This window comes from Lactuca virosa, chromosome 2, assembly GCF_052849685.1.
Source record: "Lactuca virosa cultivar CGN04683 chromosome 2, Lactuca_virosa_CGN04683_v6, whole genome shotgun sequence".
NCBI lineage: Eukaryota > Viridiplantae > Streptophyta > Magnoliopsida > Asterales > Asteraceae > Lactuca > Lactuca virosa.
Genome location: NC_136427.1, coordinates 260138124 through 260210212, shown reverse-complemented (window position 1 = coordinate 260210212; position 72089 = coordinate 260138124). Strand labels below are relative to the sequence as shown.

General features: G+C 39.4%; 1 long non-coding RNA gene and 1 pseudogene across 3 annotated transcripts; one reads left to right on the top strand and one right to left on the bottom strand.

Moving 5' to 3' along the window:
* Window positions 1-21427: 21427 nt before the first annotated feature.
* On the bottom strand, window positions 21428-22719 carry LOC145160902 (uncharacterized). Of its 2 annotated transcripts, none has more exons than XR_013738266.1 (2): window positions 22210-22719; window positions 21428-22064 (listed from the first exon to the last, which is right to left on the bottom strand). It is a non-coding gene; the product is annotated as an uncharacterized LOC145160902 (long non-coding RNA). The 2 variants fall into 2 exon arrangements; XR_013738267.1 differs by having other exon boundaries at window positions 21428-21897.
* Window positions 22720-23044: 325 nt separating this feature from the next.
* LOC145160901 (pleiotropic drug resistance protein 2-like) lies at window positions 23045-38751 on the top strand (annotated as a pseudogene). The gene is made up of 19 exons (XR_013738265.1): window positions 23045-23415; window positions 23509-23718; window positions 23798-24176; window positions 24261-24351; window positions 24436-25335; window positions 25411-25571; window positions 25646-25749; window positions 25828-25993; window positions 26090-26262; window positions 26352-26666; window positions 26872-27162; window positions 27250-27333; window positions 27408-27541; window positions 27614-27735; window positions 32712-32817; window positions 32897-33068; window positions 33153-33407; window positions 33495-33551; window positions 38515-38751. The product of XR_013738265.1 is annotated as a pleiotropic drug resistance protein 2-like (transcript).
* Window positions 38752-72089: the final 33338 nt, after the last annotated feature.

The following is a 72089-nucleotide window of genomic DNA, read 5'->3' as shown; positions in this document are numbered from 1 at the left end:
TCTACTTGTTTTTCCATGTATGTATTTAAATTTAGTAGAAAATTTGTTTATAGTTTTTATGCAATCTATGGATATTTTTATGTTTTGTAAAATCTTTAAACTTACATTGGTAAACTGAGATTTAAATTTTTTCTTTACGTAAAATGTAACACCCCGTTTATTTATTTAATAAATAAACAAATTAATCGATGAATGAATCGTAGCCCAGAAATCAGTAATTATATGGCAGAGTGTTGGTCTCGAGGGGTTAATTGTCAGTTTTAGAAGTTTGGGGTTAAAAGTGTAAGTTCTAGGATTTATTTTGTAAAGATTTTTAGAAGACAAGGGGTATTTGGTAAATTCTGGGCCAAATATGAAAAGGATTGGTGGGGGGAGGGGCTGTATTGTAAATCTCAGACCTAATTTGTAATGTATTTAGATGGCATGGGTTAAAAAGGTAATTATCGGATTTAAATTGAAGAAGATTTCCAAATCCAGGGTAAAAAGGGTAAATATTGGATTAAATGTGAAGAAATCTTATGGGGAGGGACCAATTCTGCCATTATGGCAACTTGGTTATGGAGTCGGGTATATAAGTGTAAGGAACCCTAACCCTAAAGGAAGGAATCAGTCGTCACCCTCCTTATGCCTCCCTCGCCGGCCGCCACTCCCGTTTCTTCACCTCCGGTCGCCGCCACCTCCCATTCCTATCCTCCCTCCGCCACAGCAACCTAATCGTCGCTAGGTGCCGCCACATCGCTGTTGCTGGAAGCGAATGAGAAGCCGGAAAGCTGCTGAGAGAGGCCGAGATCGTCGCAGCCGCCGCCCCCGGCCGTCAGATCCTGCTGTCGCTACTCCTTCGTCACCGAGGAACCACGACGTCGCTGCTGTTGGGTTCTAGTCGGAGGCTAGGCGCTTTTCGCTATCGTCGTTTGCTGATGCCGTTCGAAAATCGCTAGATCCCGCCGACGCCTCCATAAGCCACCTGCCACCGTGAAATGGTGGCTAGGTTGGTGGTCTCGTGAAGCTGGGTTCGTATTAGAGTGTTGGAGGCGTGTGTTTCGATGGTCAGGACTGCAAGAGGGTCCTTTGGCTGGAGTTATAAAGAAAACCCCACTGCCACCACCGTGAGGTGGTGGCTGTTGTCCTTAACCGCCGGCCGCCGCCGGCCACCGCTAGGTCATTGCTTATGTGTGTTTGTATTGGTGTGTGTGTGTTTGATTATTGCAGTTAGCATTGTAAAATGTATCTAGAAAGAAGGATAATGAAATGAAATTGAAAACCACCACCTTAGGGTGGTGGCCGCCGCCGTGAGCCGCCATTGACCACCACTACCCGATGTGGTAGTGGATGGTGCCCCGCTAGCAAACCCTAATTGCCCTAGCAAAACCCTAATGGGCTTAAAGATTTATTTTGGGCCTGTTGGGCCATGTTTGGGTGAAAACCCTAATTAGGGTTTAGAAAACCCTAATCTTGAGTAATTGGGCCTTGGACTTATTTGGGCCCACATTTGGGCCATTGGAAGTGGATTTATGTATGAAGCCTAAATCACTCCATATCACTTATCTAGTAGAGTAAAGGACTTAATGGATTAAGTCCTTAATGGGTTAAGTAAGAAACACTTAACCCTAATTATCATTTTATGTGAAACCCTAATTTCACTTGGGCTTTGTGTTGGGCCATCCAAGAATAATCAAATGGACTAGAGTAATTAGTTGGGCTTTAGGGTAAGGCCCATATGAAGGATTGGGCCCAATTTGGAAAATTGGGCCATTGATCGGTCATAGTTTGGGCCTAGATGGTTGTATGATATTGGGCCCTTAAATGAGACATGTTGGACTGGACTGAACAATTGGGCCTTAAGGGAAGTCCATGTAGAGGTTTGGGCCTAATTTGGAAAGTTGGGCCATATGTTGGGCTTTGATCCCTAGTTGACTTTGGGCCTATGGATTGGGCCTTGGGCTTGGGTAAGCCAAGCTAGGGGTAATGTAGTAATTATCCAAAGTATGCATTTATAGTTATGTGTTAGAACCCAATTATTAATTGGGTGTTATTTTGGTGGTGACAGTTCGGGAATCTGTCATCCAGCAGCTGGGGTTGAGTCTGCGGGACTTCAGCAGTATGGGATTGTGTCTACGGGACTTCAACAGTGTCAGGTGAGTTTCCTTCCAGTAGGAACGGGTCTACGGCCACAATGCCAGCCCGTTTAGTTAGCAGTAGTTCCAGACTTCGGTCCGATGCAGTAGTTCAGTGTGCTTGATGTCTTTGTGATTCAAGCATGTCCTTGTGTTATGTGTTCTGGACTTCGGTCTGATGTAGTATGCAGTATATGTGTTTATGCTAGTAGTTATGATTATGCTATGCTATGTTCAGTCAGTTCCGGACTTCGGTCCGATGCAGAGGGCAAGGCCCTGGTTAGTTCCGGACTTCGGTCCGATGCAGTTTTCGGACCTCGGTCCGATGCAGAGGGCAAGGCTCTGGTTAGTTCCGGACTTCGGTCCGATGCAGTGGGCGAGGCCCTAGTTAGTTCCGGACTTCGGTCTGATGCAGTGGGCGAGGCCCTAGTTAGTTCCGGATTTCGGTCCGATGCAGTGGGCAAGGCCCTAGTCAGTTCCGGACTTCGGTCCGATGCAGTGGGCAAGGCCCAGTATGTGCTTTATATGTTATTGTATGGTATGTGGTAGTTTGGGGAGACTCACTAAGCTTCGTGCTTACAGTTTTCAGTTTTGGTTTCAGGTACTCAGTTTTCAAAAGAGGAGCTCGGGACGATTGTAGTGCACACACCATTTGTTCAGCCTGGGATGTTTATACTCTGATATACATGACAGTTGTTATATTATTCTGAGATACATTGTTGTGATTTTTCTATGACGTATGATGACTATGGTTTATTACTGATTTAAAACGAAATTTTCAGATTGTATTTTTGGGATGTTACAAGTTGGTATCAGAGCCTTGGTTTGAGGGATTCGGGCACACTCTCGGGTGTGTCTGGACTCAAACTGAGGAATTGGTATGGAAATTTTTAAAAGGAAAATCATTTTTAGAAAGAGAGCTATGAGAAAAGAAAAGAATTTCTAGAAAAAGAAAAGAGTTTTGAAAAAGAGAAATTTTTTTTGCAAAAAAAGAGAAAAGGGTGTGGTGCATGCAATCAGCTGAGCTCAAGTAAGTATTCCCAAATTACCCATACAAGTTTATGTTATGATATTAGTATCAACTTTATGAGAATTGCATGCTAGATTAGGACTAAGGATCTAGGAAGGATGCCTTATGTGCCTATTGTATGAGTATCAGCTTTATGAGAATTGCATGCTAGACTAGGACTAAGGATCTAGGAAGGATGCCTTATGTGCCTATTATATGCGTATCAGCTTTATGAGAACTGCATGCTAGTTTAGGGCTAAGGATCTAGGGAGGATGCCTTATGTGCCTATTATATGTGTACCAGCTTATTGAGAACTGCATGCTAGTACAGATTAGTCAGTATGATAGCCAGAGTAGTATATGCTTGATTATGTGTACTCAACGCCCGAATGCTGCTTGCTTTGTGCTTTTAGGAGTTCTAGTTGTCTTTCACTAACTAGTAAATGAATATATTAAGTTACATATTGCAAGGACTAAATAATTTCAGAAGGTTAGGTCTAGCTCTATTTCACAGCTCTTGTTTGAGTCCAACCGTTGTAGGGTAGGATCTCTCATTCGAAGAATTATCTAGTCTGAGTAATATGTAATAGTATTCGCGAGCTAGTTAGGGGAATAAAGCAGGGACTTCTATGCAGCTGATGGCGGAGAGTGGGTTGGTGATTACCCTAGGACAAGCCTATGATGAGATTAGCATGAGATCAGCAGTAGTAGTAGAAGGGACTTGGTGGAGTCGAGGCAGTACTTGAGGAAAGTACGGATAGATGTGGAAGGTAGTATGGGCCCGTACTACTGAAAGCAGAGGATCCGTACTCGAATCAAGGAAGGCTGAGATGAACCCAGGGAACTTGTAGTGTGTGAGATCCCTCGAGTTTTGATGAGCATTGTGATGTTAGTGATGGTATATTACCGAGTATAGTGACGCTACGTGGTAGACCAGATGGTAGTTCTGGCGTCGACGAGGGATCAGGCTCGGACTCTGCAGCCGGGCAGCTTGATGGTCAGATGAGGGAGTCCATTCCATCTGTGAGTACGCACAGTATCATTGATCAGACTGCTTTGATCTTCATTGTGATCAAGGAGAGCATTTTAGAGATTTGTGATGTGAGGCAGAGTGCATTCCGCACTGAGATGGCAGTCATGATAGAGACTCGTACGTTAATGTTTCGGGAATTCAGAGTTTGTGAGGCTTCAGATTGTCATGGGGGTTAGGGACCCCATTGTTAGCAGCAGATGGTTGGCAGATGTCACCAACACTTTTCGTACCAGACGTTGTCTCGAAAGGAGACAAGATCTGACTTACTTCCTGCCCCCTGAGGGATAGAGCACGAGATTGATAGGAAGAAGTTGGTAGTGAGTTGAGTGATGATGCGGTTAATGCTATGTCATGGGATGACTTTTAGACCAGATTCTGGGCAGAGTGTGCCCAGGCGATTGAGGCGCAACAGTTGGCGCAAGAGTTGTTAGATCTCCACCAGAAGACTGAGACTGTGGCAGAGATCACTGCCAAGTCTCGAGAAAGAGCTTATATGGTACCGCAGTATGCAGCAGATGAGGAAATGAAGAAGGTAAGTTATCAGAACATACTGTAGAATGATAGCAGGGAGATCATGAGTATATCGGGGTGCAAGACCCTGAATGATATGACTTCTTGAGCTTGAGAACGAGATATAGACTTGGAGCACATTGGTAAGAGGGAATTAGATTAGTTGCTTATATTGAGGTGTCTCGGGAGAAGACCCTAGATTTTGGATTAGCTTTTGAGAGACCAACAGGGTTAGATTCAGTACAGCTCATGCGGGAAACTGCACGATAGAGTCTTTCATTCCAGGGGTTTGAGTAAGTGTGACTCTGGGTTATCCTCCGTTTGTGTTTGAATTATACTTCCAAGAAATGGCATATGCCAATTGCATATCGAGGATTATTAGCGGATAGCGAAAGATTGTATCCCAAATCGCGGGATTGGGAGAGTACAACGTCATCTTGGTTTATTCCAAGACTGAGGAGCAGCACGAGAAGCACCTGAGGGAGGTGCTAGAGACTTTGATGAGGGAGAGATTTTTTTTGTAGGGTACTCCAAATGTGAGTTCTGGTTGCGCGAGGTGCAACTTCTTGGGCACCTTGTCAATCAGAAGGGTATTCTAGTCGTACCGGCCAAGATAGAGGCCGTGATGCAGTGGGAGATTCCGAGGTCTCCAATTGAGATTCGGAACTTCCTGGGTCTAGCGGGTTATTACCGGAGATTTATTCGGATTTTTAGAAGTTGTGTGATCTTTTGGATTAGCTGGTGTTGAAAACGCTAGCAATGGTAAGCGTGGTTTCTAGCAGATTGGTGATGGGTGGTGAGAAGGATTGGGAATTCTTCCAGTTTTGTGTGCTGTAAGGCATTAGCTGAATCAAAGTGGGGGATAATCATCCAAGGATTCAGATGTAGGAGCAGTTTTGAAACTGGGATAAGTTTTGTATCCTTGTCAGGAAGGAAGGTAGCCCAAGCGGCTGTATGGTTTGAGGATAGTGTGAGATGGAAGTTCGGAAAAACTTGCCAATAAGGAGATCGCGTTCTCGTAATGTTGCCAACAAGCCTTAGGGAATCAGGTTGGGGATTCCAGTCAGGACATGAGTTCAGCTGAGTGTAGGTCAAGCGCGTGTTCGATCCATATAGTGTTAGAGTGTTGTAAGTCTGCGGGTGTAGCTGTAACATTCACTAGCAGCCAGACAGTGTTAGAGTGTTGTAAGTCTGCGGGTGTAGCCGTAGCATTCACTATCAGCCAGACATTGTTAGAGTGTTGTAAGTCTGCGGGTGTAGCCGTAGCACTCACTAGCAGTCAGATAGTGTTATAGTGTTGTAAGTCTACGGGTGTAGTCGTAGCATCCACTAGGAGTCAGGTAGTGCTAGAGTGTTGTGAGATTGCGGGCGTAGCCGTAGAATACACTTGGCTAGTAGACATCATGCGCGAGTTGTTAGGACGCGGAAGAAACAATAGTACCCACCAGTTCGGGTGTAGCAGTAAGGATATGGAAATCCACGGATTGGATTTTTGGGATTATCTGGATGGATTAGATCTAGTTGAGCCAATGATAGGACTGTAGGGACGCCACTGTAGTTTCGAGACCGAGGAAGCAATGAATTGCTAAAGGTTGCTTGTAATACAAGGCTACAATTGGTCATGTAGCAATCGCGTTTAGCTGTGGGTTGGTAACCTCAGGATTCGACGTGTGGAATCGATCAGTTAGATCAGAAGGCCGCTAGGGCCATAGTGACAAGATAACTAGTAGTTGTTAGTTTCAGAGAAGGATTTCGTTCAGAAGTTGTGTAAGGCGACTAAGTAGGGAGTCCTTGGGGCTCCGCAGTCGGGCGGGAACCCGATATTTCAGATGACTGACGAATGAATTGAGACCAGGAAGGTCTCGATAGATGTTGGAAAACAGCCATGTAGCAGCATGCTGTTTCAGGAAGTTCAGTGTTTCGGGCAGTTCAGTGTTTTAGGCAGTTCAGTGTTCAGGTAGTTCAGTGGTTTCAGGCAGATAAGTGTTTCAGACAGTTTTTGGTCTCCAACGGTAATGGTAACTGAGGATCTCATGTATGGTAAGTGTAATAGATTGCTGAGTAATGCTAAGTTACCCACCGGGGGGTTCATCTATAATGATTCAGTATGAGTGGTCTGTTAGGGATTCAGATCATCTAGAGACAGCAAATTTCAGACAGAGTACATGTAATCTTGTTGCGAGGTATTCGTTCACCTGAGGATTTTAGGGCTTTACGAAGATTGGTCACGGCTACCCTGGGAAGCCTAGGGTGTGCTCAGGATGGTGACCATGTTACTAGAGTGGCTGGGCGTGTAAGGAATGATTTCGAGGACGAAATCTAATTTAAGTGGAGGAGAGTTGTAACACCCCGTTTATTTATTTAATAAATAAATAAATTAATCGATGAATGAATCGTAGCCCAGAAATCAGTAATTATATGGCAGAGTGTTGGTCTCGAGGGGTTAATTGTCAGTTTTAGAAGTTTGGGGTTAAAAGTGTAAGTTCTAGGATTTATTTTGTAAAGATTTTTAGAAGACAAGGGGTATTTGGTAAATTCTGGGCTAAATATGAAAAGGATTGGTGGGGGAGGGGCTGTATTGTAAATCTCGGACCTAATTTGTAATGTATTTAGATAACATGGGTTAAAAAGGTAATTATCGGATTTAAATTGAAGAAGATTTCCAAATCCAGGGTAAAAAGGGTAAATATTGGATTAAATGTGAAGAAATCTTATGGGGAGGGACCAATTCTGCCATTATGGCAACTTGGTTATGGAGTCGGGTATATAAGTGTAAGGAACCCTAACCCTAAAGGAAGGAATCAGTCGTCACCCTCCTTATGCCTCCCTCGCCGGCCGCCCCTCCCGTTTCTTCACCTCCGGTCGCCGCCACCTCCCATTCCCATCCTCCCTCCGCCACAGCAACCCAATCGTCGCTAGGTGCCGCCACATCGATGTTGCTGGAAGCAAATGAGAAGCCGGAAAGCTGCTGAGAGAGGCCGAGATCGTCGCAGCCGCCGCCCCCGGCCGTCAGATCCTGCTGTCGCTACTCCTTCGTCACCGAGGAACCACGGCGTCGCTGCTGTTGGGTTCTAGTCGGAGGCTAGGCGCTTTTCGCTGTCGTCGTTTGCTGCTGCCGTTCGGAAATCGCTACATCCCGCCGACGCCTCCATAAGCCACCTGCCACCGTGAAATGGTGGCTGGGTTGGTGGTCTCGTGAAGCTGGGTTCGTATTAGAGTGTTGGAGGCGTGTGTTTCGATGGTCAGGACTGCAAGAGGGTCCTTTGGCCGGAGTTATAAAGAAAACCCCACTGCCACCACCTTGAGGTGGTGGCTGTTGTCCTTAACCGCCGGCCGCCGCCGGCCACCGCTAGGTCATTGCTTATGTGTGTTTGTATTGGTGTGTGTGTTTGATTATTGCAGTTAGCATTGTAAAATGTATCTAGAAAGAAGGATAATGAAATGAAATTGAAAACCACCACCTTAGGGTGGTGGCCGCCGCCGTGAGCCGCCATTGACCACCACTACCCGAGGTGGTAGTGGATGGTGCCCCGCTAGCAAACCCTAATTGCCCTAGCAAAACCCTAATGGGCTTAAAGATTTATTTTGGGCCTGTTGGGCCATGTTTGGGTGAAAACCCTAATTAGGGTTTAGAAAACCCTAATCTTGAGTAATTGGGCCTTGGACTTATTTGGGCCCACATTTGGGCCATTGGAAATGGATTTATGTATGAAGCCCAAATCACTCCATATCACTTATCTAGTAGAGTAAAGGACTTAATGGATTAAGTCCTTAATGGGTTAAGTAAGAAACACTTAACCCTAATTATCATTTTATGTGAAACCCTAATTTCACTTGGGCTTTGTGTTGGGCCATCCAAGAATAATCAAATGGACTAGAGTAATTAGTTGGGCTTTAGGGTAAGGCCCATATGAAGGATTGGGCCCAATTTGGAAAATTGGGCCATTGATGGGCCATAGTTTGGGCCTAGATGGTTATTTGATATTGGGCCCTTAGAATGAGACATGTTGGACTGGACTGAACAATTGGGCCTTAAGGGAAGTCCATGTAGAGGTTTGGGCCCAATTTGGAAAGTTGGGCCATATGTTGAGCTTTGATCCCTAGTTGACTTTGGGCCTATGGATTGGGCCTTGGGCTTGGGTAAGCCAAGCTAGGGGTAATGTATTAATTATCCAAAGTATGCATTTATAGTTATGTGTTAGAACCCAATTATTAATTGGGTGTTATTTTGGTGTTGACAGTTCGGGAATCTGTCATCCAGCAGCTGGGGTTGAGTCTGCGGGACTTCAGCAGTATGGGATTGTGTCTACGGGACTTCAGCAGTGTCAGGTGAGTTTCCTTCCAGTAGGAACGGGTCTACGTCCACAATGCCGGCACGTTTAGTTAGCAGTAGTTCCGGACTTCGGTCCGATGCAGTAGTTCAGTGTACTTGATGTCTTTGTGATTCAAGCATGTCCTTGTGTTATGTGTTTTGGACTTCGGTCTGATGTAGTATGCAGTATATGTGTTTATGCTAGTAGTTATGATTATGCTATGCTATGTTCAGTTAGTTCCGGACTTCGGTCCGATGCAGAGGGCAAGGCCCTGGTTAGTTCCGGACTTCGGTCCGATGCAGTTTTCGGACCTCGGTCTGATGCAGAGGACAAGGCTCTGGTTAGTTCCGGACTTCGGTTCGATGCAGTGGGCGAGGCCCTAGTTAGTTGCGGACTTCGGTCCGATGCAGTGGGCGAGGCCCTAGTTAGTTCCGGATTTCGGTCCGATGCAGTGGGCAAGGCCCTAGTCAGTTCCGGACTTCGGTCCGATGCAGTGGGCAAGGCCCAGTATGTGCTTTATATGTTATTGTATGGTATGTGGTAGTTTGGGGAGACTCACTAAGCTTCGTGCTTACAGTTTTCAGTTTTGGTTTGAGGTACTCAGTTTTCAAAAGAGGAGCTCGGGACGATTGTAGTGCACACACCATTTGTTCAGCCTGGGATGTTTATACTCTGATATACATGACAGTTGTTATATTATTCTGAGATACATTGTTGTGATTTTTCTATGACGTATGATGACTATGGTTTATTACTGATTGATAACGAAATTTTCAGACTGTATTTTTGGGATGTTACATAAAAGTTTTCATATTAAAACAGAAAAAGAAATCCCCGATTCTCTGTTGGAGATCCCCGGTCCCCGTTGGGGGTGGGGGCAAGGATTCATTTTTATTCCCCGATGGGGATGAGGGTGGGTATGAGGATTGAAATGAGGATTCGAGGATGGGGATTGAGGTCTCCGGTATTCCCCGACCCCGTTGCCTTCCCTAGCCCCTGGCTGTGGTTACGAAATCCTATATGAGATATGGATCAGTTATATGTTTTCTTGCCAAAACAGTTAGTTATGTTATGATGATGTAGAAGTGGTTACTCTCCTGGTTACTACTGTTAACTGCCATTTTTTTTTCCTAATAACTACCTCTAGAAATTGCCAACTTCCAAGTATATAATGGATGATGGTGATTACATACAAATGTCAACCAAGTTATAATCAAAATTCGTATTCTTCTCTCGGCATACGGAGTGTCTCTCTGAAAACACAAAATAACATGTATATTCTGTGTTTCTTATTTGGAAGAAGCTTGAGTTCAAATCGATTATTCTTGATTTTATGACGATGTATTGGATTACAGTTTTATAAATTTAAAAACGAAAATTTTTGGTCTTAATTTTTAGGACATTACAAGCAGTCCGAGCATTTATCATGATTTTCAGCAGTTTGAGGTGAGTCTCCTCACTGTCCTTGGCGGGTCGAAGGCACCAATGCTGGCCCATGATTATTATTATTATTAGGATGCTACTTGTCTGTGTGACTCTTGCATGTGTAGTATGTGATATGTATACCGGGCGGGGTCCGATGCCAGACGAGGCCTGATGGGTGTATTGTATGCTATTTATCTTAGTGATTCTTGCATGTGTTTATGTGTCTGTATGAATGTCGGGCGGGGCCAGATGCCAGACGGGGCCTAATGAATGTGATGGGTCGGGGCCCATCTCATGTTATGACAGATCTGTTTCGAGCAGGGTTCGATGTCGGGCGGGGCCAGATGGTCGTCGGGCAGAGCCCATCGTATGTTGATATGAATGGTATAGGGTGTTTTGGGAAACTTACTAAGCTTCGTGCTTACGGTTTTCAGTTTATGTTTCAGGTACTTCCGGATCGAAGGGGAAGAGCTCGGGATGATCACATTGCACACACCACGACTTCCATTTATTTGACTCTGATGTATTTAGAAGAATGATTGATATACTCTGATTTTCTTTTATGGTTTTATGAACACGTTTTGGATGATGGTTTTATTATTATTAAAATGAAATTTTTGGTCTTAAATTTTGGGACGTTACAGGTCAGTTGTTCCATTTATGTTGGTTTACATTTGTTGCTCAATCCAATGCAATTGGATGCAAACCAATAACATCGGACTGAGGGAACTTGAGGGTATTGGGTTCATTTGATGACCCAATAGCTTGACGACATGGCTTCCTAGAAGTAGTGCTTGCCAACCCTGCCTAGCCATAACATTGCCTGCCTGACACCACTACACGACTGCCCGACTGGCTGGCGTTGCCGCAAGCCAGTTGACTAATTCCATTTGACCTACTTGTCCCCTATAAATAGAATGCTTCCTCCTCCATGAGGAAGCAACTTATGATCAACTTCTAATGAGCTTCCTCATGCTCTTCACCCTCAGAATTCTCCCATTTTGGGAGATCAACCTCCATGCCCATACACATTCCCATCACACCTTGATGGCTCTCTCCGGCCAGGAGAGACCATCTTCTCACTCATACCAATCTAACTTGATCGTCAGATTCTGCTTCCGGGGAAAGGTCCCTGGGGAAGCTCTAACGATCTTGTTACCTGTTGTAGGTAGGAATCCCTTCGGGAACCAGCTAACGACGCTCATCTCCAATCCACGATCCAAACCCAACACTCAATACCCGATGCCAGGATTCTGATGGCGGTGGACACTTGAGGGCACTTTTCTTAAGCTGGTAGAGAAGGTGGGTCTCCCACCTCATCTTCGTTATTTGATTTCTTGCGCTGAAACCTCAAAATTCATCTTCAAACTTTAGCAATTAGTTTGGGTGAGATGAAAATTGACTTCATCGCCTTTTTCCATGTTAAAACCTCATTTCTTGGCTCTATCTTCAACCTTCCGTTTTGGGATGAAAACCTCAAAATTGATTTCATCTCCTTCTTTATTGGGTTCAAGAATATGTTGGATTAGTGTCTAAGTCCATAACTATTTTGGTATGTATTTGACCCGATTATGAGCATGGTCCTTTTGGGTTGCCTTCACCATAGCAATATGTAGGATAAATTAAGGAGAGAAATGTTTAATTATGATTTATTAATATATTATAAGAATAATATATTAAAGGAGAAATCATAATGTTTAATTGATATTAGTCAATAATTAATTGAAAATTAATTTTGTGGCTAAAAGAGATTAATTAAACTTAAGGGATTGGATTTGTAATTATAAGATAATTACAATTGGGCTATGGATCACCTAATAATATATAGGTTGGACGAATTCTATGGGAAGCCCATTAGAAATCGTCCAAGGGATATGTTAAAGGAGTCCATGGGCTGCTTAGGGACTAAGCAGCCAGATTAGGGTTTCCTAGTTGTAAACCCTAATAGCCTACATGTATATAAAGGACCCTTAAGCCCCAAAAACGTGGTGAACACTTCCTTTAGGGTTTCCAGCCGTTTTTTGGTGCCTCCTCTCTCCTCCCTCTTCATCCAAGTTGCTTAGTGGTGTTTGTGACTCCATTAGAGGTGCAACACTTGAGGCACTAAGCTTTCTGAAGCCAATCAAAGCAAGGAATTGATTGTTATTGCTATATAACAATCAAAGGTAATTACTAAACCCTTATTTCAGTTCTTATTTGATAGATCTAGGGTTTATAGCTTTGGATATTCAATTGCATGTTCATTAGACAAACTAGATCCAAAAGCTATTAGGGTTTGCATGTACACCATAGGAATAATCTATTGCTCGAAACCCATCAGAATATTCATTTTTTGTTGGATGAACAATCAATCAAGAACACATGATTTGTCATTGGCAATCACCCGTTCTAGTACAGCCTATCGTCAAGCTCTTGACTACAAGAGGTAGCAGAAAGACGATAAGAGGGAGAAGACATGATTAAGTTTATGTTGTGTTATGGGAGAGAGAAATGAGATCGATGATGGAGGAGGTGACCATAGTTGTAGCGAAGAGAAAGAGAGAGAGGAGAACGATAATGTGAAAGTTAACATGCATTGCGTTGACAGTGATAAGGATGGAGGAGAAACATCAGTGATGTGAATGGATGGGATCATTGGTGTAAGAGGTGGCTATCGGTAGAGAGGTATTCTTCTTTAGCGTTACCGATTGTGGCCAAAAAATTGGGATTGGCCGGTTGATTCAATTGTGGAGCTTCTATTTTAAGATGAGTTTAAGCTAATTTACAAACATGGTTCATTCATTTAATAAAATGACAAATAATAGAAGTAGAATGGTCATTTTACATGCATTTAATAGAGGGCTTAATGGTAACTTCCTAAGGGAGAAATTTAGGTTGTTTTGGGGGAGAGAGAAGAAGATCGATGATGGAGGAGATGATTGGAGTTGTAGCGGAGTAACAGGGGATGGCGAACCAATGGTGGAAAATGTAGCAAACATTGCGTCAATAGTGATAGGGACGAAGGAGAAACATCGGTGATGAGAATGGATGGGATCGATGGTGTAAGAGGTGGGCGACGATGGCGAGGTGGTCTTCTTTGGAGCTGCCGACAATGACCACAAAAGGCGGGATTGGTCGGTTGAATCAATTGCGGAGCTTCTATTTTAGACCGAGTTTAAGCTAATTTACAGAAATAGTCCATGCATTTAATAATATGACGAATAATAGAAGTAGAATGGCCATTTAAATGCTTTTAATATAGTAACTGTCTAGAGACAAAAACTAATGAATTTACCGACCATAAAAGTAATTGGTATCAAATTTCTAAAACTAGGAACAAATTTGTAAAATTATATGGACCGTAAATGTAGGGTATGTATGTTGATGATTTGACATTACAGTTACCTACCTAATTAAAGATTGTGAAAAAATTGATGTGTTCCAATAAAGGCAAACAGAAAAGTGGACCCGTTGTAACTATTTTTTTTCTATTGGTTAATTCATTCGTATTAACTGCAATATATAAGAGATTACATGGACATAAATGGCTTATACAAAACAGGCCAAACATGAGGCGAGATCCAATCAACATAAGACCGGTCGGAGTAGGCAACGCCTACCGACGTTTTTAGAAGAAAAAAGAAGAAAACGGACGTTATAGGATGTGGTGGTGGTAACGGGAAGCAATTTGCAGACTAATAACGCACAAAAACGGGGAAGAGGGGCGGTGTTTGTGCCGTTATAACGTGCAAAAACGCCTCTATGGACATTGCCCACACCTAACAACCTAATAAATAGTACTTTATTAAAATAAATGAATATCATACAACTAAGTTGTTGAAATTGCAATAAAGATATAATATCGTTTGTTTTTTTTTTTTTTACCCAATCAATACACTATATTAATTTTACCATTTAGTATAAAAGGTTGTGTAGTACTTATATAATTTCTCGTAGAGAACATTTCATTTTTCACCTGCTTACATATTTGCATAAACACTACATCTCATTAAACCATAACCATATGCATCATAGAATATTTATAATATTTTATCCATTTAACTTATATAATAAATATAACATTTAAGAAAAACTCCTTTACCGTCTTTTTTCTATTTGGAACATCTCTAATAATAGTTTTTTCAATTTTTTCTTAGACAAAATTTCACAATTGGTCCCTGTGGTTTATAGAATATCGCACTTTGAGGACTTCCTAGCAAAAAGTCACACGACTGGTCCCTGTGGTTTGTAAAATTACATGAAAGGTCCTCCTGCCGTTAAATCTAACTTCTCAGCTGTTAGATTTTAATGGACAAGACTATTTTGCCCTTGTACCAATATTGCAATACACTACAAACCTCAATGACCTTTTATGTGATTTTAAAAATTTGATATGTTGTATATATAAATTATAAATATAAATTATATATATATATATATATATATATATATATATATATATATATATATATATATATATATATATATTCAACAACTTCATATATTTTTTATCTTTTTGACATTTTGTTTTCTACTTTTATTTTATAATTTTAGTTATGTATGATTTTTTAATGTTTTTATTTATTTTGATTCAAGTAAATAAACTTAAATTCGATAAACCATATCGAAACCTTTTTTTCTTAATTATGAAATGAAAGGTTAATGTTTTTTTTTTAATTTTATGTTGTTACGATTTATTTTTTTATTTTTTTTACTTTGATGCTCCATAATTAATATCGTTAGCAACTTTATGTTTGCATTTATCATTGTCATTATTTCACCTTTTGTTGTTTTTTTATATATATTTAGTTATTTATTATTCTTCTATTGTTTTTATTTATTTTGATTCAAGTAATGAAAAATAGAAAAACAAAAAAACAAAAACTTCAACACCAAAGTTGTAAAATACTCTAATATATTAATACATTTTACACTTTTCATATTTTTTGGTTTTTTTCGCATTTTTTTTTATTAATTTTGGTTATTTATGGTTTTCGTAACTTTTTTTTTATTTTGATTTGTTTAAATAAAAAAGTTATGTTTCTTTTATTTATTTATATTTGTAAATATAACTATTTTATTTACGGGAATCAAAATAAAAAAGTTACAAAAACCATAAATAACAAAAAATTATTAAAAAAAAAACTCAAACACCAAAATTGTAATATACTCTAATATATTCATACATTTTACACTTTTTGGAAAAGGTCAAAAAAAGTTATCAAGTTGATGAAAAATAAAACGAAACAACGAAAAAAATAAAAATAGGAAATAATTAAAAAATAATATGAAAAAAATTAAAAAAAATAATAGTAAAAAATAAAAAAAAATACGAAAAAACCAAAAAAAGATGAAAATGTAAAATGTATTAATATATTAGAGTATATTAGAATTTGGTGTTTGAGTTTTTGTTTTTTGTTTTTCTATTTTTCATTACTTGAATCAAAATAAATAAAAACAATAGAAGAATAATAAATAATTAAAATTATAACAAAAAATAGAAAACAAAAGGTCAAATAATGATAATGATAAATGCAAACATAAAGTTGCTAACGATATTAACTATGAAGCATAAAAAAAAACATGAACAGTAACGACATAAAACTAAAAAAAAAATAAAAATAAATAAATAAATAATTAAACATTAGCACTTCAATTTACAAATAAGAAAAATTATAGAAAAAATAATTTTGACATGGTTTATCGAATTTAAGTTTATTTACTTGATTCAAAATAAATAAAAATATAACAAAAAACCATAAATAACTAAAACTATAAAACAAAAATAGAAAACAAAATGTCAAAAAGATAAAAAAAATTATCAAATTGTTGAAATTATATATATATATATATATATATATATATATATATATATATATATATATATATATATATATATAGTTTCAAGTTTAGAAAATTACACGAATGGTCCTTGAGGTTTGTAGTGTATTGCAATATTGGTACAAGGATAAAATAGTATTTTTCTTAAAATCTAACAGCTGAAAAGTTAGATTTAACGGCAGGAGGACTTTTCATGTAATTTTACAAACCATAGGGACCAGTCACATGACTTTTTGCTAGGAAGTCGTCAAAGTGCGATATTCTGTAAACCACAGAGACCAATTGTGAAATTTTGTCTTTTTTTATTATTCCAATAAACTTCTAAAATATTTTTTTCCTTAAATCGGAGAACAAGACTTTTTAAGAGGCCATTCTAAATATTTATTATTACTATTTTTTTTAATTTTCTTTTAAGTTATGTCATATTTTGATCCCCATATTTAATAACATTTTACTTTATATCATATTTATATTTAGATGCTAGATTTTTTTTATTAATTAATAAATTGATTTAATAAACAAAAAAATTATAAAAAAGTTATATAATTTAAAAGTAATTGTCAAATTTTCAAAAGTAATAAATATAAGAAATTATAAAACATTTGTGTTCCTTAATATTTTATCGTTTTTGTATGTTTATAGGTACATATGTGAAACCGTCATTGTACATGTAGTGGATTCTTTTTTATAGGTTTCTCGTCTGTGTCGGGTTAGGGATCGAAGGAAGCACAAGGACTATCATCATGGTTTACTTGTGGTTGACGATAGTAAAGTCGATGGTGGATGATACGACATTTGGTTTTGAGATAGGTGGGAATTGGAAACGGTTACTATTAGGGTTATGTACTTTGGGTATGCACCCCGCAAAGGTTGGCAGACAAAGTCGTTGGTGATGTCGACAACGATGAATATAAGAATATAAATGATTGGTGGACTGTTTTTAATGGGGTGGTAGGAATTTAGAAGTAAGTATCACATTGTAAAATTGTAAATGCAATGCCTTTTTTTACAACATTATTTTAGTTATTGTAATAATCATAATAGTAAACTTATTTAATTTATGGGTTAATGTTATTATAAGCCAAACAATTATTCAGTTTTTATTCATTTAGTCACTAATATTATATGCATTCAAAATCATTCAACTTTAAAATCGAGATCAAATAAACCATTTTTATAGACGTAAAAGATAATCTGACTACCTTATCTATGTGACATCTTACAAAGCATTTAGATAAACTGAAATGGTCAGCATGTCACTTGCGTGTCTCTCATATGGATTTTTCTTGTCAAAGTTATATGGATTATTTGTGAAATTATTTATTGATGCTAAATATTATTATTATTATTATTATTTTGTCAAAATTAGATGGTTTTATTTGTGAAATTATTTATGGATTCTAAAATTTATTATTATTATTATTATTATTATTATTATTATTATTACAAAATAATGTTTGAAGATTTTGATATATGAAGACCATCATCATCACTTCATCAGTTATCACGTATCACCCTTACGCCTCGTTCCCGAGTTTAACAAAAGAAAAGAAGAGAAGAGGAAAGAAAGTCATGAGAGAAAAGAATAGAAAGGAAAGGAAAATAAAATTTTCTTTTGTGTTCCCGAGTTGGAAAGAAGTGGAAGGAAAATGAATCATTTTGTTATTTCTTTCCAAATCCTTCCAAATCGGAAGGAAAGTTAGGAGGGAAATTGATCCTCCTATTTCCCTCCACTTCCTTCCACTTTCCTCTTTTAATGAAACTCGGGAACACCAATTTCTTTTATTTTTCTTCTCATTTTCACTCATTTCCTTTCATTTCTCTCGTTAAGTTGAACTCGGGAACGGGGTATTAACGTCCCCCACCGCTGCCATTTTCAACCTCCCACCACCACCGGCCACCTCGTATTCCGCCGTTAACCTCTTTCCACCACCACCACCCATCTCCAAAACACAGTTTTATTATGAGTTATTTAATTATAATTTAAAAATCACCTTCTGGGAAGTCAACAAGAACAACAAATACCCAAATCTTTGACAAAGACAAGGATGAACTTTGCGATGTTGAACAAAATATGTATCTTTATCTTGATCTTCATATTCATCAAAACCACATCAGATTTTCGACCTTTTTCATCAGTTCAACACGACCCTTTTTGAAAACCGATGGAAAGTGAACGGACCTCGAAGAATCCCCAAAAAACCTTCGTATTCATCGGTGGAACACGCATCTCGAACATGACCCGACTTGTTTTGTAAGAAGTTATATATGTACTGAGCCGCAATTTTTATATCAATCGAGTATCAAGAAGACGGTGACCATGAATCAAGTGATGAAGAAAACAAGGCAGTTCTTTTTGGGGATTGTGTAATTAATTAAAGGAGAAAATTAGGGACTTTTAAGGATCCATTTGCAGTTGAATGATTTGAATATGAAGCGAACTACATGTGTTCAATTGGGTTGAATTATATTTTAAGAATGCAGCTATCAATTCTTAATAAAAAAACAAAAAACAAACGCACGTGCATTGATTTTTAAATTTTAGTTTATAAAAAAAAAGAAAAGAAAAGAAAAGAAGAGAGAGAGAGAGTGTGTAGTAGATGTAACCGGTGAAACAGGGTCAATGACATATAATACACAAAAAAAAAGAAGATATATATTAATGACCAAATAAGTTCAAAGCAAATCAGATCTTTCTTCCACACCATTATAGTTTATAGATATATCCAGAACCATGAAAATCACTGATTCTAGCTCATAATTAATAAAGCTCAATTTCTGCAGTTTGAGTTAGGGGTGTTCACGGTCCGGTTTTTTCGGTTTTTAGGTTAAACCGGAGCCAAACCGTTACTAACGGTTTTTGTCAAGCAAAAACCAAAGCCGAACCATTGAAAATTTAAAACCGAACCAAACCAAACCGTTACTAGCGGTTTGGCTCCGGTTTGGTTTCACGGTTTGGGCTTTTTAGGCCCATTTTAGTCGAGTCCATTAAACTAATTTAGTAAAAAAAAACTGCACTATTACATGTATTAAAACAGTAAAAATTCTACGTAATATTAAAGCTACAATATTAGAGGTATTAAAACAATAAAAAACTGCACTATTAAAGGTATTAAAACAGTTAAATAAAAAAACTGCACCGTTTAAGGTATTAAAACATTCAAAATTCTGCCTAATTTAGTAAAAAAAAAACTGTACTGTTTGTTGAAAATACTGCAATAGTAAAATTGTCAAAAACAACAAGAAAACTACCAAAAAAGTTGTCCAAAACAGCAAATAAAAAGCAGTAAATGAAAATATCAAATATTGTTCAATTACATCAAATATTAGACTAATACACACATCCTACTAAGCTGTCCAAAACAGCAAAAACTATTATCTAAAAAGCATTATCAGCAAGATCACTTCCAAAATGCTATCCACTTCCAAAATTCTATCCAATTCATAAGCTTTTGCTGTCCAAAAAAATCAATATTAAAACATCACACCAAAAATTCAATATAAAACCAAAAGAAGAAATGTACCTTTCATTCGATATTGTCGGTGCAAATATTAAGTTTGCTTGCAAAATCTAAAATACAAGTTATATTTTGTTAGAATTTAGAAATAATAAGTAGGAGAAAATATATAACTTTTGAAATTTTAAAATTTACCATTTTCAATTTCATCAAGGTTGATAGTTTATTTTATTTCCTTATTTTTATTAGTTTATCTTAGATTTTTAGCTCTTTTTATTAGTATTGCATTGTATATTCTTTATTTTCTTTATCATGGATCGTATCGGGGGCTTGTTATGTTGCATGAGGAATTTTGCAGAGTTTTGGAGTTTTTGTGATTGTGGATTTGAGTGAAGACGGCTTAGTGGGCTCCCGAAGCATTATTGGGCTTGGCGGAATCAAAGAAGAAGAATTGGGCTTTGAAAGTTATTGGCTTGGATTATTTGGGCTTGTGAAGATGGATCATAAATTTCTAATTTTGGGCTTGGAGCATCCATTTAGTGGCTAAATGATGATTGGTGGATTCAAATTACATGGACAAGGGGGGGACCAAAGGAATCTTTGGTAGTGGAAGGGTGGAGTAGTGGAATGGTGGACCAATAGCATTCCAGCAGCATTTGCGCGGGTGGAATTTTGGCTGCGCGGGTACCCGCGCAACTGCCCAGTTTGGGTATTTTGGTCATTTGGCTCACAATAACTTTGGGGGATCAAATCTAGAGGCTCATTCACGAATTTTCCACCATTGGAGACCTGCAAGTGACGATTTGGAGAGCAAAATACTCAATTTCTTTCATCTTTTCAAGTCTTAGGTAGATTCTTGATGCAAATTAATTATTGTTCTTGTTACTTTGTTGCCATGAGTGACTAATACTCTTATTTGGTTGACTTTGGCTGAAAACCAATGAATGTTTGTGGGTTTTGAAGGATTTATGTTGATTATCAATTTATTCCATGTTTATGATTCTAGTTTACAATTCTTATGCTTATTTGATGCTTTGATCATGAGCTTAGTATTTGATTGAGCAATGGTTGATTTGTTTCATTGATTTTGCATTGGATCATTGAATTTATCTAGAACAAAGGCTTTATGATGGTAGAAATCATCTCTAGCTTATGAATCATAGCTCCTTTATGGATGTGTAAGCATTTGACATCCTCTAGGAATTGGGGATTCCTTTATTCTTAAGGCTAATTGATTTCTTGGGATTAATTGCTTCAATTGACTATTGATCTTAATTAAGAAGGTGTGTTGTGGGCTTCCCCAACCTCCATACTACCTATGAGGAATCTTGGCATATCATGCTTCATGATTGCTATAACCAATTTGGGATGAAGAATAAACTTTGTATTAGATCCTAATGATAAACACACAAATGTTCATTGTGTTGAATTGCCTTAGTTAACCAATTATTCCCAACCTTTGAGCATCTCATCAACTTGCTTAATTGCAAGGTTTTTAGTTATTCAAGTATTTTAGTTTTCAAGTAATCAAACACCCCCCCCCCCCCCCTTTTAGTTTAATTGTAGTTAGTTAGTTTAATTTCACTAGTTCTATTGAATTGCATTGGTGATTGAATACAACCATTTCCCCGAGGATCGATACCCCTTTTTACCATTATATTACGTTTATTTAGAAATCAAAGGATGTAATTTGCTTGGTGGACTTGACATTCCCATCAAAGGTCTTCAATTTCTTTCAACACATCTTCATAACCAACTTTTGCATTTTTGTTAAACACACCCCGAATCTAATTTTGTGTGCATATAAGCGCTTGCACTGTTTTAGGAGAAAGACTACTCCTAAATGAATCCAAAACTCTACCCCCGGTGCTAAATGCGGATTCCGACGCAACTGTGGAAACTGGAACAGCCAAGACATCCCGTGCAATTTTTCCTAAAATCTTATATTTTGCTCCATTTGTCTTCCACCAATCCAACAAGTCAAATGACTGTTTTTATCAGTAACACCTCCAGTTGAAGTGTTTCCAAACAATAAACTGTTTTCAAACAATAGACTGTTTTCGTCCCCTTCCTTGGTTCTTATCAGTAGCACCTCCATTTTGCTCCACATGAACATCATCATCTACATCAATCTCTTCCATATCATCATCAGCATCAATGATGTTCACAGGTTCACTACTTGGAATATTGATGTTATCTTTATCCATGTAAGGACCTGAAAGAAAAAAGTGCAAGCAGAATTCAGAATTGTGGACTCACTGGAATCAGATTAAGAGATGATGAGTCTTAGAAGTTAGCAACAGGTTTAGAAAGAAATAAAAAATCAACAGGTTTCGTCCTATGTTTGCTTCTGTTAAAAAAATCAAACGCACATGTAAGGACCTGAAAGAAAAGATTAAGAGATGATGAGTCTTAGCAGTTAGCAACAGGTTTTAGAAAGAAATAAAAAATCAACAGGTTTCATCCGATGTTTGCTACTGTTAAAAAAAATCAAACGCACTATCGGAGATAGAATCGCCAAACGGACCTTATCGGAGCAACAATCGGAGCTGCAGGGGAGGCCTGTAGTCGGAGCCAAGCAGTTAGCAACAGATTTAGAAAGAAATAAAAAATCAACAACTACTTTCTACTTTTGTTTCGTCCGATGTTGGCTTCTGTTAAAAAAAAATCAAACGCACAATGATAGGAGAGGTGATGGATGGATAGAAATCAGGTGTAGATGGATGATAAACAAATCAGTTCAGTTGATTAAGAACACAACATACCTTATCGGAGTAACAATCCAGCCAAGTAGCCAACGATAGAGAAACGAGAGGTAGAATCGGAGCTGCTGCAGGGTAGGCGACGAGCTGTTGGCTTGCAAGTCGGAGCCTCGGAGGGAAAACGAGTGGTGCACTGGTGTGGCAACTGGAAAGTGGAAACCGAGTCTGCGTATTTGGCTCTTTGCGATTTGCGATTACTCGATTAGTCGATTAGGGCAAGTTGAATGAGTGAATCACCGTTGAACGATTGCTTGGAGCTGGAGCCTGGAGGTGGACTACTAGCCCAGTTCAATATTATTGGGCTGTAATAATTCAATATAATGTGGGTTTTTAAATTTATTATTTTTATATAAAAATTAATATATAAAAATTAATTATATATAAAAATAATAATTAATATATATACAAATCCTACGGTCCGGTCCGGTTTTTATACGGATTGAAATCTTAAAAACCGTAAGCCAAACCGTTCAATACGGTTTGAAAAATTCAAAACCGCAAGCCAAACCGTAAAGAAAAATACAAACCGTAAAACCAAACCGATGACCGGTTTCACGGTTTCAAACCGGACCATGAACACCCCTAGTTTGAGTGGTGAAGATGGCGGCAACAGCTGATCTGGCGAGGTCAATGAATTTTTCATCTTCCGGTAGGAGGAGCTGGGCTTCCGCTAGTACCAGGGAGGCTTTCTCGGCGGCACCAGGAGGTGGTGATCATGCTTTTGCCGCAAGTGGGTGGCACGACGATGAAGAAGAACTCAAATGGGCTGCTATTGAGAGACTACCTACATACGATAGATTAAAGAAAGGAATCTTGAAACAAGTTCTTGATAATGGACGAGTCGTTCATCAAGAAATCGATATTACAAATCTTGGATCTCAAGATAAGAAACAGCTCATGGGAAGTATACTCAAAGTTGTAGAAGAAGATAACGAAAAGTTTCTAAATAGAGTTCGAGCTAGAACCCATAGGTGAAATTAATTAAAATCCTACTAATCCTTATAATAAGTAAGTTGTATTAAAATTTGAATTTATTCAATAGTAATATTATATGTTCTAAACAGGGTCGGGATTGATATTCCAAAGATCCAAGTACGCTACCCTCAACACCATGGAGGTTTGTTTGCTGATTTTTAGTACTTGATAAAAATAGACACTTTCTAAGTTTTTATTTGTTACGGATAGGGACTTCTTCGATTCTTTAAGTTTATTCCATCCAAGAAAAGGGTGGTCAAAATCTTGCGTGATGTGAGTGGGATTGTAAGGCCATCGCGGTATGTTTGTTTGGTGCCATTTTTAAACATCGGGAAACAATTATTTATTTATTTTATTTTACCGAATTTTCATTTTCAGGATGACGTTACTTCTTGGGCCTCCTGGTTCTGGGAAGACGACATTGCTGAGGGCACTTGCCGGAGTATTGGATTCAGATCTCAGAGTCGGTGCCGGAGAAGTTACTTACTGTGGTCATCGGATGTCTGAGTTTATTCCTCAGAGGACTTGTGCTTATATTAGCCAACATGACGTTCATCATGGTGAGATGACAGTTAGGGAGACATTTGATTTTGCTGGTCGGTGTCTTGGTGTAGGAACCAGGTACGACCTCCTGGAAGAACTTTCACGACATGAGAAAAATGAAGGGATTAAACCGGACCCGGAAATCGACGCTTTCATGAAAGCGACTGCAGTATCTGGTCAAGATTCTAGCTTGGCTACAGATTATGTTTTAAAGGTTTGTCTCAATCTTTACGTTTTTGTTTAAAATTTTTAGTTAGTTTATTAGCAACATTAGTTGATTTGAACTGAATGTATACAGATTCTTGGATTAGATATTTGTGCTAATATCATGGTAGGTGATGAGATTAGAAGAGGAATCTCAGGTGGAGAGAAGAAACGTGCTACTACCGGTATAATTAATACAAAACAATTTCCAAAATTTATTATCATTCTCATCATGCATCGAAAAATATTGTTTTTTTCTCTAACTTCAGGAGAGATGTTGGTTGGACCTGCAAAAGTGTTCTTCATGGATGAAATTTCAACTGGTTTAGACAGTTTAACAACTTTTCAAATCGTCAAATACATGAAACAACTGGTTCACATAATGGATGTAACCATGATCATTTCCCTTCTTCAACCCGCACCAGAAACATTTGAGCTATTTGACGACATCATACTCCTCTCTGAAGGTCAAATCGTCTACCAAGGCCCATGTGAAGACATTCTTGCTTTCTTTGAGAGTGTAGGGTTCAAATGCCCAGAAAGGAAAGGAGTTGCAGACTTTTTGCAAGAAGTTACTTCAAAGAAAGACCAAGAACAATACTGGTTCAAAAGAAACGAACCTTATCGTTACATCTCAGTATCTGAATTCTGTCAGCTTTTCAGCCGGTACGAAACTGGTGAACGCCTTTATCACGATCTTGCCTTCCTTATGACAAAACCCAAATGCATCCGGCTGCTTTGGTGACTAAGAAGTATGGTATTTCAAACATGGAGCTCCTTAAAGCAAACTTAGCAAGAGAATTGTTGTTGATGAAACGGAATGCTTTTGTGTACATATTCAGGACTACCCAGATTACTATCATGTCCGTCATTGCTTTCACGGTATTCTTTAGAACTGAAATGAAGAGTGGTCGACTTGAAGATGGTGGCAAGTTTTTTGGTGCTTTGTTCTTCAGTCTTTTAAATGTGATGTTTAATGGGGTTGCTGAGCTGGCGTTGACGATTATGAGGCTTCCCGTGTTCTTCAAACAGAGGGACTCAATGTTTTACCCTGCGTGGGCATTTGCAATACCCATATGGATCATGAAGATTCCTATATCAATCATAGAGTCAGTAATATGGATTGTTCTAACATATTACACTATTGGATTTGCTCCTTCGGCTAGTAGGCAAGTACTCAACACTTTTGTGAAACGAAATTAGGTAAAATTTTGAATGAATCTAACATGTTTGAATATTATCAGGTTTTTCCGACAACTTTTGGCTTATATTGGCCTACATCAAATGGCTTCTTCTCTTTACCGTTTCATTGCTGTACTTGGAAGAATCCAAATTGTTGCAGGTGCTCTTGCCACCTTTTTGTTGCTATTGATTTTTGTATTGGGTGGATTCATTGTTGGAAAAGGTATGTATCCTATTCCTAGCTATTGGATTTTGTACTAGATTGGGCTTGTTTGTAACATATTTTGTTTCTTGAAGATGACATTGGCCCATGGATGAAATGGGGCTATTACATTTCCCCAATAATGTATGGACAAAATGCTATTGTGATCAACGAGTTTTTAGATGATCGATGGAGCACTGTAAGCTTCATTTGTTACAACTTACAAATACATTTTTTTGCATGTTTCTGAAATAAATAGCTTTCTCTTGTGTGATAGCCGAATCATGATCCACCATTCAGTGAACCAACTGTTGGAAAGGTTCTTCTCAAATCCAGGGGAATGTTCACAACCGATAATATGTTTTGGGTTTGTGTCATTGCACTTTTTGGGTTTTCGCATCTCTTTAACCTCTTCTTTGTGTTAGCTCTGACATATTTGAACCGTAAGCTAGACTTTCCTTTATGTTTATTTGCTTAATCTTTTGTTATCTTCACGGGTTCTTGTTGCATCTTATACACAAGTTTGATCCAAAATCCAGCTCTCGGAGATTCAAAAACTGTTGTTCTGACAGAAGATGAGAAGAATCAGAAACACCCACAAACAGGAACAGAAATGGCAACAAGAAACATCGTTACGAAGGGATTGGTGCTCCCATTTCAGCCACTCTCAGTTGCATTTGATCATGTCAATTACTATATAGCCATGCCTGCTGTAAGTCCCGGTTCTAACCAAGATTCAGAAACATGATTTCCTTGGATAATCTGTGAAAGAATGACATAAATATTTGGCAAATTTATCAGGAAATGAAAACACAAGGAATCGAACTAGAAGATGTCAGTGGCACATTCCGCCCAGGCATTCTGACAGCTTTGGTTGGAATCAGTGGGGCAGGAAAGACGACATTGATGGATGTTTTAGCTGGAAGAAAGACTAGTGGGTATATTGATGGAAGTATCAGCATCTCTGGTTACCCTAAAAAACAAGAAACATTTGCTCGTGTCACTGGATACTGTGAACAAAACGATATCCATTCTCCCCATGTCACTGTTTATGAGTCGCTTGTGTACTCTGCCTGGTTACGTCTTGCTCCAGACATAACCACAGAAACTCGCCAGGTAAATTTTTTTATAGTTTTCACAGCTTTGACCATTTTTTCCCAAGCACGTAGCACATGATGGTAAATTCCTGTGTGGATTGGGCTCTTATGCCAGCCAGCTAGCTAGTAGTGTGGGGCAGTTCAGGGGTTGCAGGAAAAATAACCCTTTTGCAGAAACACTTTGATCATTACTCTTAACATACCAACAACTACATTTGTTTTAGATGTTTGTGGAAGAAATCATGGATTTGGTCGAACTGAACCCGTTAAGGAATGTAATAGTTGGGCTTCCAGGAGTAGATGGTCTTTCAACAGAACAACGAAAGAGGCTGACAATAGCAGTAGAATTGGTTGCAAATCCATCAATCATCTTCATGGATGAGCCCACATCAGGACTTGATGCAAGAGCTGCTGCCATTGTCATGCGTACTGTTAGAAACACGGTCGATACCGGTCGAACAGTCGTATGTACAATCCACCAACAAAGTATCAATATTTTTGAGGCTTTTGACGAGGTTAATTATCTTAAAATAAGAATCCATGTTTCCATTTTCTAGATTCATTTGAGTGAATTATCTTCAAAATTTCTCACTTTATTGCAGTTATTGTTGATGAAAATAGGCGGGAAGATCTCCTACACCGGACCTCTCGGGCACCATTCTAACCACCTAATAGAATATTTTGAAGTGAGTACATCCGTAATTTTCATGCTTCCATTCATACAATGCAAATAATCTAATAGCTCGAACAAACTTGTCAGTCTATTCCAGGGGTTAACAAAATCAAACAAGGTCAAAATCCGGCCACATGGATGCTCGAAGTTAGTTCTTCAGCGGTTGAAGATCAACTTGGTGTTGATTTTGCAGATATCTATGCCAACTCTGATCTTTATAAGTATGAATTCAAAATCCCTAAGCATCTTCTTTTAGATTCTACTAAGTTTCTTTCTAAAGGGTTTTGTTACAGGAGGAGCCAAGAGCTCATTAAGGTGCTCAGTACACCAGTACCAGGGTCCTATGACATTTACTTCCCTACAAAGTACTCTCAATCCTTTTGGACACAATGCATGGCTTGTTTATGGAAACAATGTTGGAATCTTAAGTCATCATCTCCCTCCACCCATGTCTTCCACTCCTAAAAGGCTAACACAATTTCTGGAACAAAGTAAGGGACACCAACAAGTGGTTGGGTCTCATGTGTATTAATTATAGGATTAAAATGATTCTATCAATCCTATATATTCAGTGTATTACCAAGAGGGAGAAACACACCAAAACACAGCAACATACATAGACATATACACATATATATGTAATTGGTTTTTGAGTTATATTTCCAATCAATCAAAGAGTTATTTTGATATATATATTTGTCTGTGTCTTTACAATTGCAATATTAGAATTGGTATCAGAGCTCAAGAACAGGGGCTTGAATTCATACCTGGTGATCAAGAAGGACACCAGTAAAAGAGATGTCGGACAAAGAAGGAGAAGGTGGTGATGCTGGTCCGGCTCCGGTGAAACTCAAGGAGGTCGGAACAACCACTGTGGCTTGCCCGATGTTGAATTCCACAAATTACACCGTATGGTCCCTGCGTATGAAAGTCGTACTCAGAAATCATAAAGCCTGGACCATAATCGATCCAGGAGAAGAGAAAAATGATGAAAAGAATAACCTGGCAATGAGGATATTGTATCAGGCAATCCCCGAAGCCCTAATCATGCAAATAGGAGATGTCGATGAATCAAAAACCCTGTGGGAATCGATTAAAGCTCGATACGTCGGAGCTGATAGGGTAAAGGAGGCGAGACTGCAAACATTAAACACCGATTTCGATCGGTTGAGAATGATCGAGACAGAGTCAATTGACTCGTTCGCCGGAAAACTCTCAGGTTTGGCTTCGAAATCTGCCTCACTTGGTGAAACAATTGACGAGTCGAAGCTTGTGAAGAAGCTTCTGAAGGTTGTTCCCAGGCGATTATCCATCTGGTGGCATCCCTCGAGCAGGTGCTCGATCTGAAATCCGTTGGCTTCGAGGACGTAGTCGGACGTCTGAAGGCGTACGAGGAAAGAATAAGGGAGGCGGATGACAGCGGAGAAGGAGGCGCGAAGGTGTTGTTTGCCTCGAGATCGAGTGGTAGCTCGAGCAGCGGCAGTGGCTGTGGCTCTTCAGGTGGATCGACAGAGTCGAAGGGGAAATGGGCGAAATCGGGTGAAGGTGGGGGGGTTAATCGGAACAGATCCGGGTCGGGTGGAGGATCCGGGTCAGCAGGACCCAGTGGGTCAGGCCCAAGAGGAAACCGGCCCAGTCGGCCCAAAACCCTAATAAGCCCAAAAACAAGCCCAATTCTAATTCGGACTCGAACCGTAACCCGAAAAAAGATCTGTAAAAAATTATTTGTTACAGATGCGATAAATCGGGCCATTACGCATCCAAATGTCCGGACCGAACCCAAAAATTCCAAGAAAGTAATTTTTCTGAACACGACGATGCCGATGAAACAGTATTTCTACACGAGTCCGTATTTTTGAACGAAGAGAAGGTGATACCGTCTCGATACAACTCACAAGAAAACGATGTGTGGTATTTGGACAACGGGGCAAGTAATCACATGACGGGAAATCGTTCATTTTTCTCCGAACTCGACGAAGGAATAACCGGAAAGGTCAAATTCGGTGATAATTCGTGTGTCAAAATAAAAGGGAAAGGCTCAATTGTTTTCCAAGGAAAATCGAGGCAACAACGATTGATAACGGAGATTTATTTCATTCCAGATTTGAAAAATAATATTTTCAGTCTCGGACAAGCAACAGAAGCCGGGTGTGATATTCGGATGAAAGACAACTATTTGACGATGCATGATGCCGACAACTGCTTATTAATGAAGGTACAAAGAACTCCAAATCGCCTTTATAAAATACAGTTGCTTATTGGAGTACCTATTTGCCTTCATACAAGACTGAGTGAAGACACGTGGCGATGGCATGCAAGACTTGGACACATCAATTTCGAGTCAATGAAAAAGATGTCCAAGAAAGGTCTAGTCAAAGGGTTACCCTATTTTGACAGTGAGAATCAATTGTGTGAATCTTGCTTGGTGGGCAAGCAAACAAGAAAGTCATTTCCATTAATTACGACGTACAAAGCAACACGACCATTGGAGCTAGTTCACGGTGATTTATGTGGTCCGATAACACCGTCAACGAAGGGTCAAAATCGATACATTTTCACACTAATTGACGATTTTTCACGGTATATGTGGATTTTTCTCTTAAAAGAGAAAAATGAGGCGTTTTTACACTTCAAAAAATTTAAAGCTTTTGTGGAGAATGAGCTCGGAAAGTCTTTAAAGGTGTTTCGAAGTGATCGAGGAGGTGAGTTTACTTCGCTCGAGTTTAATTCCTTTTGTGATATAAATGGAATCAAACGCCATCTTACCGCCCCATATTCACCACAACAAAACGGTATTGTGGAACGAAGAAACAGAACACTTATGGACATGACACGAAGTATCATGAAGGCGATGCATGTTCCAAACTATCTATGGGGAGAAGCGGTAAAACATTCCACAAACTTGATCAACCGTGTTTACACAAGAGTACTTGGTGATACAACTCCGTACGAGAAGTTGTATAAAAGAAAACCTAATTTGGAGAACGTACGCATATTTGGGTGTTTAGCGTATGCAAAAGTCGAACCGGTAAACGTGAAAAAATTGGATGCAAGATCAAGACCATTGGTTCATCTTGGTTCTGAACCGGGTACAAAAGCCTATCGGTTATTTAACCCGGTTACACAAAAAATTATCGTAAGTCGAGACGTTATTTTTAATGAAACCAAAGGATGGAATTGGGTTAACGAAGCTACACCTGACAATGAAGAACCAGGATCATTCATAGTACCATGGGATTTACCGGAAGATAAGGCAAACAACAACCAAGGAAACGATGTAAACAACGAACCAAACGAATCGGATCACGAGATTGAAGACGGAGTGGAGGTACAAGAAAATGAGCAACCAAGTCCGATCAACAACAACGTGAACAATGTTCAAAACCAAAGGCCCACAAGACAAAAGGTGCTTCCAATTCGATTACGAGATTATGTACTTTATGTTGATGAAATTGACGAACTTCTCCTAGCAACCAATGACGAGCCGGTATCGGTTGAAGAGGCGAAGAAAGAACTAGAGTGGGTCAAAGCCATGAATACAGAAATCAATTCGATCAACAAGAACAATACTTGGTCTCTCGTAAACAAACCTATGGGGGTGAAGCCCATTGGACTCAAATGGGTGTTCAAGCTGAAGAAAAATGCAGATGGCACCATAAACAAACACAAGGCGAGGTTGGTTGCTAAAGGGTACGTACAACAACCTGGTATTGACTTTCAAGAAGTATTTGCTCCGGTAGCTCGCATCGAAACCATACGGTTTCTCATTGCCTTAGCCGCTACCAATGGATGGGAGCTTCACCACTTGGATGTCAAGACGGCTTTCTTACATGGAGAGTTGAGAGAAACCGTCTATGTGTATCAACCGGAAGGCTACATAAGGAAAGGCGACGAGCACAAGGTGTACCGTCTTTCAAAAGCACTATATGGTCTTAGACAAGCACCGAGAGCATGGAATACAAAACTTGATGGGATTTTGAAAGGAATGAAATTTCACAAGTGCATGAAAGAACCATCGGTGTACCGGAAGAACGAAGGATCCAACTTGCTAATTTTAGCAATCTATGTTGATGATTTGTTTGTCACAGGTACAAATTTGAGCATGATCAAAAGGTTCAAATTTGAAATGTCCAAGAACTTCGAGATGTCTGATCTTGGAAGATTAACTTACTACCTGGGCATTGAAGTCAAACAAGAAGAATCAGGGATTACTATAAACCAAGAAGCGTATGCTAGACGCATTCTAAAAGAAGCCGGTTTACACGATTGCAATCCGACCCACATTCCCATGGATCCAGGAACCAAAATGTCGAAGGCCGAAGATGAACCCGAAATCGACCCGACACAATACCGAAAGTTGGTAGGATGCCTTAGATATCTCTTGCAAACAAGACCCGATATGGCATATGCGGTTGGAGTTGTTAGTCGATACATGCAAGATCCAAGAGAATCACATGGTGTTGCAATCAAACACATCCTAAGGTATTTACGAGGAACAACGGGATACGGAATCAAGTACGAGAGGATGGGACAAAATCGAATAATTGGTTACAGTGATAGTAGTCATAATGTTGATCCAGATGACGGAAGAAGCACAACCGGTCACATTTTCTACTATGGGTTGTCTCCAATAACATGGTGTTCTCAAAAGCAAGATACTGTTGCTTTATCATCTTGCGAGGCGGAGTTCATGGCTGCAACTGCGGTTGCATGTCAAGCAATATGGCTTCAAGATTTGCTAGGCGAAATCATGAACAAAGCACAAGAGAAGGTGGTCCTAAGAGTTGATAACAAGTCAGCTATCGAACTCACGAAGAATCCTGTTTTTCACGGAAGAAGCAAACACATTCACACGAGGTTTCACTTCATTCGTAAGTGTGTTGAAAAGGAACAAGTGGAGGTAAAGTACATTCCAGGTGAAGAACAAAAGGCAGACATTCTCACAAAACCATTGGCTCGAACCAAGTTCAAGACAATGCGGGACTTGATCGGGATTGAAGACATCTTTAGAAGGACTTAAAGATTGGCGGTGATAGGGAATCTCTAGAAGGACTTAGAGATTCGGGGGTGATTGTTGGAATCTTAAGTCATCATCTCCCTCCACCCATGTCTTCCACTCCTAAAAGGCTAACACAATTTCTGGAACAAAGTAAGGGACACCAACAAGTGGTTGGGTCTCATGTGTATTAATTATAGGATTAAAATGATTCTATCAATCCTATATATTCAGTGTATTACCAAGAGGGAGAAACACACCAAAACACAGCAACATACATAGACATATACACATATATATGTAATTGGTTTTTGAGTTATATTTCCAATCAATCAAAGAGTTATTTTGATATATATATTTGTCTGTGTCTTTACAATTGCAATATTAGAAACAACACTGGTCTTACTGGAGGCATCCACAGTATAATGCTGTCCGGTTCTTCATGACGACATTGATTGGCATACTCTTTGGAGTGATTTTCTGGGACAAAGGCCAAAAAATGTAAGAAATTAGAAATCGAACATATAGTTTTCATTTATGGTGTGCAATTCTGAAAGATTATGGGTCATGACTTCAACAGGAACCAACAACAAGATGTAATGAATCTGATGGGAGCTATGTATGCTGCTGTAGTGTTTCTTGGTGGGACCAACACTGCAGTTGTACAGTCTGTGGTGTCTATAGAAAGAACAGTTTTGTATCGTGAGAAAGCATCAGGGATGTATTCAACAATTCCTTACACATTTGCCTAGGTACAAGAAAATTGTTTAACTATTTATGTTTATATTTATAAGTGTTTATGGAAAACTAAAACTATATCATTATTTTGGCTGAAGGTTGCCATTGAGGTGGTTTATGTAGGAATACAGACACTCATATACACTCTTCTGCTTTACTCCATGATTGGGTTCCAGTGGTCGGCAGACAAGTTTCTATGGTTCTACTTCTTTATATTCATGTGCTTTGTCTATTTCACATTATACGGGATGATGCTTGTAGCCCTCACTCCGAATTATCAGATTGCAGCCATTACTATGTCGTTCTTCCTTAGGTTATGGAACTTGTTTTCTGGTTTCATGATCCCCAGAATGGTACGACAACTAATCTAGAGTGATTATCAGTTAGAATGAATTGCGTTAATAGAATCTAACAAGTTAAAAATAACCTGAACATTGCAGCAAATACCGATCTGGTGGAGGTGGTATTACTGGGGTTTCTAGTATAGCAATTGTATGGTATAGCAATTGTATAAACAATTGTAGTATATCAATTGTATAAACACAGAAGAATATATCAAACTAACTCTTTGATTAAAATTGGAAATATAACTCAAAACCAATTACATATATATGTCTGTGTATGTTGCTGTGTTTTGTTGTGTATTACCCTCTTGGTAATTCACTGAATATATAGGATGGACTTAATCATTTCAATCCTATATTAATAAGTATGAGACCCAACCAACTTGTTGGTGTCCCCTCCTTTATTGTGGGTGGAAGACATGGGTGGAGGGAAATGAGGACTTATGATTCCAACAATCACCCCCGAATCTCTAAGTCCTTCTAGAGATTCCCGATCACCGCCAATCTTTAAGTCCTTCTAAAGATGTCTTCAATCCCGATCAAGTCCTGCATTGTCTTGAACTTGGTTCGAGCCAATGGTTTTGTGAGAATGTCTGCCTTTTGTTCTTCACCTGGAATGTACTTCACCTCCACTTGTTCCTTTTCAACACACTTACGAATGAAGTGAAACCTCGTGTGAATGTGTTTGCTTCTTCCCTGAAAAACAGGATTCTTCGTGAGTTCGATAGCTGACTTGTTATCAACTCTTAGGACCACCTTCTCTTGTGCTTTGTTCATGATTTCGCCTAGCAAATCTTGAAGCCATATTTCTTGACATGCAGCCACAGTTGCAGCCATGAACTCCGCCTCGCAAGATGATAAAGCAACAGTATCTTGCTTTTGAGAACACTATGTTATCGGAGAGGACCCGTAGTAGAAAATGTGACCGGTTGTGCTTCTTCCGTCGTCCGGGTCGACATTGTGACTACTATCGCTGTAACCAATGATCCGGTTTTGTCCCATCCTCTCGTACTTGATTCCGTATCCCGTTGTTCCTCTTAAATACCTTAGGATGTGTTTGATTGCAACACCATGTGATTCTCTTGGATCTTGCATGTATCGACTAACAACTCCAACCGCATATGCCATATCGGGTCTTGTCTGCAAGAGATATCTAAGGCATCCTACCAACTTTCGGTATTGTGTCGGGTCGATTTCGGGTTCATCTTCGGCCTTCGACATTTTGGTTCCTGGATCCATGGGCATGTGGGTAGGATTGCAATCATGTAAACCGGCTTCCTTCAGAATGCGTTGTGCATACGCTTCTTGGTTTATTGTAATCCCCGATTCATCCTGTTTGACTTCAATGCCCAGGTAGTAAGTTAATCTTCCAAGATCAGACATCTCGAAGTTCTTGGACATTTCAAATTTGAACCTTTTGATCATGCTTAAATTTATACCTGTGACAAACAAATCATCAACATAGATTGCTAAAATTAGCAAGTTGGATCCTTCGTTCTTCCGGTACACCGATGGTTCTTTCATGCACTTGTGAAATTTCATTCCTTTCAAAATCCCATCAAGTTTTGTATTCCATGCTCTCGGTGCTTGTCTAAGACCATATAGTGCTTTTGAAAGACGGTACACCTTGTGCTCGTCGCCTTTCCTTATGTAGCCTTCCGGTTGATACACATAGACGGTTTCTCTCAACTCTCCATGTAAGAAAGCCGTCTTGACATCCAAGTGGTGAAGCTCCCATCCATTGGTAGCGGCTAGGGCTATAAGAAACCGGATTGTTTCAATTCGAGCTACCGGAGCAAATACCTCTTGGAAATCAATACCAGGTTGTTGCACGTACCCTTTAGCAACCAACCTCGCCTTGTGTTTGTTTATGGTGCCATCTGCATTTTTCTTCAGCTTGAACACCCATTTGAGTCCAATGGGCTTCACCCCCATAGGTTTGTTTATGAGAGACCAAGTATTGTTCTTGTTGATCGAATTGATTTCTGTATTCATGGCTTTGACCCACTCTGGTTCTTTCTTCGCCTCTTCAACCGATACCGGCTCGTCATTGGTTGCTAGGAGAAGTTCTTCAATTTCATCAACATAAAGTACATAATCTCGTAATCGAATTGGAAGCAACTTTTGTCTTGTGGGCCTTTGGTTTTGAACATTGTTCACGTTGTTGTTGATCAGACTTGGTTGCTCATTTTCTTGTACCTCCACTCCGTCTTCAATCTCGTGATCCGATTCGTTTGGTTCGTTGTTTACATCGTTTCCTTGGTTGTTGTTTGCCTCATCTTCCGGTAAATCCCATGGTACTATGAATGATCCTGGTTCTTCATTGTCAGGTGTAGCTTCGTTAACCCAATTCCATCCTTTGGTTTCATTAAAAATAACGTCTCGACTTACGATTATTTTTTGTGTAACCGGGTTAAATAACCGATAGGCTTTTGTACCCGGTTCAGAACCAAGATGAACCAATGGTCTTGATCTTGCATCCAATTTTTTCACGTTTACCGGTTCAACTTTTGCATACGCTAAACACCCAAAGATGCGTACGTTCTCCAAATTAGGTTTTCTTTTATACAACTTCTCGTACGGAGTTGTATCACCAAGTACTCTTGTGTAAACACGGTTGATCAGGTTTGTGGAATGTTTTACCGCTTCTCCCCATAGGTAGTTTGGAACATGCATCGCCTTCATGATACTTCGTGTCATGTCCATAAGTGTTCTGTTTCTTCGTTCCACAATACCGTTTTGTTGTGGTGAATATGGGGCGGTAAGATGGCGTTTGATTCCATTTATATCACAAAAGGAATTAAACTCGAGCGAAGTAAACTCACCTCCTCGATCACTTAGAAACACCTTTAAAGACTTTCCGAGCTCATTCTCCGCCAAAGCTTTAAATTTTTTGAAGTGTAAAAACGCCTCATTTTTCTCTTTTAAGAGAAAAATCCACATATAACGTAAAAATCGTCAATTAGTGTGAAAATGTATCGATTTTGACCCTTCGTTGACGGTGTTATCGGACCACATAAATCACCGTGAACTAGCTCCAGTGGTCGTGTTGCTTTGTACGTCGTCATTAATGGAAATGACTTTCTTGTTTGCTTGCCCACCAAGCAAGATTCACACAATTGATTCTCACTGTCAAAATAGGGTAACCCTTTGACTAGACCTTTCTTGGACATCTTTTTCATTGACTCGAAATTGATGTGTCCAAGTCTTGCATGCCAACGCCACGTGTCTTCACTTAGTCTTGAATGAAGGCAAATAGGTACTCCAATGGGCAACTGTATTTTATAAAGGCGGTTTGGAGTTCTTTGTACCTTCATTAATAAGCAGTTGTCGGCATCATGCATTGTCAAATAGTTGTTTTTCATCCGAATATCGCACCCGGCTTCGGTTGCTTGTCCGAGACTGAAAATATTATTTTTCAAATCCGGAATGAAATAAATCTCCGTTATCAATCGTTGTTGCCCCGATTTTCCTTGGAAAACAATTGAGCCTTTCCCTTTTATTTCGACACACGAATTATCACCGAATTTGACCTTTCCGGTTATTCCTTCGTCGAGTTCGGAGAAAAATGAACGATTTCCCGTCATGTGATTACTTGCCCCGTTGTCCAAATACCACACATCGTTTTCTTGTGAGTTGTATCGAGACGGTATCACCTTCTCTTCGTTCAAAAATACGGACTCGTGTAGAAATACTGTTTCATCGGCATCGTCGTGTTCAGTAAAATTACTTTCTTGGAATTTTTGGGTTCGGTCCGGACATTTGGATGCGTAATGGCCCGATTTATCGCATCTGTAACAAATAATTTTTGACAGATCTTTTTTCGGGTTACGGTTCGAGTCCGAATTAGAATTGGGCCGGTTATTGGGCTTATTATTGTTTTGGGCCGAATTGGGTCGGGTTGATTTTGACCCGGATCCATTCGAAGACCCGACTCCACCGGATCCACCCGACCCGGTTTTGCCCCCCCGATTATAAGCTTTTGATCCCCCTTTTTCCTTCGTCCCTCCCGATGATCCTCCGGACGAACCAGACGCTCCACCACCGCTCCAGCCGCCAGTCGATCTCGAGGCAAACAACACCTTCGCGCCACCATCTCCGCTATCATCTGCCTCTCTTATTCTCTCTTCGTAAGCTTTCAGACGTCCGACTACGTCCTCGAAGCCCACAGATTTCAGATCGAGCACCTGCTCGAGTGATGCTACCAAATGGATGAATCGTCTGGGAACGACCTTCAGAAGCTTCTTCACAAGCTTCGATTCGTCTATCGTTTCACCAAGCGATGCAGATTTCGAAGCTAAACCGGAGAGCTTTCCGGTGAAAGAGTCGATGGTCTCCGTTTCATTCATCCTCAACCGATCGAAATCAGTGTTCAGGGTTTGAAGCCGGGCTTCTTTCACCCGATCAGCGCCAACGTGACGGGCCTTGATTGCTTCCCAGAGAGCCTTTGCGGAGCTGACATCCCCAATTTGCATCACAAGTGCTTCGGGAATTGCTTGATATAGTAAGCCTACTGCTAAGCAGTCTTTTTCTTCAACTTTAGTTGTTCCAGGTTCGATTTCTGACCAAACCTTGTGTATACGCAGGACGACCTTCATGCGTAGAGCCCAAACAGTGTAATTTGTCTGGGTTAACATTGGGCAGGCCACCGATGTGGTTCCGACTTCCTTGATTCTCGTCGGAGGAGCAGCAACACCCCCACTTCGATCATCTTCAACATCGGACATTTTAAACAGATAAGCTTCCTTGATTTCTCAGTTCCCCTTGACTGATTTCAAGGCTCTGATACCAATTCTAGTATAGCAATTGTATGGTATAGCAATTGTATAAACAATTGTAGTATATCAATTGTATAAACACAGAAGAATATATCAAACTAACTCTTTGATTAAAATTGGAAATATAACTCAAAACCAATTACATATATATGTCTGTGTATGTTGCTGTGTTTTGTTGTGTATTACCCTCTTGGTAATTCACTGAATATATAGGATGGACTTAATCATTTCAATCCTATATTAATAAGTATGAGACCCAACCAACTTGTTGGTGTCCCCTCCTTTATTGTGGGTGGAAGACATGGGTGGAGGGAAATGAGGACTTATGATTCCAACAGGGTTCACCGGTGGCATGGACTTTATACGGCCTGATCACATCTCAGCTTGGTCAAAACGAAAGCCTTATAGTTGTTCTAGACCACAATTCTGTCACAGTAAAAGAATTTATTAAAGAATTTCTAGGGTTTGAGTACGATTTTCTTGGGTACGTTGCTTTGGCTCATGTTGGTTGGGTCGTCCTCTTCTGCGTCGTCTTTGCCTACGACATCAAGTTTCTGAACTTCCAACGAAGATAGGGAAATCATCGAATATTGTAGAGTAAATTACAGGAATCGTCCAGGTGCTAAAAGATACGTTCAGTCCCTATTTTCGTAAATTAACTCGGATCGTCCATCGTTTGGTTAAAAGGTACACGCCTCATCCGTTGTTAGTTTAAATTTACACGGTTCATCCCTTACGGAACATGAAAAGACTATTCTACCATTTTTTATTCTTTTTTTGATTTATTTATGTTTCTTAAAGTTATTTCTAAAATAGAAAAAGAAAATAAAAAACACCCACCCCACCTTACGAACCCACTCTCCCCTAAAATTGCAACATATTGTTCCTTTATCCCTCTTTTTCTCTAAATCTGCTCCCATAACTATCATCATCTCCACCACTACCATACCACCATCATTGGACCTCCGTTATCGGACCATCACTACCGGACCAACCCTTTATCGTCTATTTTGTTACAGATTCGGGAAAGAAACCTACAACACCCCACCCTCTTTCCCTATATCGATGCTAGAACCTAATTTCATGGTTGATTCCGGAGTGAAGATCTGCAACCCTCTTTGCAACTCAGGTGAGGTTACTGATGTCGGCGACTGAGAGGAGGCTTGGAAGAGGTGGCTCACCGGAAACAGATGGACCCTTCTCCATCCATCACCATTAAACCACCTTCATCATCTTTAACCATACGCCGTCACCATTCCACCATATCAACCACCTGTTCCTCATCGTCTTCTTCACCTCACAACACCATCAGCCACCCATATACCCACATAAACACCATCCCAGTCACCATTAACTCACCTTCTTCATCACCTATCCAAAGGAAAGGGATTGAACCTCGATTGTGAGAAGAGAGAATAGTGAGAGAAAGTATGTGAAACCTACAACTCGATCATAAGGAAAGGGATTGAACCTCGAGTTCTTTTTATGCAATTAGAGGAAGAGCGACACAGAGTTGGTGCGATTAGATGGTCTTGGATGTGCTGATCTAACTGAAAATAAGAAGGAGACGCAAGAAGGGGAAGTGGAGTGGTGGTGGTCAGCGGAGAGAAGTGAAGGAGACACAGAAGCAACGATTTCAACATTGGGGGTTATAGTTTGTGGGTAATTAGATTAAATTTAATTAAAAAGGAGATAAATATTTAATAAAACAATTTTTTATTGGATTGTTAATTACTAATTAATAAATAAATCAAAAAAACAAATAAATAAGGGCAAAACGGTCTTTTTATGTGGGGAGGGATGACGTGTGTAACTTTTAACCAAACGAAGGACGATCCGAGTTAATTTTTGAAAATAAGGACTGAACGTGTCTTTTGGTACATGCACGAGGGACGATTCGTGTAATTTACTCAATACTGTAAATGCGTTTAGACAGGGAAATCATCGAATTCTGGAAATCATCGCGAATCCCGTTCTAACACAATAATTTCATTATTATTATTATTATTATTTTAATGGGAAAATGATACTGTAGCACATGAAAGTTTTGTCATATGTCTAATTTGGTCACTAAAGTTTTTTTTGGTACATTAGACCACTAAAATCGTATATGACCTGTCAATTTAGTCATTTTCCCCGCTTTTAAACGGTTTTCGGTTGAGATTTTATGTGTGTCAATTAATATTTATTTTTTGGCTCATCCAATGACACGTGAGATATGTCACGTCAATAAATGATATACGATGCTTAAAATCTATCGTCTTCAGCCGTCGAACTTCACTCGTCTTCATTCTTCAGCTATAAACGAAACTGAGCTAGGGTTTGTGAAACATTTTTGTGATCTACGATGCTTAAAACCTATCGTCTTCAGCCATCGAACTTCATTCGTCTTCATTCTTCAGCTGTAAACGAAACTGAGCTAGGGTTTGTGAAGCATTTTTGTGATCGAGCTGAAGTACCAAAGAAGTAGTAGCAATGACACAATCGGAACCTAATGGACTGTTTGCGATGGTGGAACTCAACTACCAATGGGTGTTTACTCGTAATCCTTTCTTTTACATCGGTGGTGTGAAAACCATGTTCAATGATGTCGACTTTTATTCTATGACTTATTCTGAGTGTGTGACCTTCTTCGAACGTTTCATGCATGAAGATTGTTAAAAGTTATACTACTGTAAACCAGGCATTTCCCTGATGGAAGGGCTTAATCCCATTTCATATGATGTGGAATATGATGCTTTTATTTTTTATGCTTATGGAACAGATGGCATAATTTATGTTTATGTGGATCATATTGGGGTTGGTGTTGATGGGTGGTTTGATGATGAAGATAATGATGATGATGGATGTGAGTCTTGTATTGATGGTGAAAATGAAGATAACATAGTGAACTTAGGAATGTTGAGTTTGAATTTAATGAGGATGTAGTGCATATGAATAGGACATCAAATGATCCTTTCTTTAGTAAGTTATGTGTTGATGAGGAGGAGGATAACAACATTGTAGATGATGATGATGGGAGAGAATTTGAACCTAACATCCAAATTCATTCCATATTTAATGAGCTATTACACTGGAAAAAACAAAAAACCAATTCTAGGAATGAGATTTAAGGGTCCAGGGCATGTAAAATCAATGTTGTGCAACTATGTTGTGGCTAATGGATATCAATTGTGTTTTGAAAAAAATGATAGGAAAAGACTTTTGGTGAGGTGTAGTAAGGGTGCTTGTACATTTAGATTATGGGCTTCTTGGATGAGTGACGAAGAGAGTTTCCAAATCAAGTCACTAAAAGCTGATCATAATTGTGCTAGGAACTTCAAGTTTGGATCACTGGTGACATATGCATGGATTGGGAGTCACTATACCAAAGAGATTGTCCAAAGTCAGAAATTGAGTGTAAGGAAGCTTAGGGTAAAGGTAATGACCAAGTTTGGTATCCAGGTTAGTATAGGCCAATGTATGAGAGCAAAGAAGTATGCACTGAATCTTATTGAAGGTAGTCTTGTTAAACATTATGGTAAGCTATGGTCATATGGTCATGAGATTTTGAGGACAGATCCTGGGTAAACTGTAAAACTAGATGTGGAGGATGGTCCAGATGGAAAGAAATATTTTAGCAAGTTCTATGTTTGTTTTCAAGGAGTTTAACAAGGTTGGATGGAAGGGTGTAGAAGGATAATAGGTCTTGATGGATGTTTTTTGAAAGGTGTTTCTAAGGGGGAATTTCTTTGTGCAATTGGGAGGGATGCAAATGATAAGATATATCCTATTGCTTGGGTAGTGGTTAGTGTGGAGAACAAGCAGAATTGGAAGTGTTTTTTTGGAGCTTCTCATTGATGATCTAAACTTGAATTTAGGAAATGGATTCAGTTTAATGTCAGGCCAACAAAAGGTTAGTATTTTACATAGTAATTCATGTATATTTATTTTAGACAATTTGATTTAAATCTTCTTATTAATACAGGGTTTGATAGAGGATGTTAAAGAGTTGCTTCCATATGTAGAGCACATGCAGTGTGCTAGACATATTTGCCAAAATTTGCAGAAGAGATTCACTGGTGCCATATATCATACCTAATTTTGGAGAGCATCTAAAGCTACAACTGAGCATGCTTTTAAAGTTGTGATGAAGGAAATTGAGATATTGAACCCAAATGCCCATCAATATCTCATGGAGAAAGATCCAAATACCTGGTCAAGAGCTTTCTTTCAACCTGACAAGCGTTGTGATGCAGTTGAAAATGGCTTCTCTGAAAGTTTTAATGCTGTAATAGTAGATACCAGGAAGAAACCCATAATCACCATGTTAGAGGAGTTAAGATTCTACATGATGGACATACTGTACAACATGACATTAAAGGGACAACAATGGGGAAATCATATTTGTTCAGAGATAAGAGATAAGGTGAATTTGCTTAAAAAAATTCAGAGGTATTATTAGGTACTACCTAGTGGATTAAACCAGTTTGAGGTTAGGGGAGCAACAAATGCATATGAGGTGGACTTAGAAAGGAAACATGTTCATGTAGGTTGTGGCAATTGAATGGATATGGATGTGCTCATTCTATAGCTAGCATATCCTATCTTAATAGGGATGTAGAAGCCTATGCAGACAACATATATAGCACCGCCACATTTAGGAAGGCATACAGTTACATAATTGCCCCCATGAATGGAAGTGACATGTAGCCAGAGATAAATTATACTCCACCATTGCTTCCTATTAGTAGAAGGATGCCTGGTAGGCCAACTACTGACATGAAGAAATCCACTATAGAGAATAAAGGAAAACACAGGGTTTCTAAGGCTGGAAAGAAAATTAGATGTGGTATATGCAAGGAGATAGGTCACAACAAGACCATTTGTCCAGAGAGAAGACCCCAAAAGTTTAATGTGAAGAAACAGAAGAAACAAAAATTTTGTGTGAAGCAAAATGCAGGATAGGTAAAACTATTTCAAATTTAAATTTATTTACATACGATTTGCCACTAACATTATTATATCATGCCATGTAGGGTAGTAGAGGTGAACCTCAACAACATGAAGAGGTTGAAATGACTCATATTAAGATGGATACTACTCAAAATGATATGCAAGCTACTCCTAATGATGTTGAATCCAGTAGTGCATGGGATTTTAGTCAGTATATGAAAGTTACTCCACCTAGAAGTTATGAAGGTGAGGAGGGTGTTGTGGGTGAGGAGGTTGTTGGTGCTAATGTTCAAGTTGATGAGGTTATTCCTAATGTCCAAGTTGTTGCTAATGTTCATATTCAGGAGGTTGTTCCTATTGTCCAGGTTTAGCAGGGTAGAGTTAGACCAATTTCAGAGATTTTGAAGAGGATAAGGAGAAGAAAATCAAAGAGAATCTTGAAGCTGAAATTAGGCAAGAAAATTGGTGGTGTTGATGATCTAGGAAATTCTAAGGGAAAAGCTCTTCTAATTTATTAGTGTTGAATTTGTCTTTGTGTAATTTGGATTTAATGTATGTGTATTAGGATGATGATAATTTTCATCTGAGTTTAATGTGTGTGTATATGGATTGTTGTTTGAATTTAAGGTAATTGTCTTTGTTATGTAAATGTGATGTAAAAAGGTTATATTGGTCATTTTTATTCCATGTTGCTGTTATTAGTAAATTAAGGACATAAAAGGGTAAACTGGTAAAGTTTAGAGTGAAGTTTTAAAGCACATTGCATTTTGAAAGTAAAGTCATGACATAAAGGGTATTTTGATCACTTATGAATGTATGTTGGATTTTGTAAGTAAACTCATGACATAAAAGGGTATTTTGGTCACTTATGAATGTATATTGCATTTTGTAAGTAAACTCATGACATAAAAGGGTATTTTGGTCACTTATGAATGTATATTGCATTTTTAAGTAAACTCGTGACATAAAAGGGTATTTTTGTCACTTATGAATGTATGTTGCCTTTTTAAGTAAACTCATGACATAAAAGAGTATTTTGGTCACTTATGAATGTATGTTGCCTTTTTAAGTAAACTCATGACATAAAAGGGTATTTTGGTCACTTATGAATGTATGTTTCCTTTTAAGTAAATTAATGACATGAAAGGATATTTTGGTCACTTATGAAAGTATGTTGCCTTTTTAAGTAAAATCATGACATATGGCTTTGTATATGTCTACATGGAAAAAATTGGAATAATGTGCATGCATGTGAATGTGTTATATGGTCCCGGATATGGTTCTATAATGGGTTGAAAGGTCTCATTTTTCCGTTATAAAAACATCCACCAACTATTAACTGAAAATGGTCCCCATACATAGTGTACTTTCACATGGACCACTTTCTACTTTATTCCCATTATTATGCCAAGCAGCGCAACGAATTTAATTATATATAATAAAAGGAAAACAAGCCATGCATGTTTCAATAACATAAACATTTGCAACATATGGTTATACAAAATGCTCTACAATTGGGACTTTCAAATCTGACTTTACAATAGTTATAAAATTCCCTTTCATTAGGGACTTACCAACTTACTGTTGGATTAGTGTCTAAGCCTGTAACCATATTTGGTAAGTACTTGACCCGATTGTGCATGGTCCTTTTGGGTTGCCTTCACCAAAGCAACTTGACTGGAGAAATAATAGAGAAAGAGGTTATTATGATTTATTAATATGTTATAAGAATAATATATTAAAGGAGAAATCATATTTGTTTAATTAATATTGGTCAATAATTAATTAGGAATTAATTTTGTGATCAAGTGTAATTAATTAAACTAGAGGGGCTGAATTGTTATTATGTGATAGTTACAAAATAGGGTAATGATTATCCTAAATATGGGTTGAACGAATTCAAGGAGATAAGGATCCTTGAAATCGTCCAAAGGATAAAGGATAAGGGATTTCAAGGCTTATCTTATGATTGCTTGGTGGGCAAGCAACTAGATAAGGATAAGGACTGAAACCCTAATCTCTACACCTATATAAAGACCCCTAAGACTCATGAATTCGTCCATGCCTTCCCAAGGGGTCCTAGGGACGAAATTCTATACTTCTTCTCTCTCTCTATTACCTCTCCATTTGCTCTTGGTGTTTGTGAGCCATTAGAGGTACTACACTTGTAGTACTTGCTTTCAAAGACAAGAAGATTCAAGATTTAAGTTTTTATTACAATATAACAACAATAGGTATGTATTTCATCTTTCCTTGTGGATTTCGAAATTCCTAGAAGCCTTTTAGGGTTCTTCAAGTGTTCATAATGTTATATATATCTAATAGTGAAAACATAGATCCAATTCTAGGGTTGCATGAACACATAGGATTGTTTGTACAAAACCCATCAGTGGTATCAGAGCCTTTGGTTAACTTGTTTTCAATTAGTATTATTCAATTGTATGAACTTGACATATTAGGGTTTATTGCCAATAAACCCTAGGAGGCTAGGATTTTCGAGATTAGGGTTTGCAAACCCTAATTTGCAAAAGTTTGAATAAGATTTTCAAACCCTTTCCTTAAACCTTTAAATTTCGAAATCTAGGGTTTGTCTTAATCCCTTGATTTTCGAAATTGGCCTCCTCCCCAAGATAAGATCCTAAATTTTAGGGATTTGGATTATCCTATATCTTGTAATTATCCTTTAATGGTTATATATGGTAATTAAAGATTTTGAATTATCCTATCCCATGATTTTCGAATTTTAGAGGGATTAAAAGGATTAGGATAAATTAATTGTTTAATTGGTAATTATCCTTCATGATTTAGATAATCCCTTATGATTTAATAATTTAAATTAATAGTTTAATTCAAGATAATTATTAAATCAAGAGTTTTAATATTTAAAATTTTAATTTAAATAGTATTAAATTTCGAAAATTTTAAAGTGAAATTAAAACCTAATTGTTTTGAAAAGTTTCAAAACTTTCCCTCAAGTTTTGGAATTTAAATTGTTTGATTAAAAGGTTTAATTTTGAAAAAGTCTAAATTCTAAAACCCTAATTTTGAAAAGTTCATATTACACCCTTATGGTTTTATTAAATTAGTTAAGTGTATAATTAAAAGAGAGTTAATAAATCCATAATGATATGGTTTATATTTAATTAAATTAAAAAGTGTAATTTATAAAATTAAACCACCTAGTATTTTAAAAGTGTAAAACACACCCTATACTATATATAGCATTAAAAGTCTAACATTATATATATATGTATAAGTAAATGCTAGTCTTACTGTTAGTAGGCCTCATTCACGAAGCCGGTCTATAAGGGGGGTATAAGGTTATGGCCTATAAAATGGCCGTTTAATGGGTATCCACTCTTACCCACCGCTCCCTTGATTGGTGGAGGGTCGTTAGCCGAAAGGGTAAGATAGGGCAATCCTCTCTTCATTAATAAGTATAATGAATCTATGTAAAGTAACTAAACGCTTTTGCAATTCCCAATCCTAGTTACTTTAGGCAAAAGTGAAATTGATGCAATCCCATGAAATTACACTTTGCACCCTTGCTAAGAAGTTAGTGGAGCGTGTGTGGTTAACCGGCACACTAATTGGTTCTAAGCAAAGGTGGCAAAGGGTGACTCAATGTTTGTCATAGTTCGATGGAGCGTGTGTGGTTTACCGGCACATCGAATAGGCGACTGTAACATTGGGGGCACCATGTAAGTTTGCATGGTTATTCACACCCTGTTTTGTGATCCTCGGCATCCCAGTCACAAATCGAGGGGCATATCGAGATTTAAACATGCCATTGAAAAGTTCAATGAATCTCAAAAGATCTAGGAATTTTCAATAGATTTAAAACTTAAATTTCTTTTTCATTTTTCAAGGTGGAAATTAGTGAATCGTCATTCACTTACCTTCAAATGTTCTGCAATTTGGGTTACGGCATCCCTCTCCCAAATTGTAGAGTATTGTGTTGGGTCCTAGCCTTAATATCTCATTTGGGTGATTTATTAAGGATTCAATCAATCAACTAACTTGAATTTTTCTCCCGTTTTGTAGATGTCAAAGTATGACAACTATGGTCTTCCCAAATCCCGTGGAACAAGCTTTTCACATGAAGATGATATTCCACGATTCGATCGGAGAACAAGAGATCATGCTTCACTTCCTCCACCTCCTCCTATTATTCTCCCTAACCCACAAGTTCAAAAGATTGAAAAGTTCAAACTCACTCAAGTCCTTTTGGCAAGTAAATATGAAGAAGGAAAGTCAGTGTGCACACGTCCTAGAGATGAAGTCACACATTGATAAGTTAAGAATGTTGGGATCGGTTGTCTGTGAGGAGCTGGCTGTTGACTGGGTCCTTTAGTCACTTCCTGAATCATGTAGTGAGTTCGTTAGAGAGTACTATATGATGCATCACAACGTGACCCTCATTGATCTCACCTATTTGCTTATAGCTGTTGAATCAGCAATGATTTGGCGTGCTGGTCAGGCAAATTTGTCTGGTGAGTCAAACTCCCAAACTGTAATGGGCACTGGCAACATCGGAAGTCTAGAAAGAACTATGTCTATGATTGTCCGATGTGCTGTGCCAAAGGAGTCCATTTGATTTTATTGCCAGGAGAAGGGACATTGGAGACGAAGCTGCCCTAACTACCTGAGAAATCTAAGAGATGGGAGAGTCAAGATGCATGGCTCTACTTCAGGTAAAATCCATTAACTAACTCTTTTAAGTTCCTATTCTAGATTCTTAATACATGATGTAATAAGATTACATTTTGATGTTTTATAGGATCGAAGAAAAGAGAGGAAGCTTAAGGGAAGAAGTGAGCTGAATCTAATCGTGAAGAAATGGATTTCGATCGCATTGCTTGAAGATTAGAATTTTGAGCTACTACTTGGAGTTAGAATAGATTGCTATGAAATATGTATTAACATAGTTTTTCAATTAAATTGCATTGTAAGGACAAATTTTTCCGCAATAAAATAAATTTTGATTTTATATTATTTATTTATCCTTGCAATGGCGTGTATGAAAAAATTGATGTTTGTAAGTTTCTATTATTAGCAATAATGGATTTGATTCTTAATTGTATTATTTGTGGAAAGGTCAAGAATTTACCAAATAGGGAAAGTTTCTCATCGCCCAAGTTTTATTGGATAGAAACTTGGAATCATACAACTTGATTGCATGATGAATGAGAAATTTCATATTTGGAAATTTAGACAAATTCTTTGACAAAGTGTGAAGTGTAGGACTAGGAGATCGAGTACACAAAGTTGTGTGTTGATCAAATCCACCACAAGAGTAACAAAGAAATTCGTCATGATTTACTAAGGTTAAGTAAATATGATTATACTCATAAGATTAAGTGTAATTCTGAGTTGATTGAAAGAGCTTCAATCAATAGCAGAACGAATAAGAAGAATCAAGTAAGCAGAAAGATAAAAGTTTCTCTATTCTAAGAAGAAGGGAGAATACCTTTTATTATGTTTTATGATAGGTCTTAATGATGAAGAACCATATCTCAATTAATCCTCTAAGTTAGTCTTAGTGCAATTGTATGTCTGAGAAGAAGAATCAAGAATTGAAGAAATGGTTAAATCAAGAAGTCAATCATACTTCGTTCCAAAATCAAGTCTTAGAGTTAAGATTGTGACATTGAGTGACAAGTCTTAAGAAGGTTTATAACATTCATCAAATGTGGAAAGTTGTGATGTCTTGGATAAGACAAAGACCAACTAGGACCAATTTTGTGAAGTGTTTTGTCTTGATAAAAGCTACACTAACTCTTGAATATTTGTTTGTCGAGAAATGTTTATTGATAAGAGAATCTTATATGTCAAGGAGTCAGTGGGAGTCTTAATGGTCTTGAAAGGTTTCAAGAACAAATCAAGAATAAACCTTATCATTCATCACTAGCACACGACTTGAGGTTTACAACCTATCGTGTTGACACTAATTTTATTTCTGTGCCATTCCAATCGAGTTAATTATGCATGTGAGTTCTACGAGTTCTCAATGGATTGTATAGGGGCAAGACACCTTGTTCAATGGAAAGTACATTGAAACGAAGGGGTGAGCTGCTCAATAACTTGGAAGTAATGGTGGGACCCTTGATGGCAAGAAATTAAGAAGAACAAGTTCTATCCATAAGAGTTTGGATTTGTCACTAACATTATCTTGTGATTATGGTTATGACAAATTCACATGGATAAGAACGAATACACCACACAATCTAAGTGTCATAAGGTTTCTTTCATTCATAAGAATGATTGTAAGGAAACGCTTTCACTAAGAGAGATTTTGAAGATAGCATTATGTAATTTGAGTTTCTCAAATTCAACTATGATTACGGCATTCCTCTTCATAGTTCGAATTGTGGGAAATGGCAAATGGGTCTGAACATTTTAGACTTGTTGATATGAGTCCTAGAATCGTTTAGACATATACATATGAGTTGTCCAAGGAAAAGTGTATGAGTTTGAGAAGCTTAGATAAAGTCTTATCAAAGCATCTAGTATTAGAAATATGAACTTAAGAAATTGTTTTCTAGAAGTTCAGCTAATTTCTGAATACATGTCGAAACTAGTGGGAGCATAAGTGTTATGCTGGTAAAGAAATAATCATCATGTAAGTGGGAGCATGATTATTATGGTAAGTATTGCCAGTTAGCAATATTAATTATAGAAAACAAGAGTTATACTTTGCAAAGTTGTAAGGGTTGAAAAGTTGTTTTGCTATAATTAAGGGAGAGAATATTGTGCTTCATTTCAAATCTAAAGCTTAGATTGAGAAATTTTAATAAATTTAGTCAAAGGATACATAGTGTCTTCTTAAACTTCGATTATGATTATGGTATCCCTCTTCATAGTTCGAATTGTAAGAACGTGACACATAAAATATTATGGCAGAAGATTGATAGAGTATCGTATCTTTTTGTAAGACATTATGCATCGTGTCCCATACGCTTCGGGTAAATGATCGATTGCAATTGCTATAATATTTGACCATTCTAAAATTTTCCAAATGTCTAGCGCATTAAGAAGGGAAAAGGACAAGAATTGGTATTGACTAAGATAATTAAACAACTATCAAAGGACGACCCAAAAGTTCGCTGAGGATTAGTCGCTTGTGAGTAGTTGGAAGTATGGTATTGAATGGATCATATCGACATTATTATGAATAGATAAGATTCTATTAAGAATGAGTTATCATATGGTAAATATGGAAATGTTTCCATAATTGGGAGTTGGAAATTAAGAATTTACATGATTAGAAAATTTTATGCAAAAGGATGTTAAAAGGAATGTACTTTGAGTGAGAGACATCACATCTATAGAATTGTTCTGTAACAATTTTGATAGAGTACCTTGTGATTTCGTTGGCCGAGTCTTTGTGTTTTTGGTGCCGTGACTTCACAAGAGGATCATTGCATAAAATATTAGAATTTGACATATTCTAAAAGGTGGCAAGAATTTGGTATTCTTACACTAATTATAAGCATTGGGGATTGTGAAATGAGTTGCATTTGAAAAAGTTTCAATTAATCTATTTCACAAAGTATGGACCATAGGAAACCAAAGTGTGCATGCTTTGAGCATGGGACAATTGTGGTTATGATTCGAGTTATAAAGTTGATTATCTGAAACATTAAACAATGGATAATGAGTAATCGATATGGTGATAAATAAAAGGTGTTTTATTTATACTCAAAGGTTTGAGACCATATAGGATTAGTATTATTCTTGTGTTTCTCTTTGTATGTTTTGACTTCCAGAATAATTGAGTTTATTAAGAATAATCGAATTATTCAAACGGTCCGCAGTCGTTCATATGTTGGAAGTAAGTATGAATGAAGACTGTCATGAATTGGTTTGTAGATTGTCTAAAGTGTATTAGACATAGCAAAGGTTTGCTGCAACGTTCATGAGTGCTTATGAATATGATTTTGAGCATTGGATTAAACCCACGCTCACTTGGATCGCTTCATGGATTTTATCACGAGCGATTGGTGAGATGATAATATCTTGTATTCTTGAAACCGAGATGTGTGAGTTGTATCTTGCAAATCGGTTGCACATTGATAATATGTAAACGCATCAGTAACTTGGTGTTATAAAACTTATTGTTGTGTGTGATTTGGTGAGTGAGTGCAAGCAAACATTGAGTCGAAGTTTATCCGTTCCTTTTACCCAAAGTGGGATAAAAGCGATATCTGTGGGCCCCTCGATGATTTAGTGATGACAAACGTAAATGCTCGGCCGGGCTAGGGCTAATTTGATTTGTTCAATTAGTCAGTCTTCGTAAATCGGAAATCGAGAAACAACACATAGACTGAGAGAATGATTTCAATCCATGTCTCGTGTCTATACGATATCTAGAATGGAGGAATATATGATCCCTTATCTAAAGGACAGGTTACTGATAAGATCAGAGTTTGACAGCGTCTTTGAGAGCTACGATTGCTAATCGAGTTGTACTTACATTTGTGGTTACTAGACTTATCCAAGTGGGAGACTGTTGGATTAGTGTCTAAGCCTGTAACCATATTTGGTAAGTACTTGACCCGATTGTGCATGGTCCTTTTGGGTTGCCTTCACCAAAGCAACTTGACTGGAGAAATAATAGAGAAAGAGGTTATTATGATTTATTAATATGTTATAAGAATAATATATTAAAGGAGAAATCATATTTGTTTAATTAATATTGGTCAATAATTAATTAGGAATTAATTTTGTGATCAAGTGTAATTAATTAAACTAGAGGGGCTGAATTGTAATTATGTGATAGTTACAAAATAGGGTAATGATTATCCTAAATATGGGTTGAACGAATTCAAGGAGATAAGGATCATTGAAATCGTCCAAAGGATAAAGGATAAGGGATTTCAAGGCTTATCTTATGATTGCTTGGTGGGCAAGCAACTAGATAAGGATAAGGACTGAAACCCTAATCTCTACACCTATATAAAGACCCCTAAGGCTCATGAATTCGTCCATGCCTTCCCAAGGGGTCCTAGAGACGAAATTCTATACTTCTTCTCTCTCTCTATTACCTCTCCATTTGCTCTTGGTGTTTGTGAGCCATTAGAGGTACTACACTTGTGGTACTTGCTTTCAAAGACAAGAAGATTCAAGATTTAAGTTGTTATTACAATATAACAACAAGAGGTATGTATTTCATCTTTCCTTGTGGATTTCAAAATTCCTAGAAGCCTTTTAGGGTTCTTCAAGTGTTCATAATGTTATATATATCTAATAGTGAAAACATAGATCCAATTCTAGGGTTGCATGAACACATAGGATTGTTTGTACAAAACCCATCACTTACAACATCAACATACCAAGGTTAACACCCCCAAATTTTAACTAAAAGCAGCTTCCAAACATACAAAATGCCAATCATTACTGAGTTTTCTAGTCCGCCTTTAAAAAAGCAAACAAAAGCTTACACCAACCCCTAACTAACTACAATCACTCCTTAACTTCAAAACAGAAAAGACCAAGCCAACAAACAACAATGCAATTATCATCCTGTACCTGCCTATTGCCTTCCTTGAATCAGAAACATCTTTCTCACTCTTTTCCACCTTACAGTTCTCTTATGACAGCAGGAACTCCACTTCAGCAATCCGTGTCCTCAAATTGTTCATCTCAGACTGATCCTTTTTAGTATCCAGTTTCCGCTTCAAAAAATATAGAAGGTTTTTGTAGTACCTTTCTTCCTATTCATCGCCTTTCCATTCAAAGAAGTTACATTTCTTGAACCTAGTGTAATGCCCAGTTCCTGGTACGTATTTAAATAATAATTATTCGTATTTGCTAAGGGACTCGACGAATTGGAGGCCCCAAAATCGTCGAGTAGGAAGTGGATATGTTGGACGCAGGACTTGAAGTCTACTCCACCAATCGAGGAGCCTCGACTCGACGAGTATGTCTGCCAGAGTGAAACCCTAATTTTCAGGGTTTGCACCCTATTTAAACACCTTAACACCCCCATTGTGTCCTCCCTCATCGCCTCCCTTAGTCCAGAAAACCCTAATTCGAAACCCTAACCCATTTTGAGTGTTCTTGAGCCATTTTTGTGTGTTCTTGGTGGTTTTGAAGCTTGAAAAGGAAGAAGAAGCTTGGGAGTTCAAGAGGAAGCAAGTAGATCCAGAGGTTGTGTTCCATTTCCAGCTCATTTGAGGTATAAAGTTTATACCTTGACCATTCATCTATTAGATCTCTTCTTGGAGTAGTTTAGGGCTTTAAGGAGCCATTTTTGGAACCAATCATGGATGCAAGCATGTTTTGGGGTTGTGACTTAAGATCCAGGGTCCTTGAGGGACTCCATGGCATAAAGGTGCCAACTTTATGGCCATGGGAGTCCCATGCATCCTATGAACCACTTTTTAGGGCTTTTTGAGCTAAATAGCACATGCATCACGGGGGACTCGACGAGTCTTACTTAGGACTCGGTGAGTCGGGTTGTGGTTCCCCCAACATTATCTGTTACTTAGCAACTTGTTGAGTCTAGAAGATGACTCAGCCAGTTAGACGTGTTTTGGATCTAAAGGTCAAGAACTCGACGAGTTCAAGGATGAAATCGCCGACTCAGTGAGTAAATGTTCCGACTGTATGAAGGAGAACTCGATTGTAGTAGCTATGGCCACTACGAGTTCGTGGTGATGCCCTTCGGGCTCACCAATGCTCCTGCCGCGTTCATGGACCTCATGAACCGCGTGTACAGACCAATGCTGGATCGGTCTGTGATAGTTTTCATTGACGATATCTTGGTTTACTCCAAGACGCAGGAGCAACATGAGGAGCACTTGCAGGAGGTGTTGGATGCCCTGTGGAGGGAGAGCTTGTACGCTAAGTTCTCCAAGTGCGAGTTTGGTTGCGCGAGGTGCAGTTTCTGGGGCACCTTGTCAACCAGGATGGGATTTTGGTTGACCCGACCAAGGTGGAGGCCGTGATAAGATGGGAGGTTCCGAAGTCTCCATATGAGATTTGGAGTTTCTAATGTGTGTTAAGAGAACTAGTTTTAATCCTAACAAACTCAAATAAAACAAACACACGCAGGCAGTGTACCTATCAATAGCAGTTTAGTTTAAGCAAGCAGGGTATCGAACACAGGAACGGTAACAACTAAATTAATTAATAAAATTACCTAATTAAAAGAAATAATAAAAAGAAGGGGTTTCTCTAGTTTTTCAAGACTAGAAACTTAACAATTAACTAATACTTTAAACAAAAACTAACAACTAGCAGCTAATGAAATTGAAGATAACTAGATTCAATATTAAAAGAGACTTTTGTTTAGGTTCGACTTACTTGTGTCTATAGTTGATTTTATGGCAAGTGCAATGGATTATTTTGTTATTGGCTACTGAATAATGTGATTAGGCTCGTGTTCACTATTACTAATCCTGAGAAAACAAATTAATTTAAACAGTGGCCAATTGGTTAAACTAATGAATTTCCTAGTATTTTGATTCAGGTTAAGCAAGGCTTGTAGTTGTAGTCAATTAAATTACTAATTCAATTAACATCTTTTATGGTTGTTCATCATACAAGCTCACACATTAACTTACCTATTTTCTTATTAATCCTAGGTTTATATTCACTAATGCTAGGCATATAACGATGTTTTCACATAATCATACGAAGCAAGCAATTAAGATGATGTTCATGCAACTTAATACACTCAATAATTAACAGAAAATAGTTGTTGTTAACACATAAGGATCATTCACAAGCTTAACAAAACAAATTTTCACCAAAACTAATAATCCACACCATAAAATCAAACTATATTAGTAAGTTCATCTACCCTAAACAAAAGTTATGAGTTTTAGCTCATAATTGCAGCAAACAATAACTCAAAAACGAAATCTAAGAATAAAAACATGGTCTTGTTCAATAGATTAAGAAGAAAAAGAGATATGTTGCCTTTAATCACTTTCGAATTGAACTCTAGGGTGAAATCTTCGAACTCCAGAGCTTCTAAAACCTTTCAATCGCAGCTGAGTCGCCAAGGTATCTAGAGAGAAGTTCTTGTCTCGTGAGTTTGTGCCCTTTATATAGATTTCTGAAAACAGGGGCAACTCGTCGATTCCATAGACCGACTCGCCGAGTCCCTCACTTAAAATCCGTGCGCAGTAAGGCACCCGATGGTTCGCGAAGTTTCGTGCCCACTTGGCGAGTAGATGGCCAACTCGCTGAGTTCTTCATTCTTTTGGCTTCATTTTCTTCTTTCTTTGTTCCCCGAGCTTCCGTTTGCTAACCGCGCTTCCTTTTTAACTCGAGCATGTCTTTTATGCTGCAAATGCAATTTAAACACAATTAAGTACCTTTTGTTCATTAATTAGGACAAATTAGCCAAAAAGTATTAAAAGTTTAGACAAAATATGTAACTAATTATGTACATATCAGTTTCCTAGGGTTAGCTGGCTATTACCTGAGATTCATTCAGGACTTCTCCAAGATAGCAGTACCCTTGACCCGGCTGACGAAGAAGGCCGTTGTATTTTGCTGAGGGCCTGAGCAACAGGTAGCGTTTGAGACTTTGAGGCAGAGGTTGTGCGAGGCGCCGATCTTAGCGCTGCCTGAGGGCGTGGAGGATTTTGTAGTATACTGTGATGCGTCCATTTCGGGATTGGGCGCAGTATTGATGCAGAGAGGGCACGTCATCGCCTACGCCTCGAGGCAGCTGAAGCCTCACGAGGCGAACTATCCGACACACGATCTGGAGTTGGGGGCGGTTGTTTTCGCCCTTAAGATTTGGCGACATTACCTCTATGGGGTCCGTTGTACTATTTACACGGATCACAAGAGTCTGAGGTACCTCACGAATCAGCCGAATCTAAACATGAGGCAGCGTCGGTGGCTAGATGTGGTGAATGATTACGATTGTGAGATCCTCTACCACCCGGGGAAGGCCAATGTTGTGGTCGATGCTCTTAGTCGCAAGGCAGCCCCGATCAGAGATATTTTCTTGCGGATGACAGTGGTAACTCCGCTTTTGGAGCAAATCTGAGAGGCCCGGCAGGAGGCTATGCAAGAGGAACATCGGAAGAGTGAGCGTATTGTGGGTCAGGTTTCCTCCTTCGACTATGATAGCTTTGGGTTGTTGACGCTACACCGTAGATTGTGGGTTCCATATCATGGATGTGTGCACTAGGTTTTGATGGAGGAGGTGCACAAATTCATATTTTCTATTCATCCCGGGGCGACGAAGATGTACAGAGATCTTCGTCATGACTACTGGTGGCCCTGCATGAAGCGGGATGTAGCCTGGTACGTCGAGAGATGCCTGACCTGCAGGAAGGTCAAGGCTGAGCACCAGAGGCCTCACGACAAGACACAACCGTTAGATATCCCTATGTGGAAGTGGGAAGATATTACTATGAATTTCATTACAAAGCTTCCTAGGACCGCACGAGGGGTGGATTCGATTTGGGTCATCGTGGATCGGTTGACCAAGAGTGATCACTTCATACCGATCCAGGAGAGCATCTCGGCCGAGAAGCTGGCCGATATCTACATCAGAGAGGTAGTAGCTTGACACGGAGTGCCAGTTTCCGTGATCTCTGACCGTGACGTGCGATTTACTTCCATATTTTGGAAGAAATTCCATGACGAGTTGGGTACTCGTCTTCATTTTAGCACGACTTTCCACCCTCAGACGGATGGTCAAAGTGAGAGGACCATCCACAACTTGGAGGAAATGCTGCGAGCATGCGTATTAGACTTTGGTGGTAGCTGGGATACCTACCTTCCCTCGGCAGAGTTTTCCTACAATAATAGCTACCACGCGAGTATCGACCGTCCTTCCTTCGAGATGTTATACGGGAGGAAGTGCAGAACCCCGATATATTGGGGTGAGGTTGGACATAGGGTCATGGGGAGTATCAAGGTGGTACTCAAGACGATAGAGAGGATCCAACAGGTCCAGAGCAGGCTTCAGACTGCTTAGAGTCGGCAGAAGCGCTACGCCGACAAGCGCCGATCGGACCTGGAGTTTCAGGTGGGAGATAGGGTTCTTCTAAAGGTATCACCTTGGAAAGGTGTCATCCAGTTTAGGAAGCAGGGAAAGTTGGGCCCCAGATACATTGGTCCTTTCAGGGTTGCAGCCCGGGTGGGAAAGGTGGCGTATAGGCTGGATCTGCTAGCCGAGCTTAGTCAGATCCACAATACCTTTCATGTCTCCCAGCTGCGGAAGTGCTTCGTAGACGACTCTACGGTGGTGCCTCTAGAGGATATCCAGGTTGATGACTGCCTGAACTACATCGAGCGACCAGTAGCCATCCTCAACAGGAAGACGAAGGATCTGAGGAACAAGAAGGTCGAGTTGGTGAAGGTGCAATGGTAGCACCGCAAGGGCTCAGAAGGGACTTGGGAGCCAGAGGACGAGATGAAGGAGCACTACCCCGAGTTTTTTCCGGATGCAGCAGCAGACTTCGAGGACGAAGTCTAAAATAAGTGGGGGAGATTTGTAACGCCCAGTTCCTGATATGAATTTAAATAAGAATTATTCATATTTGCTAAGGGACTCGACGAGTTGGAGGCCCCAAACTCGTCGAGTAGGAATTGGATATGTTGGACGCGGGACTTGAAGTCTACTCGACGAGTCGAGGAGCCTCGACTCGACGAGTAGGTATGCTAGAGTGAAACCCTAATTTTCAGGGTTTGCACCCTATTTAAACACAGTAACACCCCCATTGTGGCCTCCCTCGTCGCCTCCCTTAGTCCAGAAAACCCTAATTCGAAACCCTAACCCATTTTGAGTGGTCTTGAGCCATTTTTGTGTGTTCTTGGTGGTTTTGAAGCTTGAAAAGGAAGAAGAAGCTTGGGAGTTCAAGAGGAAGCAAGTAGATCCAGAGGTTGTGTTCCATTTCCAGCTTATTTGAGGTATAAAGTTTATACCTTGACCATTCATCTATTAGATCTCTTCTTGGAGTAGTTTAGGGCTTGAAGGAGCCATTTTTGGAACCAATCATGGATGCAAGCATGTTTTGGGGTTGTGACTTAAGATCCAGGGTCCTTGAGGGACTCCATGGCATAAAGGTGCCAACTTTATGGCCATGGGAGTCCCATGCATCCTATGAACCACTTTTTAGGGCTTTTTGAGCTAAATAGCCCATGCATGAGCGTAAAGTTTGTAACTTTACGTGTTATATCGACCCTAGGAGGCCAGATCTATGTTTTGGATGCGTTAAGCCAGACTGAAATCGACTGTATAGTTTTGGATCACGGGGGACTCGACGAGTCTTCCTTAGGACTCGGTGAGTCGGGTTGTGGTTCCCCCAACATTATCTGTTACTTAGCAACTTGTTGAGTCTAGAAGATGACTCAACCAATTAAACGTGTTTTGGATCTAAAGGTCAAGAACTCGACGAGTCCAAGGATGAAATCGCCGACTCAGTAAGTAAATGTCCCGACTGTATGAAGGAGAACTCGACGAGTCCAAGGAAGGACTCGACGAGTTCAAATGGAAAGTCCCAATTCTGTCATAAGGAGAAACTCGGCGAGTTAGAGGGTAACTCGACGAGTCAGATTGCGAATTCGAGATTCTCTGAATTATGGAACTCGACGAAGAGTTGAGTCAACCAGGATGTTGACTTTGACCAGAACATTGACTTTGACTTTGACTTTGACTTGGCCATTATCCAAGATTGACCCTTAAAGGGGTTATGAATATGAAAGAGTAACTGAGGGAGACTGTTATGTGTAGGAGTTTTAGGAGGGTTGATCCCAGCACCGAGGACAATTCATTTGCTGCACGACATTGAGGTGAGTTACCTTCCAATAGAAAGTGGGTCTAAGGCCACAATGCCGACCCACTAGTAGGAGTTGTTTGATTAGATGATTGTCTTTTTGATAATTGTCTGGTATGTCACTATTTGTTACGCCTTATGTGCTAGGATGCTATGATATATGTGTTAGTAGTAGTAGGGGTGAAATAGTCCCTGGTTACCGGTTGAAAGATACCGAATGGGTAGACAGTACCCATGCATGCCTAGCAGTAGGTTCATGATTATGTTATTATGTGGTAGTGGTAGGGGGTGGAATAGTCCCCGGTTACCGGTTGAAAGATACCGAAGGGGAGGTCAGCTCCCAGTTACCGGTTGAAAGATACCGAAGGGGAGGTCAGCTCCTGATTACCGGTTGAAAGATACCGAAGGGAAGTCCAGCTTCCAGTTATGCCAGTCAGATACCGGTTGAAAGATACCGAGGGATGGGCATTATGTGTTTATGGTATGTGGTATGATGGGGGAACTCACTAAGCTTTGTGCTTACGATTTTCAGTTTTGGTTTCAGGTACTTCCTCTTCGAAGGGAAAGGAGTCGGCACGGTAGCAGCACATCACACACACGATTTTCCGCATATGAGATTTCTGGGATTTGTACTCTGACAGTGTTTTATCATGATATGATTTGACCACTGATACTATGGTTTTGATATGATTTGATGCTATGGTTGTTTTCAAACAAATGGTTTTATAATTATTATATTTAAAAATGAAAATTATTGGTCATAATTTTTGGGATGTTACACCTAGTCTGTAAATAGCCAATCCATAAAAAAATGAAAATGCTTTGATTTAGATAGTAAATAAAAATTAAGGAAATCAGCTGCCTTTAATGTGCTAACGAAATGGGTTTGATTCACTGTCACAAAGATTCCTCAAGAAGGAAATAAAATTAGTTTTTTTTTTCAAAATACAAATCTATCATGATCGGCTTTACACGAAGAAACACCACAGTCAAACCCTAAAATACGAAGGTAGCATGATCAGGATTATGGGACCTACCAAATTGTTTTGACAATTCCAGAAACGCCTCCCAGGGTTTGTTATCTTCCAACACGTTCGTTCTTTAGCTGGAACGTGGCAATCGCAAAGCTTTCCCCTTCTCGCACTTGAACACGAGTCACTTGTAGCTGATTCCTTGAAGTGGACGAGCTGGAAGACATTGTTCTTGAGGATGGCAAGAGTCGATGGAAAGGAATTCACTTTTCACAAAAGGGTAAGTAACATTTGAATAATGGTCCGATTCAGGGTTTCAATTAATAAGGGCTGTTGGATGAGTCAGTTTCTTCGACAGATCAGTATCCCACGTAAGCTTATTGGACACATCACCCTGCCACATAAGCATTGGAACCGGTAAACCGTCTAATTTTTGGGATAATGGTGTAATTAAAAGGTAAAAATGGAGCTTATTGGTCTAATATACCCAAAAAAAACTTTAGCGACCAAATTAGACAAGTGCCAAAACTTTCATGTGCTACAGTGTCATTTTACCTTATTAAATAAGATAGTTCTTGTGTTGCGGTTTTGGTCTAATTTTTTTTGAACAAGCATCCCTGTTTCAAAATTTTCATTTTGTTGCGGTTTTGGTCCAAAAGTTTTTGAAAATATTTAAAATGACAATTTTCCCTTTTAATTTAATTTTATCATTTTCTTTTTATTACACCAATAAAAAAAGATAAAAGAAAATACCACATAAAATCCATTTCCCTCATCCTGATTCCTAGAAAAATAAAATACAAGAAAAATAAAATACAATCACTAACGACTTAGCTTCTGGTGATTAAGTGTTTTGGCGACTGAATGTTCCGACGATAGAATATGAAAAGCTGACAGTCTACACTTACGAATGCTCAAAAATCAGCTACACAAACCACCAGAACATAATAATAGGGGTTAAACCCCACTCTATAGCTTAAAAACCTCCAAGTTTGACTTAAAGTCAAATTGGTCAAAAAGTCAATGGACAACGACCCCCGCGTTGCGATTAATTCCTTAATCGCGTACCGATCAATAAATGCCAAAACAGTCACGACTGACCATCACGATTAGTGTTGCAACTGCCTAACAACCGCGTCGTGGTTAACGTTGTTCAACCAAATTTAATCTAAGGTCTTAATCCTCTAAGCCAAGGGTCCAAATGTTTAGATCTAGATCTCACAAAGGTCTTAATGAATAAAGTTTTCAACTTTACTCGTTCCTAAGATTCAAACACTTCAAAACTCTAAATCTAACTCCATAAGGACCATAACTCAGGTATGAGACAAAAGAAAGTGCATGCATTCCCATTTTTCTAACTCCTAAATATGTCCAGGAGCAAAACAAGACATACATAAGGTTATGGAGTTCTCCAAACTCCAAGAACACCAAAAGGGACCAATTTACACCAAAAGTCTCACAAATCTAGATTTAGAAGACAAAGTAACAATCTTGGAACTTCATACTTAATGGAAAGAGTGTCCAAGGTTATTAGCTAACTGATAATATTTCTAATAATAGTAGGTCCTTGTAGGTTACCCTTATGACCCAATTAAGCAATAAAGAATCAGTAGAAAAATAAGGTTGTTAATTTATTATGAATTAATAAATTAATTGGAATTTATTTTGAAATGAATTAAATAGTTTTAAAAGGGTTGGATATTAATTAATTCATTGGTAATTAAAACATTCTAGAACCCTCCATGATATGGTAGGTGACGAATTCTTGAAAGGATAAGGATAAGGATAAGCCTTATCAGTAGGAGCCTATACATAGGGAGCTAAGGATCAATCCCTAGGTGCTCCTAACTCCTACATTTTATTCCCACTTTTCCCTTACCTCTCATGGGACAAAAATTCTAACCCTTCTAGGGTTACTGGAATTTTTGTTCCAAGCCTCCTCTCCCTTAGAGTTCATATTTGATAGTTGGTGTCTTATGTGTAATTCCACTAGAGGGATTCCTAGTTTGGGTCCTTATCATCATTGGAAAGTGGCTGTGATAATATCTTAATCAATGAATCAAAAAGATCAAGAGGTTAGTATTTTTCCAGTTTTCATAAAGTAGGTTGCTATAATAGTGAAACCTAGATCCATAGGATGAATGTACACATAGGGTTATTTTTTCCGTTGCGTAAAACTAGTGTGTATAGAATGCAATATTCCCCAAAAACACTTACTGAAACGTCCCAAAAATAAGACCCAAAAATTTTATTATAACATCCCAAAAATTTTCATTTATGGTCCCTGGGGATTTAAGGGTGAAGCCATGAAAGTCTAAGGGCTAACTTGACATTATTGGATCAGGAGGAGTACGTTGCGCGTACATAAGGGTACGCTGAGTGTACTAGGCACGCCCTAGTACACTGGGCGTACACTTGTGTACGCTGGGCGTACTCATGGCAGAAGGAAACCCTAATATTTAGGGTTTGGGGACTATATAAGCAACATTATGAGCACTAGACCCTCCCTTACCCCAACCTCCACCGTTTAGAGTCGTTTTCCCCAAACCCTAGCCATTTCCTTGAGTGTTTGAGCTTTTTGAGTGTTCTTGAGTGTTTTAAGAAGAAGGTGTTGTATCAAGGAGTTGGAGAAGAAGATCAAGCTTATAGATCTGAAGTTGGTTTGTGCCCTAGAAGCTCCAGAAGGTAAAAAGCTTGGAACTTTATACTTGTATGAGATAGATCTAGTCATTTTAGCTTTATGGAAGCATTCTTGTCCCAAAAGTCCCCAAATGTTGCATGTCATGATTTGGACGAAATGAGTTGTCCTTTCAGACCTTAGAAGAGGTCCTAAGTGATAAAAATGGTGTCCCAATAGCTAGATTTGTCTCATGCATGAAGTAGGAAGGTCTTAACGGATTAAGACCATGTGTTAAGAACTTTCTGGACGTCCAAAGTGATAAAGTTCGAGACTTTATAGTCCTATGGCAAATTTGGTCGATGGATCTGGAGTTTTGACTTAAGTGCTTAAGCCATTAAGCACTTATTAAGGTTTTGGTGAAACCCCGCGTACGCCCAATGTAAATCTAGTACGCCCAACATACTGGCTCAACCACCCCGATGGTGGTCAACATCAGGACGAGTACGCCCCGCGTACCAGAGGAGTACGCCCCCACATACGTCCTCTGTTGGGCCTTTGGCATTTGGGCTTCGGGTTTTGGGCCGTGTATGGACTAGTTGGATTTGGGCCTTTGCTGGACTTTATGAATATTATGTTTTGGGCCAAGTTTTGATAATGGATCTTGGATTTAGGCCCAATTAAGGAGTTGGGCCTAATTTGATAAATTGGGCCAATAATGGGCTTTGCATAAGGGCTTTTAAGGTTATGGAATTGGCATTGGGCCTTGGCCCAACAAAGAAAATGGACATGATGGATTGTGTGGACACCCTTTAGTCAAGATTGTTATGTTGTGTAATGACTTGGTATTTATTATGTGATAGTTCGGGATTTTTGGTGAGATAGCGGTTCGGGAGCTCGGTTCTTCAATCAGATCGGCATTTCGAGGTGAGTTATCCTCACCGTACTCAAGGGTCTAAGGCACCAAGGTCGGCCCTTTGATTTTTGATTTGTTATTTGGGCTTGGTACTGTTGTGATCTGTTAGATCGGTATCCTGGTAGATATGATGGTTATATTTTGGTATGATCTATTAGATTGGTATCCTGGTAGATAGGATGGTTATATGCTGTTGTGATCTGTTAGATCGGTATCCTGGTAGATATTATGGTTATATGTTGGTATGATATGTTAGATTGGTATCCTGGTAGATAGGATTGTTATATACTGGTATGATCTGTTAGATCGGTATCCTGGTAGATATGATGGTTATATGCTGGTATGATCTGTTAGATCAGTATCCTGGTAGGTAGGATGGTTATATGCTGGTATGATCTGTAAGATCGGTATCCTGGTAGATAGGACAGTTATATGCTAGTATGATCTGTTAGATCGGTATCCTGGTAGATTGGATATGGTTATGCTTAGTGACCTATAGTTTGGCCTAACTGTCTGTATGCTGGTAGGAGATTACCTGTTATATGTGCACATGATTGATTGGTAGTTGGGGGTATTCCATCCCGAGGATGATAGGACCCTAGTATGTTGTCTTTATAGACTGTTATATGATTATCCGATATAGGTGCACATGTTTGATTGGTTATGTTGGCATTCCAACCCGATGGTTGATTGGACCCATAGTATGTTGGCATTCCAACCCGATGGTTGAGGACCTGGAGTATTCCAACCCGATAGTTGATTGGACCCATAGTATATTGGCATTCCAACCCGATGGTTGAGGGCCTGGCGTATTCCATCCCGATGGATGATTGGACCCATAGTATCTGTTATATATGTTTTGTGTGTGGGCATTCCAACCCGATGATTGTGGGCCGAGAGTAATCCATCCTGAGGATGATTGGACTCGTAGTATGTGGGCATTCCAACCTGATGGTTGAGGGCCTGGGGTATTCCATCCCGATGGATGATTGGACCCATAGTATGTTGTTTGTTATTGTATGCGTATTGTTGTGTATGGGTATTTTGGGGGTAACTCACTAAGCTTTCGGGCTTACAGTTTTAGTTTATTGTTTCAGGTTTAGCGGATGATCGTGGGAAGGCGAAGGCGTGACCGTACACTTCCTCGATTGATGATTATGATTTCTGGGAACTCTGATGTTTAAACTATTTTGAAAACGAATTGTAATAACTGAATGGTTTTAAATGGTTTGAAAAGTTTTAAATTGGCTCGAATTTTACGGATGTTACAGGTTGGTATCAGAGCCTTGGTTTGAGTGAATTGGAGGAACACTCATATGAATCCAGTCTCAAACTAGGAAAACGATTTTCAAAATTATTTTTAAATGGTTTTCAACATAAGTAAAAGAGGATGCGAAGTGTACGATCAGGGGGAACTAGTAAGTCGACCCCAAAATACCATGCAGTTATTTGATTATGTGATATGTTAGAACAACATGCTATTACTAGGCTAGGGATCTTCAGGAATTGCATGATAGAATTGCCTGAAATTGACATCATTACTGTAGTTGTTTGGTGTATGCATCACGGTTGTACATAATTAAGATCTTATACCCTGAGAATGTTTGTTTTGGCCTTATGTTATGTTCTTGTTGATTAGGGGCTTAGGGTAGGATCAGATATTCGAATGTCTATAGGGCCCAACATTATGTATGGCTAGCATACATTAGTGCTGCAGGGTTGGTGGAAGTTTCATGGATGGGTGGGTTGTGTGAGGCCGAGATGCCAGTTTCAAGATATTTAGCATTCCTCTAGGAGCGAGGATTGAGCGCTCGCTATGTTTATGTATAGTGTTAGGGCGTTGTGATGATACTTGAGACAAATATGGATAGGTATGGAAGGTAGTATGGGCCCGTACTACTGAAAGCACAGGACCCATACACGTAGCAAGGAAGTCACAACCCCTAGGGTTAGGTTGGGAGTTGGTCCCCTGTCATTATATGGAGTATCCAAGATCTTTCTGGTGTCTTACCAAAATGGTGGTTACGAGACGTCTTGAGACCGGATCCAGGTTAGGATCGGGAGCTGGCATCCAGGATAGGCCAGCATTGTCAGAGGACCGTGTCAGTGAGATCCTCCAGGAGGAGGTGGTCAAGATTGTCCGGGGTCAGTTTCCGGAGATGTTTGGGTCTATTAAGACTGCCATAGTTGAGTATTTCGACGAGCGCTATGCAACCATTGCCGAGACGGTTGCCGCGACAGCTATAGCAGCTGTAACGACGGCAGGAGGAGGCGCTGGTCGAGCCTTCTAGTATCCGGACTTGTTTCTAGAACATATTCTGATGAGCAGAGGACTGCAGTTACTTGAGATCAGGGAGATATTCTGTAGTCGTTGCATTCCACGGGTTGAGCGGAAGGGGTTGGCACATGAGTTTCTAGATTTGAGGCTCGGGAGTTTGCTCGAGGCCAAAATGTGAGTCGTAGGGACTCCGAAGAGGAGTGATGATTATGTTCAGCTGGGGTTTTGCAGCTGGAAGTGGAATGGTTAACTGATGGTTTGGACTGTCGTTTTGGAGGGCAAGGATTGTGCCCTTTCAGTTTTTCGAGCTCGAAGGAGTGAGCATGCTTGTGCCCCAGGATCAGGTTGTATTCCAGCTCGGGGTCAGTTGGTTGCAGGGATTGGTGACATTATTTCAGCGTCGGTGAGCGCAGGTGGTTCGATGTGGCATAAGTATTTGGTGAGGTTCGGTTTGCCTTGGATCTCTTGTATCAGGCGGTAAGGATTGATTGTGCGGCCTATTGCACTTTTGGGATCGTAGACTATGTCTTTGGAGTAGTTAGCAGCCTGGTTTAGGGCAGAGGTTGTTTCAGCTATTGCAGTTCAGCTGTGGACGTTTGAGTGGGTGAGTGAGTCAGGGTGCAAACCCTGAATGAAATGATTTATAGAGCCCGAGGCGGGAGAATTGATTGGAGCACCTTTGGAAAAAGGGGTATTGTATGAGAGGTCTACGGACAGGGTTCCACAGGATGGTTTTTCAGCATTGTCAAGAATCAGTGGTTTTAGTAACCATTATTCATTGGCGAATGAAGGAGCAAAAGGAAAGTGACCCGTTGCTGAGGTATTAGTTGGAGTATCTGTCTTTTGGTCCTCAAGATTTGAGTGAGGAATCATTCAAGCATTTGTGATTGTCGGTTTCTCTGGGATTCAGGAAGTGTTCATCTGGTTCTTAGAAGTGTGTGATCAATTGGGATTGGCTAGTAATGGAGCGCTAACTGTAAAAAGTTGATTGTCATCGGATCGATCGTTGGGAAGTGAGAAAGATTGGGAGTGCTCCAATTTTCATGTATTGTGAAGACTTAGTCGAATCTAAGTAGGGGAGAATCGTCCCGAGATATAGAAGCAGGAGCGGTGTTGAAAATGGGTTAAGTTTCGCATCGTGGTCAGAAAGGAAGACAACCCAAGTGGCTGTTTGGTTTGAGGGTTGTGTGAGTTGGGAGTTCGGTAAAACTCCCCAGCATGTGTATCACGTCTTCTTGGTGCATGATAGCAGAAGTTGGGGAATCAGGTTAGAATTCTTGTCATGAATTGAGTTTAGTTCGAGTATTCGGTCGAGGGTGTGCTCGACTCTGAGGGTTTTTGGATTGATAGATTGGGGGTTTGGTTGGCTGCCAAGGCTCAACTGTACTTTCAACACGGGTGTGCGGGTTATTTAGCGTATGTGATAGACACGTGGGTCAGGGTATAGACCACGGAATTCCGAGAGGGTAGACGATCGACATGAGGCCTAGGGTTAGACCGGGGTTAGAGTCTATAGAATGGATCAGGAGTTATGAACCCCAAGTGGGTGAGAACAGTCTGCATGGGAAGGATCACCAGGAGGGGTGGTCCAGGGAGATGCTCAACAGTTTAGAGCGGTCCGGACAGACTGAAGGCCTGGTGAGGCGGCCCAGTCATGCTGAAGACTCTATATGTGTTTGTAGATCTATGTGCGGGTATTGAGTATGCAGCTATGCTATAGCAATCAGTAGGCCTGTCCCCAAGTATTGAACATGCTGATGGAGTATGCTGAAGACTTTGTATGGGTTTTGTTAGTTATATGATCAGGTTCTGAGTATATTTGTGTTATGGGGTAGCAACTTGTTCTGCAAGTGGATAGTGTAGGGTGAGGTTTTAGCTCTGTGACACTTGTTGGAGTTGTAAAGGACATTGATTAGGCTTTCTTGGGTATTGGAGGAGGTGAGTACCTCTAGGATGGAGTGCTGGACATCTGAAGTGACGACATCGGTGTCGATAGAATTATCGAGAGCATTCCAGTCATGAGATGAGGTCTGGAGAGGGCATACCAGAATCATGTTGTGGGCTCAGAGGCAATCCAGACCTATGCTGAGGACCATGTAAGGGTATTCCAGTCATAGGCTGTGGGCATAGAGATTGTGTTGGTTATGTCTCTGGTAGAAACGCGTTCGGATTGGATGTATTGTTGAGATTCGAGGGAAGTTGCACTCGGTTGTGACGAATTAGAGGATGGTGGATGAGACGCAAGGATAGATCCTTGGATCTCAAGTGATGAGTAGAACCGAGTTATGTTCATAGAGGTATTCCAATCTAGGGTATTCCATCCTGAGGATGGCCGGACCCTATGATCAATTGGACCTGATATGTTTGGTATTCCAACCCGAGGGTTGATTGGGCCAAACATGTGTGGGGATACAAGGGTATTCCATCCTAGGGATGAATGGACCCATCGTAGGCATGCCTGGTATTCCAGCCCGAGGCTGAGTGGGCCAGGCATGAGTGTTCGTGTTATTAGTGGGTTGATTTTGTATGATATTTTGGGAGCCGAAGGACGTATTATCCTATCAGCACAAAAGGGGTTTGCTTCAGGAAGAGGGAAAGTTGGGTTTCCGATACTTTGGATCATTAGGATTTTGTCAGGTTGGCAAAGTAGCATGTAGATTAGACCTTTTGAAAAGGTTCGGTTGGATTCACATTGCTTTTCACGTTTGGCAGCTGCAAAGGCGCATATTGGATGAGTAGGCGGTTGTATCGCTGTGTGATGTTCATGTTGGAGAGCACTTGAACTATGTAGGGAAACCAGTGGCAGCATCGGAAAGGATCCGAGTAGAATTGGGAGCCAGAGTCCAAGATGCGGGAGCATTATCGTGAATGGTTCGTGGTAGCAGGCTTCGAGGACGAAGCCTAGTTTAAGTGGGGGAGAATCGTAACATCCCAAGATTTGTCATTTATGGTCCCTGGGGATTTAAGGGTGAAGCCATGAAAGTCTAAGGGCTAAATTGCAATATTGGATCAGGAGGAGTACGCTGCACGTACATAAGGGTACGCTGAGCGTACTCATGGCAGAAGGAAACCCAAATATTTAGGGTTTGGGGACTATATAAGCAACATTATGAGCACTTGACCCTACCTTACCCGATCCTCCACTGTTTAGAGTCGTTTTCCCCAGACCCTAGCCATTTCCTTGAGTGTTTGAGCTTTTTGAGTGTTTTCAGAAGAAGGTATTGTATCAAGGAGTTGGAGAAGAAGATCAAGCTTGTAGATCTGAAGTTGGTTTGTGCCCTAGAAGCTCCAGAAGGTAAAAAGCTTGAAACTTTATACTTGTATGAGATAGATCTAGTCATTTTAGCTTTATGGAAGCATTCTTGTCCCAAAAGTCCCAAAATGGTGCATTTCATGATTTGGACGAAATGAGTTGTCCTTTCAGACCTTAGAAGAGGTCCTAAGTGATAAAAATGGTGCCCAATAGCTAGATTTGTCTCATGCATGAACTAGGAAGGTCTTAATGGATTAAGACCATGTGTTAAGAACTTTCTGGACGCCCAAAGTGATAAAGTTTGAGACTTTATAGTCCTATGGCACATTTGGTCGATGGATCTGGAGTTTGGGCTTAAGTGCTTAAGCCATTAAGCACTTATTAGGGTTTTGGTGAAACCCCGCGTACGCCCACCGTAAATCCAGTACGCCCAGCGTACTGGGTCAACCACCCCGATGGTGGTCAACATCAGGACGAGTACGCCCCGCGTACCAGAGGAGTACTCCCCGCGTACGTCCTCTGTTGGGCCTTTGACATTTGGGCTTCGGGTTTTGGGTCGTGTATGGACTAGTTGGATTTGGGCCTTTGCTGGACTTTATGAATATTATGTTTTGGGCCAAGTTTTGATAATGGATCTTGGATTTAGGCCCAATTAGGGAGTTGGGCCCAATTTGATAAATTGGGCCAATAATGGGCTTTGCATAAGGGCTTTTAAGGTTATGGAATTGGCATTGGGCCTTGGCCCAACAAAGAAAATGGACATGATGGATTGTATGGACCCCCATTAGTCAAGATTGTTATGTTGTGTAATGACTTGGTATTTATTATGTGATAGTTCGGGATTTTTGGTGAGATAGCGGTTCGGGAGCTCGGTTCTTCAGTCACATCGACATTTCGAGGTGAGGTATCCTCACCGTACTCAAGGGTCTAAGGCACCAAGGCCGGCCCTTTGATTTGTGATTTGTTATTTGGGTTTGTTACTATTGTGATCTGTTAGATCGGTATTCTGGTAGATATGATGGTTATATGTTGGTATGATCTGTTAGATTGGTATCCTGGTAGACAGGATGGTTATATGCTGTTGTGATTTGTTAGATTGGTATCCTGGTAGATATGATGGTTATATGTTTGTATGATATGTTAGATTGGTATCTTGGTAGATAGGATGGTTATATGCTGGTATGATCTGTTAGATCGGTATCCTAGTAGATATGATGGTTATATGCTGGTATGATTTGTTAGATCGATATCCTGGTAGGTAGGATAGTTATATGCTGATATGATCTGTTAGATCGGTATCCTGGTAGATAGGATGGTTATATGCTAGTATGATCTGTTAGATCGGTATCCTTGTAGATCGGATATGGTTATGCTTAGTGACCTATAGTTTGGCCTGACTGTCTGTATGTTGGTAGGAGATTACATGTTATATGTGCACATGATTGATTGGTAGTTGGGGGTATTCCATCCCGAGGATGATAGGACCCTAGTATGTTGTCTTTATAGACTGTTATATGATTATCTGATATATGTGCACATGTTTGATTGGTTATGTTGGCATTCCAACCCGGTGGTTGAGGGCCTGGGGTATTCCAACCCGATGGTTGATTGGACCATAGTATGTTGGCATTCCAACCCGATGGTTGAGGGCCTGGGGTATTCCAACCTGATGGTTGATTGGACCCATAATATATTGGCATTCCAACCCGATGGTTGAGGGCCTGGGGTATTCCATCCCAATGGATGATTGGACCCATAGTATCTGTTATATATGTTTTGTGTGTGGGCATTCCAACCCGATGGTTGCGGGCTGAGTATCCCATCCCGAGGATGATTGGACTTGTAGTATGTGGGCATTCCAACCTGATGGTTGAGGGCCTGGGGTATTCCATCCCGATGGATGATTGGACCCATAGTATGATGTTTGTTATTGTATGCATATTGTTGTGTATAGGTATTTTGGGGGTAACTCACTAAGCTTTCGGGCTTATAGTTTCAGTTTATTGTTTCAAGTTCAGCGGATGACCGCGGGAAGGCGAAGGCGTGACCGTACACTTCCTCGATTGATGATTATGATTTTTGGGAACTCTGATGTTTAAACTATTTTGAAAACAAATTGTAATAACTGAATGATTTTAAATGATTTAAAAAGTTTTAAATTGGCTCGAATTTTACGGATGTTACATTTATTTTTAAATTAATAAAACTAATATCCCAAAAACATCATCATAAAAATCCAAATAAAACTAATGTATCGATATCAGAGTAAATCACAAAATGCAGAAGGAAGTGGTGTGTGCTCTGCAATCATCTCGGGCTCTTCACTTTCCGATAGTTTAGTAACTTCAAATGAATTAATGTCTTTATCTTTTGTAGCCTTAACCACCATTTATAATTTTTCGCTAAGCAAATAGCTTCCAATTTGTCATGTTGTAGATTTGCACACTCTTATTTGAAAGCCCCCAATAACATATTTGAATCCCAAGTTGAACTTAAGCTATTCTTTACTTTTGAACAGTGGAAACCACTTCACATATAAAGAATAATTGTAGACTGCAACACCTTTATGTTTTTAATATGATAATTCGGGTAATGGTAAGGTTCATGCATCCCTCAATGTGTGGTTTTTTTTCTTCAGAATCTGGAAAATAATAAAGAATCTTTTACTCTCAGCCTTTTTGAGCTTGTTGGGGCTTAGTTTCCTTATCTTCAGATTCAATCTCATCACCAACAAATTCAGTGAAGCTCTAGAACTATTCCACTTGATCTCCATTTGGAATTATATAACCATCATCAACCAACAACATTAGTTTTGCCTGATCATTTTCAGATTCAACATTAAATGCTAGAACAACATCAACAACAACCTTATCGTTATACCTAAAATCACCCTTTCTACAAGCCCGTTGTAAGAACATAGACAATAAATTACAAATTTGATTACTCCTAGCACTGAAAGAACCATTGCCAACAGAATGATTTTCCCTTGGAAATTGATTAATACCATTTTCCATAAGATAATTAGCAACAAACAATTGCGCTATGTTTGGAGGCATACTAGTAACAAAACTAAGAAAATATGTTTGGGGGTATTTGATTAGTGTGTAACATGGACTTCGAAACAACCAACATAATTAACCCATAAAAATTGATATCACTGCTTATATCTACACCACAACATGTGTAGT